This window comes from Periplaneta americana, chromosome 16 (assembly GCF_040183065.1).
Source record: "Periplaneta americana isolate PAMFEO1 chromosome 16, P.americana_PAMFEO1_priV1, whole genome shotgun sequence".
Lineage (NCBI taxonomy): Eukaryota > Metazoa > Arthropoda > Insecta > Blattodea > Blattidae > Periplaneta > Periplaneta americana.
In genome coordinates, this window is record NC_091132.1 from 161,045,572 (window position 1) to 161,117,660 (window position 72,089).

Genomic DNA, 72,089 nt, shown 5'->3' on the forward strand with positions numbered 1-72,089 from the left:
GCAATTAATATGTCCTTCGTGCTCATGAAACCGTCTAAATAGTGAAATTAGTATATAAAATTAGATAAATTATATATTATTATTATTATCATTATTATTATTATCAATTTAACCCTGCGTTAGTGTGGCACGGTGTCAGAGACCGACCTTAGAATAAATTTACTGTTCTTTCCCCATCCACTCAAGGACAGGGGTTGTTATTATGTATAGCTTCCTATTTTATTGCCCTTTACATACCAGAGCAAGGCCAGTTAACAAAAGATCCCTTTTCCAAGTAAGACGAGGCGATTCGGTGTGAGAGACTGACCACACTGTTGTCGTAACTTGGAGATCGACAAGCAGGTATATATAACTTCCATATATATAAATACAATTTTATATAATAATGTTCATCTTTGTTGATTTAATTACAATAACGATAATTACAAGGAGGTAAAGTGTAAAATTAGCATATTGATGAAATATAATAAAATAGGATATAGGCCAATCTCAAGTTCATCACATTATTATTATTATTATTATTATTATTATTATTATTATTATTATTATTATTATTATTATTATTATCATTATTATTATTATTATTATTATTTTATATATGTATGTTGTTCTAGATGTAATGAATTATGAACAAGAAAGTCGAATTCAGAGGCTACTAGAAAGTATTCATATTCCGAACATGAACCAGTATCAAATAACGAATCAGACGCTGAGGAAGACTATATCATAGAGGCGAGAGAAGATGATTCAGGAAGTGAACATGAGCTAGACGCTGAACATTATATTGTATTGTAGGAAAAAATATAATGCATCCCTTTCAAAGGTCCCACATTTCAATTAATCATTGCTAACAAAAATATGCGGAATTATGAAATGAGACAGGTAATAAAAGAAAGAGAAACTCAAAGAAGTTTCATTGTCACACATTAATACACCCCCTACATGTACATTATTGGTAGCACGAACATCAAGTCTGTATTCGTTTTCGTTCCACGTTCTGTCAAACAAGTCCACTGATACTGTTACAATATTGGTCACAGATACGGGTCCGAAAACTAGAATATCTTGTAGTGGAGTCGCAAACACATGGTCTCTTACAATAAGGGACACCAGTACAATAAATTTCATAAGGGTTACACCACGTTAGTCAACTCTCAGTAAGCTTTCATCACAGTCTACTATATACAGTCGCGAAGCTTGAGGTGTTTTTTTGCTAATCTCGTGATAAAGCGCTCCAAGTGGTTAGCAACTAGAAACAATGGTCGACTTTGGACTGTGTCGCATTTCTATCGAGTGATAGCTCATTGCGTATTTCACATTGATGCTTGTGAAATGTTCGTTATTGGTTGTAATGAAAATGTTAATGGCTAAAATACAATAATTTTAATAATAATATGGGACAAGGAGGAGACGTTTGTAGTGCTATAAACTGTAGCAACAGTACGAGAAAGAGGCCAGAGTTATCCTTTGTCCGATTTCCGAAAGATTCAGAAAGGTTCCTGGGTTTCCACAGGAATGCTGCGCAGAAACAAAACTCTTAATTTTGAAGTTCTTTGTGACTGTTAGAATACATTATATCCTTAAATTTCACAATGAAATGTTTCAGTCTAACCGAAGGGACATCAGATACCGGTTAAAGTTCTGTCACTTAGGCTGCTAAATTTCCAGAGTAATAGAGGTTGGGTCTACTTTTTTTTTTCAGAGGATATATTTTTAATTGTAGCTATTAATTTTGTTATTATTTTATGTGTTATTTTACTAAAGACGTAGAAAATTAAGTTTGTTTTAATGAAATTTATTGATCACGTTTTATTTTCAATTCTGGTGAGATTATTATTGCTTAGGCCTATTTTTTTCAAAGTATATGTTTTTAATTATAGCTGTTAATTTTGTAGTTATTTTTATTTGTTGCTTTACTACAGACGTAGAAAAAGTCTGTTACAATAAAATTTATTGATCACATTTTATTTCCAATTCTGGTGTGATTATTATTGCTTAACCTCATCCCACTTTGTTAACTACGTAAGCCTACACTACAAGTACCGGTACACGTAAGTTACTCCATTAATTCATATTTCCATTATTATTTTTTTGTAAATGGAAACGCAAATTAATATTTATTGGTTTCATAGTTAATTATCGCAATAATCTTGAATGAGTGAAGCTATTATAGTAAATTTCAGTTCGTTTTGCACAAACAAAAATTATATTACTTATTTCTTGCAGGTATCTTCGAGTTTATGGTGGAATTTAATATACTTCATTAAAATAATAAATTAACTTCATGGATTTAATATTTCAATAATGGAAGGAAGGTATTAATTTTTCAAAAAGAACGCGACAACGAAAGTGTAACATATTTTGTTGTCTGCTAGGAGAGAGATCTGCGATGATGAGGCGATAGTAGCGATCCTAGTGGTGGGCAACTACCCATGTTTGCATTTTTACTACATATTGAGCTTCGCGACTGTATATAGTAGATTGTGCTTTCATTTTTAATGAGCCTCTCTGTCCACAGTCACCTGACTTTGCCTTATTCTTTTTCAACTCGAGCATGCTATTTTATACGATTGTTTCGAAATTCGAAATTACACATGTGCTATAACTTTTTCTATCTTTTATTCTCGTGATGTCTAAAATTTTTATAGTTTTTAATTTTGTCACTTATAATTAGAGAAAACTGCAATGGAACATTGCTGATTCCATTTCGCAGTAAGCGTCATCATGAGAAAATCTGATTGGTATTACCTCTAACTTGGTATTCATTGTCTTGCGAATGTTAAACTAGTAACAATTCCATTCATTTTTATATGTTGAGTAGAACTACTATCAAGAGCACTACCTACAAACACTTGAAGTAAATTGGAATTATTTCCTCGCCATTTTGTCCAGCATGCAGTTATCAGTTCTTTTACGTGCTGTTTTCCAATTCCGTTCCAGGACACCACGTGTTAAAAACTTTACCTCCCCTGATACCCCTCTCCAACCTGCAGTCTTATGCTAGACGTCATAGGGAAGTAGTAATTTAATACAGTGCTTCGCCCGACCTCATGCTAAAGAGTAAAGAGCATGGAAGACATCACAATATCCTCAATTACTTCAATTTTTACTTCCTATTTTAAATACTAAAATACAAATTTTGATTAAGACATAATATCATTGTTCCGCAGTATGTATAACTGTAACAAGTTTTTGTCTTCCACGAAACTTAACGAACTTCGGCTAAAGAGTCGCCTGACAGAGAATAATTTATTACTTTCAGTTTTAAGGACTGCAACTGCTAAATAATATTATCTCACATAGGGAATGCTACATCCAAAAATAATCGTTAAATGTGAAGGGTCCGCAGCAGGTCCATGAAGTGAGAAAAATGAATTTTTTTGTGATATAATAAAATGTGTTTCAACATTGCAATTGCAACGAACAAGCAATCAAGTAAAACCTTAGGAAGTAACTAGCTTTCCTTGTTGTTCAGTTTGTACATTGACGTTCAAAGACATCTGACGTACGATTTTATGATCATTTAAGCGAACATTTTACCCTCGGGATAAGTTAGAAGCAAAGACAAAAAAAAAATAGAAACAAACTTTGAAACAGTATCGCTAGTTATCAATAGGTTGCACGATTATTAGGGCGCTTATAAAGTGTTGGGGAAAATGATGACGTAGTCAAGCATAAATTATTATTATAATTGACAATATCAGGGATTTCCCGCTAAACCCAGTGTTGTTACACAATCAGCAGAGGGGGACGAAATATTGATTTCTATAATACGGGTATATTTGTCCAGTACGATTTACAACACCGATTATTGTCTTCGCCATTTATTCAAAGAAGCAATAACTATGGAAGCCACACTTACACCAACAAATTATCGTTCATTATTGATTGTTGGGTCAGTTATCTTTGAACATCAGCGTGCACGTATTCACGTACCAGTATATGGTTCATTCTTTCAATGTTTTGTGACACATTATAATTCAGGTACAAATAGAATATAATTTCGCCCTGGATAAATATATTGCTGGTGACTGGTAAATCCTGCCCTGTAACGAATTTCACCCACTCCACTTCTAGCAGTCCGCATGCTATTGAACAAACACGTGACAAAGAGGGGTAGAGGGTAGAGAACAGACTGCCCTGCTGCTGCTACTATTGATAAAGGAAGCATATTACTCACCGGTGAATCAGAATGGTGTTGCTTCAATTATATTAGCCTCAGAAATCGTTTTAGCTGTATTTGATATCAGCCATCCCATTAACTGAACACATTAACCTGTTCAAATATTTTATTTACTATTACACATTACTTGCTTATTTTCTGTTACAAAAAAAGGGCGCTGTTAAAAAAAAATAGCACTACATGAACGGTTGGATACACTTAGATAAATCACACGAGAAATGCCGAAATTCAAACATTAACTAAAATGACATATTGCAAGAAAGGGACGAATTCACATTGCATATTTCTGACAACAAAATCAGAAGGAAAATAAGTTTGAAAAGATTTCTAAGACCCTTGGTAAATTACTACGTACATTAGTTCGCCGAAATTAACTATTTCATCAAACATTTGTTGCAGATGGTAATTAAAACAATATTGGAAACTTGGACTGCAGTGTCCTAAATGTAATATATCAAATAGCAAATACACATTAAAGCTATCTGAGGGTATTCTGAAAATGATTATAACTACAGCTAAATAGTAAATACTAGTTCGCTAATATGTAGTTTAATTAGTAACGGGAAAACGTTATGCCTATCCAGTAGCAGTCCTTTCAACAGCATTAAATGAATTAACACACTTCTTTAATAAATTGCGAGTTAATCACACTCTTCGGTAATTTCAAAACAGTTTCGATAAGCTAACTGCAAGTGCCAGCCAGCACTTTGCTGTAAAAATAGAATAAAATAATACTTTTAAGAAGTCACGTTGTGAAAGTAGCTAGCAATAAATTTTCACAAGAAAGAAGTGTAGGGTCCGCAGTTACGAAAACGTGTGCTTCCCAACTAGGCAGTCCGTGGTTCCATTCCTGACGTGGGCTGAAATTTATCTCTATGCCACAGGACTCGGTAGGTCTTGCACTTGTCCTGTAACGTCTCCACGACGGTCCTGTATTGTGAGAGATACTAGTTCTGAGATATGTTATCCCCTACATCTCGTTGGCTTGTTGAGTCGGTTAAGGCGGAGATAAAACAAGACAAACAAAGAAGTTGTGTACGAAGACCTGCCAGAGGATAGCGAGACTCCCTCGAATCATTAAGAAATGGACAAAGGGCTAAAGTAACGAAGAAGTTCATTACGCGTCATTATCAGTAATTATCAAATCAGGCTTGGCATTGGAATCAGATAAACAAGGCAGAGGGAGTCGGATGTTAACACCGAATGAATAAGTCCAAGGCGACATTTATTATTACTAAAAACTTGAAACAATTACAAAGAAGAACACACTAACTAAACTAAATTGTTATAACAAAAATTAAACTAAACTAAATAGCTATTAATATATTACAGAACGTAAAAGCGAAAGATCACCAGATCAAATGTTTTCAACACGTACAACACGCAGGCAGGCAAGACTGAGGCTCTGTTCACCTGACAACCATAAACTGATTGACAAACTCTTGCTACTGAAACGTGTGGTGGGTGGGGAGCAATTTTCACCCCTAACTTCTCCAAGTTCTAGGGTCGGATTTCCCAGTCACTAACAGTATAATAAGATGCGAAACTGCGGTCAGCACAATCTGGCGGCGGGGGGCTGAAATAAGATGATCAGCGCCAAACGTCGTAGATGGTGAACATTATAACTACGTGTTGGGTACATTACCCGCAGTTCTCTATTTATCCGTTCGAGATATTGCTCGAGGAGACGAGATGGCAGACAGAAACTTGCTAATAAGTGAACATAAAGTGATACGTGTGTGTATGAGCAGTGTATGTTAAACAGTGATGTTTATGGACGTTGTGAAAATAGTGTTGTTGAATGTATTGTAAAGTAATAGTAATATATAATATAATAAATTGAACTATCTAAGTAGTTCTTGCAGACTTTTCCATTGCGCTGTACACTAAATACCCAAAGAATACAATCCCAATTATCTAACCTTTTGCTTTATTTTTTGTCTCTGTCTGGTTATATTTCAATCGGGTAGTGTAAAATAGATCGTCTTTTTTTATCTTCCTGTTGGCTCCGGTAAGAATTTTCAGTAGAAGATGCTGTGAGGAATAAAAATGTAAACGTTTTATTTTAAATTGGGTTAGTTTTGAATATCGATGAGAGTGGGAGGGAATACTTTCTGCACAGTTTAACACTTTCGTCACCAGGTGCGCTGCTAAATGCATGCAGTAATTACTCTTTTCGCCACTTGGTGCGCTGCTAGATGTAATAACGCCCCTCCCACCAGCAAGTGACAGCAGGATCAATTTCTACAACAGAGCCTCTACTATGTGCCACGGGAAACTCAGTAAGTTTCGCATCCTATTATATATTCATGCATGATTTCGCCTAGAAGAACATGCTATATCATTTAACCATAAGTACTCTTAATTTATAAGCAAATAGTCATAAAATCTTAAATAAATTTCACAAATATTGCAACTTAAAAATTTTAATGCCTTATTTCTTGTCTTTTGTAGAATATGTTATATAAATTCATTACACTTAATTTACTGCTGATTATTATTGTGCATGAAGTATATCAGGCACTAATAATATAAACTGCCTCATTCATGTGATTGTGATTTCTCCTACAACTACAATACCTTAATTTCTGTCAATTTTCTACATCCCTGCCTGAACGCTAGTAGTCATAGTACTAGTAGTTGCAGCATGGAGTCAGTTACAGTGAAGCATGCGGCTATGCCGTAACTTCAGAATCATAAGTAGCCGTGGGATACAGAGTTAAGAGAGTGAATGGCTTTACAGCTAAGAACTATACATTAGTTAATAACAACACCAACATGTTTCTTGTGTGAATGGGACAGTATGGCTAGGTTTATGTATTACAAGAGGAGACAGTGGCCAAACAGAAAGAAATCATAAATTAGAGAAACAACGTTGCTCAACTACAATTGTATGTATTATTGTAGTACAGTAGTATATCTGGTGTTATGGAAGTGAAAGACTGATGACCTTAACTACACCACAATGCATGAACGAATGAACAGATGAACGAACGAATAAACAAAGAAACAAACAAACGAATAAATAAATAAATACATAAATAAATGAATGAATAAATAAGTAAATAAATATATACATAAATCAATAAATACATACATGAATAAATAAATAAGTAAATACATAAATAAATAAGTAACTACATAAATAAATAAATCCATCAATCAATGAGTATATAAATAAATATATCCAGCAACTAATCAATGAGTAAATAATTAAATAAATAAATAAACACATCCATCAATCAATCAAACAATGAGTAAATAGACAAACAAATAAATAATTAAATAAAAGGAGCAAATTAATTTTACACAGTGACATTGCAACCATGATTAACACTTTGCAGAAAATATTACCGTACTACATAATTTCCTACAGTATTATTAAGACTTCAATTACAAACTACTGTACGAATTAAGTTGGAGGGTTTCGAGACCTTGAGCTGCAATATGACTGTAAAGGCCCACTTCTTGCATGTCCATCTATTTTTTTCCTGAAAATCTACGCATTTTGAGTGAAGAACATGAACAAAGTTTTACCAGTACATTATGGTAACCAGATACCGAGGGAAGTGCGATTTTGAACCTTTTTCAACATGTGGCACAGGAAAAATGTAACTTTAAATCCTGTAGCGCAGTCATGTAATCTAAAGCTGTTTTCTCCAAGCAGGAGGGGAATTTTGACAGTTTAAGAAGGGAACGAGTACTATATGCATTAATATATAGAATAAAATATTTTAAATTTTATATGACTTATTTTTGGTCAACATATGGAGGAATGATAATATTCTGAATGGTGAAAAGGTGCAAAAGATGTTGAGAACAGAATCAAAATACATATTATTCACAAACTGAACTAACACAACTTTTTTATTTTTATGTTTTTTTTTTTTTTAAGTTTATGATAGAAATGCAAAATTTAATGAGAGAAAATTATTACAATGCAATATCAGTATCAAACAAACCGTATTATGAATGTTTTCTTAACTTCATATTTAGAAGATACGAAAAGATACAATATTATTACATGTTTTGATAAGATATGAATCCACGAAACATTTCTGTCTATAATAACAAGTGAAATACGATAGATTTTAAGGTTGGCATTTCACTAATCTGGCTATCCTAGATGCGCATCTGTCATTCTCTTCTCTGTTGCTTGCACGCCGACACTTTGTTCACTCAATGTTGACTTGTGCCATATTTGAGATTCTGTCGCACACCAATGGATCACTTGAGAATGCACAGCCACGCTGGTGGAAAATGACTGTTATAGAGTAACTATTTGAATACTTATAATAGAAGAAATTTTCTGTGAACGATTAATTCAATAATTTCTAGTCACGAATTTGGTGGATTTTGTAAGTGGTTTCCAACAATTTAACAACTGCAAAGGTTATCCAGCGTCTCAGTGAATTGATGATAATGCCAGCGAAATGTGTCTACGGTTAGTGCCGAGAGTTAACCAGCATTTTCTCTCAATGTGTTAAGGGGTAATACCCGAAAAAACTTCAAACAGGTAACTTGTCCCAACCTGTATCTGGACACCGATTTGCTAGTCTCACAGTCAGACATGTTAATTGCAACTCCACACTTCTGAACGAAATTGGTACAATCCCCATTTTTCTGATAATATCTAATACCAAGTCATTGTATGACTTCAAATTTTTACATTACCAGGTATATAATGATTCGGTTAAGTTCGCTTTCTATAGTACATCTATGCTCATTACATTTTCTTCCAGCTTTGCTCCATAAATTCTGCCAGGCAAAATCATCAAGTATCCAATTATACTAAAGCTCCAGTACAGAAAAATTCCTTTTCTATGACAATATTGATTATTATATCGTAGAGAAAAAGTTGGATAGAAAATTGGTTGAACAATTTTGTGAACTTCATACCTTTCCCGAGAATTTTAACTAAGTTGTAGTCTAGTCATAAGAAGTAAAGGAAATTGAAATACAGTGTTTATTTCTAATGATTTTAAAATTGGCAAAATGAAGTTTCAAAATTTACGTTTCTCTATCTGTACTAAAATTAACTGCAGTTCACTTACAGATTAAGGGTAAATAAAATATACAACAGTCTCATGTATGCTGCATCTGCATGTATTTATCACAACATTTTGCAAAATTTAGAACCTATTCTGCAATCCACTCAAAATCAACTATATAATTTATCGTAAACTTACAAAATATCTTCTCTCTATGCGAAAGATAATATTCTACAAGAGATACATTGCAACTACGTAAATACTTAAAAACAAAAGATGAAAAATTGAAGTCACGAGGCAATGTATGTACATACATCTAAAACAATATCTGTTAGTTGGAAACGGTAAAATGTATTAAGAATTTTAGACGACACAGAGTACCGGTACACAAAAAGAAGCAGTGTCCTCAAACACCATAGATTATGCAACAGAAAATTACGTTCACATGCGTAAAACAAACCGAGATACTACTCCAGAATTAGTTCCCTGCAATATGACATATCTCGTAACACTAAATAGTGATAAGTGTTTTTCTGTCTCTATCATAAAGTAAAAGACACTGCAAACACTGTTGTAAAGAGGTAGCGTCTCTCACAAAAACACAAGAAGAACAGAGTTCATTCCTTGTGCTGCACTCACCTCAGGTTCACGTTTCACCACAGGGAACGAAATTGCCACTGGATCTTTCTCTCATTTTACCTCTGATACGAGATCATGGCACTGGTTGCCATATTCCTCCTTTATACCAGTCACATGATGATCCGAGAAATTCCGTTCCTGCAGTACAAAGAGACATCTTAAATGAGCAATTTATTACAGGATATTAGAAGATGACTTCTAACGTTACAAGCTGCTGTCTATATATCTGCATGCAACAGCTTGATATTATGAGGAATAGGGCCACAATTCATAAGCGAATGCAAATTAATCATGCAGAAATATTATTTACACATGGTATGAAGGTCTGTAATAATACGAAAAGCAAATCGTGCATATTACGGCCATTCCTACATATAATATACTACTGTGCATGTATTGTAGCATGTTTCCAACATTGTTTTGTGTTAAACGCAAAATTTGAGTTGCTTTGCAAAAAAATAAACAAACAAATGAATAAGATAAATAAAACAATAACATATTTCAAATGTTATAAGAAACACTTTAATATATAATTTTATTGATGCTTATTATGAAAAAAAAAACATGAAAAGGAAAAATACTTTGACACTTTTTTTTACTCTGTGGGAGAATTACGAAATATTTCTGATTCATTGAATCTTACTGAGGAGGAGAAAAAAAAGCATTCCCTTGAATTTCAAAGCTAATTTCAGTATAATTTCATCATTTTTCATGTACGCATTCAGCACTCGGGTTTTCCTTTACTTTGAAAATAATGCTTATATCTTAGACAAGAAAAATGCTTAGAAAATTCGTCGCCTTTCCCGAGTTTAGTATCTAGTTGGAATCCACCCACAATCAGTTCAAGTAAATTCAAAACCCCTATTTCTATTTCTAATAATTTCAAGATTTGTCAACTGAAATTATTAACTTTACGTTTATATACCTATATTAAAGTTGAATGTACTTCATTGACAGAACAAATATTACTAAAAAATAATACCTTGATGTATGCTGTACCTATCCCTATGTAGCAGATCATTTTGCAAAATTTAAAGCACCTTCTTGAATTCACCCAAATAAGCCCAGCAATTGTACTGTAAAGTTACAAAATATGTTTTCTATACTGACAGCATAATTTGCTACAAAACAAATATCCCACAGACGTAAATACCTAAAAGAAAAATGAAGACGGGTGATAATATATCTGCATACATCTACAGCAAAATCAATCATCATTTTAAAGCGGAAAAACGTACCGAGAATATTAGACAAAGACATAGAGAAAGCAAAAACAAATTAAGTCAAGTACAATACAGTATCAAAGTAATAGACTGTGGGAATTTGTAGATATGGCAACCATTACGACTGAGTATAACAAGCAATATCGTTCTCGAATTTAAAACAAAAACGAGACAACAATGCAACCAGACATAAATAATAACAAACAGAAACGAGATTGTTCTGCCACGGTCACACACTAAAAGGCGCTGCAAGTATTGTTGTAAAGAGGAAGTGTCCATTACAAACAAAACACAAGAAAAACACTGGAAGAAGAATAGACAGTGCATTCTTTGTGGTGCACTCACCTCAGGTTCACGTTTCACTACAGGAAAGGAAATTGCCACTGGATCTTCAACTTTTATCTCAGAAGTGAGATCATGACTCTTGTTCAAATATTCCTCCTTTGAACCAGTCACTTGCTGATCCAAGGAAGTCCGGTCCTGCAGTACCAGGAGAAATCTTGAGCAATTTATTATATGGTGTTAGCACAGTTTAGTATATACAGTTGCGAAGCTCAATACTTGATAAATATGCAGACATAGATAGTTGCTGACCAGGATCGCTACTATCGCCTCGGTACAGACCCTTTCCCGAGCAGACGATGAGGCATGTTCGGGTTTTCAATTTAAGTATATGGAGCTCAGTGAAATATTATGTTTTAACTTTATTGCGTATCATTGCTAAGTTTTATATAGTGTAATGTGTCCATAAGTTCCGTTTACTTCTTAAAGCATAATTTAATGCAGAAATAATTACAAAACCTTGTTATTTTAATTTGAAGAGAATTTTACATGTAACATAATCTATTCGCATCAACACTTTAAGTTTAGAATGGAAGCTATTTTGAAGTTTAATAAAAAAGAATTTATATTGTTATTTTAATTTAGCACAGCTACCTTCCTTAATTGTAGATAGAAAATTTACCATGCCACACCTATGAAATTAGTGTATGTACGATTGTGTTACTTCGTCTCTTAGGAAGAAGATAAATACAATAATTCAGTAAATACTCGATTGTAGTATTGACGTGCAGAAAAATTGAATGTGCGGCGTATCATACATGACATTATGCTTAATTATAATGTATAATTGCGAATATAGGAATATTCAATAATAAACTACAATTTCCATATGACATAACATAGGCCTACGTATATAATGGCAGGGCATTGGAGAGTTTGTAAATCTAGTTCCTCTAGTAATACCGCTGTGAGCTTACCGTATTTCAATATAGTCAAGTGTCCGAAGGTCAATAAGGCAGAATTCATAAAGCGGTGGAACTAGCGCTGAGGTAGTTCCTGCGATTTCGAAAGTGAAAATCGTTGAATTTATAAGAGAATTTATGTGGAGGTGCAGGTGATGGTATAAGCAAGGCATAATAAAACCCAAATTAACCAAACCTAACCTGTCACAGATCCGTATATGCAAGGAGTATGAGTACAAAGGAACTATTTCTGCGCTAGTTTAGTTTACTAACATAGTACATTAATCAGACTTCAGATCGGAGTACCGTAAGAAACGAATAAATAGAACTGAAGTAGAGACAAATTACATTTACAAGTTATCACACATAACTTTATGCTTAATTAAAATGTATAAATGCGAATAGTGGAATATTAGTACAGTAAACATAACCTATAATTGCAACATATCAAAATATCCGTGCGCTGCAACTGAAAATTATTGCATCGAGCATAAATGAATGTACAAGAATTTCGCAATATTTAATCCAAATGAAGCCAGATATTACACATAAGAACAACGAAATTTTCACACCAAAAATAATATTACACCTTAACTCGCAAGTGAAATATGTCTGAAGTGTCTCATAATCATTGTTTTAAATTTATTCATGCAATTACACTACATTTTAGAGAAATGTATGTTGCTCTTTATGCATTGCAACTAATTTATATGGTTGAAACAAAGAACACATCCTCAAACACCCGTACCCTCCTATTCTATATTTGACTTATCAATAATTGAAAGCGAAAAATTATTTATAGTCTTAGATAAACAGAATAAAATGAAAAAAATTCGTGACCTTAAGCATAATATCAAGTACCCACATTGCGCGAATGTGTAGCTTGTCAACCATTAAAAATAAGGTGTAACTGTAACTTCGTTTTTAAATTTGAAATATAAAACCAGATAACAGTTCAACATTACACCTAAAAAGCACTCCAAATGATGTTATTAAGAGTGTGTCTATGATATTCAAAATTCAAAATAAGCACTAGAAAAACATAACACATTCCTTGCCCTCAGCTCACCTCTAGTTTATTTTTCAACATTGGGAATGAAATTGGCATCGGATCTTTAGCAACTTTCACCTCATGTGTGGGAGCATGTCCCTAGTCCAAATATTCTTCGGAGTAATACATCTTGCGTAAGCTTATGTATAACAATCGTTTAACTCTTGCATGTTTCCAATTATCGTTATGATTAAAGAAAGTTAGGGCCAGCGTTGCCAACACTAGTTTGCAGACATACACTAAACACTAAAAAAAATACTAAATATAGCATTAAACTCACTGGATTTTTAGATGTATATTACATATTTAAAATAGTGCGAATTCGGCTATTTCTTTGAAACGGTTCATATCTGAAGCATCTTTATAGACGACTGAAAAACATCACACCAAAAACCTATAGATTTCCAACTGTCAAAAACACTCTGTTGGCGTCACTGGTCAAGGCTGGCCAAAGCCTTAAGGAAGTATTTTCAAGGCGGCCGTGTTCAGAGAGATGATCGAGGTTCAGAATGGCAGTAATTTCATGTTTTACTCCTCTTTGCAATTATTATTTATGGATAATAATTTTTCTTCCATTATTGCTTTTTAATACTAATAAATAGTAAGAGCTCATAACAGCTTATCGGTAAAACCCCAAGAATCATTGACTGTTTTTTCATACATAGGGAGAGTAGGCATACAAATTGTCCCCTATTTTCCTGGACAGTCCAGGATTTTGACAATTGCGTCCACGTCAGGACATAATTTGCACATGCATCAAAATGTCCTGATTTCAGGCCATATTAGACATGACAGCTGATTTTCGTTCCTATCATATTGTTGGATTTAGTCTGGATTGGAAGATTTTTCCTAAAGTTAAGACAGGTATTACCACAGTCTACAGAATACTTTATGAGCCATGTATACTTTGTGCTCATCTTAGGGACTTTATGCAGGATAGAATCAGTGAAATGTGTCGTAGTTCCAGTGTAGTGAGTAAGTTGTCAGCGAAATGAGTGTAATGTTGAAAGGTACTTGTGCAGATATGAACGTATCATACTCGTGGGTTTTAGTTCGATCTTAGTTTTAAGATACAAATTAGAATATTTCAAATGTTATTTTAAGTGATCGTTTCATTTACTTTAGTATATTCCCCGTTGTTGTTGTTGTTATTATTATTATTATTATTATTAGTATTAGTATTAATTATTAGTATTATGATTAATTGTATTTTTAATTAATAAGTTTATTATTGTCATTATTGAGTGTAATTAGTTACCACTGCCACCGGCTATATACCCATTGCAGTGTGAATAAATACATACATACTTTAGCTTGGCGCCATTCAGTATTACGTCCACTGCGTTCTCATAGGAGGAGAGTGAAAACAGTTTCCTTGGGGGGGGGGGGAAGCAAGATTAAAGAATTCCCATAGAACGGGGTTATGGGGGACATCGTTTATCTCCGTAGATTAACTGCGTATGTAGATGAAATTTTTGGGGATCATCAGTGCGGTTGTAGGCGGAATAGATCGACTATTGATCACATTTTTGTATTCGACAGATATTGGAGAAAAATGGGAGTATAAGTGTATAGTACAAGAATTATTCATAGATTTCAAAAAGGTATATGGCTCGGTTAAGAGAGAAGTTTTATATAACATTCTTATTGAATTTGGTATTCCCAAGAAACTAATTTAATTAAAGTGTGTCTCAGTGAAACTTACAGCAGAATCCGTATAGGCCAGTTTGTATCTGATGCTTTTCCAATTGAGTGCGGGCTAAAGCAAGAGATGCACTATCACCTTTACTTTTTAACTTTGCTCTAGAATATGCCATTAGGAAAGTTCAGGATATCAGCCAGGATTTGAAACTGGACAGTTTACATCAGCTTCTTGACTATGCGGATGGCGTGATTATGCTGGGAGAAAATACACAAACGATCAGGGAAAACAGGAAAAATGTACTTAAAATAAGTAAAGCGATAGTGTGGAAGTAAATCCCGAAAAGACAAAATATAAGATTATGTGTCGTGACCAGAATATTGTACGAAACGGAAACATAAAATTTGGAGATTTATCCTTCCAACATCTTGGAGCAACAGTAACAGATATATATGTCACTGGGGAGGAAATGAAACGCAGAATAAATATGGGAAATGCCTGTTACTATTCGGTTGAGAAGCTTTTGTCATCCAGTCAGCTTTCAAAGAATCTGAAAGTTACAATTTATAGAACAGTTATATTACAGATTGTTTATCTATGGTTGTGAAACTTGTGGCCAGTTTTTTCAAGTATGTTTAATTTGGCTTAACAAATGTTAAATTAACAGTTGGTTTATTTTTAACGTTTTGTTAAGATTTTTTTCATTTTTTCAACATAATTTTGTTTAAAATAACCAACAATTAACTTTAACTGTCGTTAATACTATTCTAACTACTCAACAGCAGTTGGTAATGATTTTGCATATGTAAGACAACTTCTTATTGGCTGATATTATTATTATTATTATTATTATTATTATTATTATTATTATTATTATTATTATTATTATTATTATTATTTAAATTCTGTACTGTAGAGTAAGTCATGAAACATGTGTAAAATCGTAACCTGTTACAGTAGCCATGATTCATACTGTACAGAGAGTTGATAAATGAAAGTTGCATTGACTACTATTGCATAATAATAATTATTATAAGTATTATAAGTATAATGCTAAATATGAATTTCTGTTTAGAAAAATCTCAGCATTATGACCACCAGGTGATAATAATTACACGAATGTGTGTGTAGTCAACTGTACACAAAACCCCGAGGAGAATTCCGTAACATATAAAATACCCTAATTCAGGTCCATGTATAAATTATATGTAATTTAGTCCTAAAGAAGCAATTGCTGCTGAAACATTTTATTATTTACTCACTGCGTATTTTGAAGCACTATTGACATCAGCTATAGTTGAAGAGAAAGTAACATAGAATCTAAAGTTAATAGTAGCTGGTGAATTGGAACAAGTGGCCTATTTCTGTTTGTAGGATATTCAAATCTGACTTCAATTTCTTGCCACGTTGAGATCGCACATTTCCTCAATATTAAATGGATAATAGCTCAGCATCGAAATAAGCGTCAGTATGATAATTAGTTGACTTATAAAGATTATCTTCCCTATATTAATATTCCAAAATATCTTTTAAATTATATATTACCAGTCTTATGGCCGGTTTCACAAAACTTCATTAAGGTTTTAATGATTCATTAATGTATTTACTGGTTCATTAAATCATTTTTATATCTCACCAAGCATCTTTAGCCTAACAAACCAGTAAAACTATCATTAAATTTAGTGATAGAAATTTCCGTCTTTAAATTTTTAATTATTCATTAGTTGCAATATAAAATGGCGGAACGTTTCGACGCACAATTGTTATATCTGGAACTGCTCGAAAATTGAGAGTCAAATGGAGATAATGTTAAGAATTTAAAAACCGATAATTTTGAAAATCTGAATGACACAAAAATTCACAAAAGATACTGCGTCACGAAGATTGTGGTACTGGTACTCAAAATTTTAGAAGAAACTAATCATAGGTTAGAATATCATAAAAACGGCTGAGACAAAGCTGAAACTAGTCAACTAGGTAACACACAAGTGAGTTTTATTTTAAGACATGAAAGTGATTATTATAACTACATACCAGTACCTAAGAAATATTAGTAAATTAATACATATTGTGCGTTCAAACATAACAAAACTTAATTGGTATATTAACTTTCTTTTATTAGAATTATATTATAGCTAGCTATGTTTGCATTCGCTTTAAAATAGAAGCGAAAGTGCTGGATTCTTGGAATTTATAATCGTTTCCTTTCCGATGGAAATTTAATATTCCAGCAGGATAATCACCCCTCGCATACCGCCATAAACGTTCAAAGACTGTTCACGGAAAAGCATGAAAAAGAGGAGGATTGACAAATATCGACACATCCCACCTCAAAATCCAGATCAGTTCTGGCTTCCTGGGTAGATTTCGCTAAGGACCAGAACTATTTCCGCGATCTGGTGGACTGAATGCCCCGAAAATGCCAGGCAGTGATTGACGCCGTTGGCATGTGAACAATGTATTAGATCCACATCTGTATTTCTTTTATTTTCTTTAATTTGTTTATCTTTGTTTTATTTCGGGAAGAAAATTGATCTCCCAAGAGTTTTTAATTTCTGCTACTGGAGCTAGAGTTGCGAAATAATTCATTCCACTACACAAAATTAAAAAAATGAAGAAAGGTAACATGTATAAAAATTAGTTACGTTAATAAAAAGAAAGTTGTCACCGAGAATCGAACACGGGCCTCTGGGATGGCAAGCCAATTCGCTACTGACTGCTGCATCGGAAAGTCATGACGTAACTTGCGCGACGTGGCACATATAGCTGCTCGGTTGAAGTCTACGGTGACAGCACACATATAAACGTATTCGTGTAAATATTTTAATGTTCAGTACTAGTTAATATTTCATTTGGACTGATTTACTGAAGCTTGGTGAAACCGGCCCTTACTCTAAACATTCCTCAAAGAGAAACGTAACATGTTATTTTCACAACTTTTGTCTGAACAGCTGTAGTGTTATCCATCATGTTGAAATGTTTGTTAAATGAGTTAACGGCCTGATATCCTACATTTAAAGTTAACAAACAATTAAGAATCTGTTAAGCCAAACTTGTGTTGGACAATTGGAAAACTGTATTTAACAAACTGTTGAAGGTTTAACAGTCGTTAAGTGTTCTAAAATTACTTGGACAAACCGGCCATTGGACTCTCAATTTGAGAGAGGAACATAGGTTAAGGGTATTTGAGAATGAGGTGGTTAGGAAAATATTAGGGGCTAAGAGGGTAGAAGTTACAGGAGAATGAAGAAAGTTACACAACGCAGAACTGCACGCATTATATTCTTCACCTGACATATTCAGGAACATTAAATCCAGACGTTTGAGAAGGGCATGGCATGTAGCACGTACGGACGAGTCCGGAAATGCATACAGAGTGTTAGTTGTGAGACCGGAGGGAAAGAGACCTTAGGGGACGCCGACAGGTAGATGGGAGGATAATATTAAAATGGATTTGAGGGAAGCAGGATATGATGATAGATTTGGTTAATCTTGCACAGCATAGGGATCGAAGCCTGGCTTATGTGAGAAGGGGCAATGAACCTGCGGGATCCTCAAAAGCCATTTGTAAGTAATTACATCAATATAAAGGATTCCTAGTTTCCAATAAGTTAACATATCAAGAATTTATATTGGTATTCAATTTGTCTTGTGATTTTTGTAATTTTTTATACTTCTATTTTTCTACTGATAGGTGGAAATAATTAGATCATTAAAATTGTGAGTAAGGTTTGGGTCCCTAATTTTTACTTACGAAAGTTGGCAAGCCTACCGATAGAATATCGATGACGCGATACCTATACGACGTCTTCTGCGATGACTGTATTTTAAAATATCAATTTAATCGGGTGCTACCACAGCTCTCTTTTCTCCAACCTTACACTGCACTTTCTTCCATACATACCTGCTCTACTTCTCTCTTTTCCATGTACATACATAATTCTAAAGATTACTTTATATTAAATAGAATACCTAAATTATGTTTAAATATGCCGGGATTCGATTCCAGAAGCTTTTGTTTAATGAACCAACATCACAGCCATTATTCTACGAATTCGATCGTGAACAAACCTTTTAAAATTATGTTTACGCACAATAAATTAACATCAAATACTTCCAAATGTATGAACATATAACATTATTATTACCGGTATATAGTAGAACTGAATTCATTAGTTTCCTATTATCTTTATTACAGTTAATATGCCAAATTGATCACTAATTAGTGTGCTTTCTAACAATTTATAATATATCTTGAGTATATACCTAGATTATTTTCACGTGTTAATTAACTAGATTTCCCTTGTTGAGTAGTTAATTAACACGAGAAGGCAATATAAGTGCTACGTATTCCTAATGTATAATATTATAAAATCTAAGAAGTGACTTATATTTGGTTTAAGTTCATCTTACATTCAGTCATGGACGAACTTTAATAAGGAGGCAATTTATAGCAGATATGTAAGTAGTGCCTAATGATATTTTATTATAGCTCACGTCAAGTAAAGAGTGAAGCGATGCTTGGACAGCGTATTGATAGAATTTCTAATTGAAAACATCTGTACTGCAATAGCTGACAAGCTGAACATTTTCAACTGTGTTCGTAAATAAAATGGGGAATTTGGATAAACGACAGATGTATTGTATGTGTATGACGTGTTTATTGATTATTACAACAAATTGAAAATAATCAACTGCATTCTTTTTATCCATACCAAGTATGTAAAAGAATTTATTGTAACACTAAGTAACAATTCTATGAGAAAAACAATGGAAATATAACCTAATACAAAATTTGGTAGGAACAGTGAAGATGTACTCTTAATGTTTTAATGCATAATATTGTATTTCATGGAAACATTTTTTCCTCCAATTGTATGGCAAGAAAAAGTGACGTAATGAACTTTTCAATATATTTCAGGCAGAAGACTAAACAATATCTGAGAACAAATTGCTTAGTAGACAGGTATACACGCGACAACTAATATTATATAATATTATAAATAAAAATACTCAATTACTCACAGCAAACATAATTCCTGTTGAGGATGTTGCTTTTCCCCAAACAGCAACAGGAATGATGAGGTACGTAGAAGAATAATGCTCATTGTATTTGTGTTTTAAATCTTCCAATTTTACATTATATTAAAGCCGATCCACGTGTAACCAGATAGTCTTTTGAGCTTATCTTTACACATGAAACACATTCCAAAATTATCACAGCTGAAAGGCATTTAATGCCTTCCTCTTTCTTTCCACATAGATCAATATTGTTAATGTAGTTTATTGTCTGATATCTTCTTCTGCCCCCAACTCATCTCCGATTCACGATTCCTCCCAGTATATCCATCACTAGGCAGTTTCTTCTCAGCCAGTGACCCAACCAATTCCTTTACCTCTTCAATTTCAGTATCATTCTTTCTTCACTACTCTTTCCAACACAGCTTATTTCTTAGTCTGTGTGTCCCTTTAACACGATCCATTTTCCTCCATACATATTTTTAACGCTTGTATTCGCTTCTCTTCACTTCGTAGCAATGTCCATGTTTCTGCTCCAAACAATCTCACACTCCATCCAAGGCACTTCATTGGTCTCTTACTTACTTCTCTTTCTACAGGTCCACAAAAGATTATCCTTTTCCGAACTAAAAGTTCGTTGATTATTTCTATCCTCAATTTCATTTCCTAGTAACAGCTCATGTTACTGCTTATAGTACACCCCAAGTATTTGAAGACGACCACTTGTTCTATTGCCTCATTTGGAATTTCTCTGACAATGGTCCTCCTCCTATTTGAATTTATGCTTATCCCATACTAGTGTTCACAGCTGTCATTGAGATCCAGTAGCATATAGCTTAGTATCGTCTCCTCTGCTGCTAACAAGGCCATATCATCAACAAATCTGATGTACTTTGCTCTTCTTCCTGCTGCAGTAAATGCTCCCTGGTTCTGAAAACATTTCTTCACATACAGGTTAACCCACTACAAAATCTAACACACAGAATTCTTTAAGAATTGATTTCTGATGGTAATCTAGTCAGACACACGTAGCATAATTCTAAAAGTGATTCTATTTAATTTGTGAGTTAGTTAGTCACAATGGATGATGAAGAAACATTCTTGCTACAAAATATACGAGAAAATAGATTTATGATGACAAGAGAGTGAATTAACCTTCATGTTTGCTGCAAGTTTCTCGTTAATTACGAATGCTCACCTTTCATTATATATATTTAAACAGTACTTCAGTTCTCGTTTTAGTTGTCGTTCCCGGTTAATTGTGAACCAAGCCCAACAGTTTAACTTACAGGACAGAGACAAACACATTCCACAAACACCGCATTACCAAGTCATTTCGTCGGTACATTCGAAACCATATTTAAAATAATCTTCCTAAGGAAATACGTTTCAGAGATCAGACTTCAAAGGCTTCTCACTTAAAGGTGTTCAATGCGTCATAGGCTACCTGAGCGAAGAAACGTTTACTACAAGAATCGTATTAGAAAAGGTTATTACCAATATACTTGAGCACATGAATACTTAAACTACACCTACTATCGAAACTCAATTGACGTCACTCAAAATGAAAATACATTTGAAAAGTTTCTCGCCTGTATGCTGCCGTTCATGGTTTCTTACGATAGTCGAATCTGAAAAACACTAAACACGATTTTAATATTTGAAAGATTTATCGGTTGTGTGCTGCCGTTCATGGTTTCTTAGGATAGTCGAATGTGACAAACAGCAACCACGAATTTAATATTTGCAAGATTACTTGCCTGTGTGCCGGCGTTCATGGTTTGTTAGGATAGTCGAATCTGAGAGACATATACCACAAACTTGACATTTGAAGGGTTTCTCGCCTGCGTGCCGTTGTAGATGTGCCTTTAAGATACTAGAATTAGAGAAACCCCCACCACAAACTCACATTTGAAAGGATTCTCGCCCTTGTGCAGGCGCACATGCGCTTTCAAGCGATGTGAGCACGAGAAACACTTACCACAAACATCACATTACAAAGTTTATCACCTGTGTGTATGGGTAAATGTACTTTCAAGTTGCCGGAGCACGAAAAACGCTTAGCACAAAATTCATATTTGAAAGCCTTCTCCCTGTGTGCAGTCGTCCATGTATTCTTAAATCAGTATACTTACAAAAACTCTTACCACAAACATCAGATCCGAAACGTCTCTCGCCTATTTGACGGCACTCATGAATTTCTGAGGTATCTGACAATGCGAATGACTTACCATAAAAATTGCATTTTAAAGCTTGCTCGCCTGTAGGCATGTGTTTATATTTTTTTTATGCAACTCGATTTAAAGAAACGTTATCCTCAAACATCAGGCTAGAAAGGTTTCACGCCTGTGTGAAGGCGTTCGTGGCTCCTTAAATGACCAGACTGCGAAAAACACCTGCCACAAACTTCGCATTTGAAACGTTTCTCGCCTGCGAGAAGGCGTTCATGGCTTCTTAAATTACAAAACTGCGAAAAACACTTGCCACAAACATTACATTTGAAAGGTTTCTCGCCTGTGTGCCGACGTTTATGGCGTTTTAAGTCACCAGGTCGCGAGAAACAACTGCCACAGACATCGCATTTGAAAGGTTTATCGCATGTGTCAAGGCGTTCATGCTTTGTTAGATTACTTGACTGCGAAAAAAACATGCAACAGACATCGCATTTGAAATGTTTCTCGCCTGTGTGAAGCCGTTCATGCTTTCTTAGATGATCGGCCTGCAAAAAACACTTTCCACAAATTTTGCATTTGAAAGGTGTCTCGCCTGTGTGAACACGTTTATGCTTTTTAAGTCACCAGGTCGCGAGAAACACCTGCCACAGACATCACATTTGAAAGGTTTCCCGCCTGTGTGATGGCGTTCATGGTTTCCTAGATGGTCGTCCTGCAAAAAAAACTTTCAATCAACGCATTTGAAAGGTTTCTCGCCTGTGTGAATGCGTTCATGCCTTCTTAATTCACAAGACTGCGAAAAATTCTTGCCACAAACATCGCATTTGAAAGGTTTCTCGCCTGTGTGACCAAGTTTATGGCTTTTTAAACCGCCCGGTCGCGCGAAACACCTGCCACAGACATCGCAGTTGAAAGGTTTCTCGCCTGTGTGAAGGCGTTCATGGGATCTTAAATGACCAGAATGCGAAAAACACCTTCCACAAACTTTGCATTTGAAAGGTTTCTCGCCTGTGTGAAGCCGTTCATGCTTTCTTAGATGATCGGCCTGCAAAAAACACTTTCCGCAAATATTGCATTTGAAAGGTGTCTCGCCTGTGTGCAAACGTTTATGGCTTTTTAAGTATCTCGGTCGCGAGAAACACCTGCCACAGACATGGCATTTGAAAGGTTTCTCGCCTGTGTGAATGCTTTCATGGTTTCTTAGATAACCAGTGTGCGAAAAACACAACCCACATATATCGCATTTGAAAGGTTTCTCGCCTGTGTGAAGGTGTTCATGGTTTCTTAGATGACCAGTCTGCGAAAAACACACGCCACATACATCGCATTTGAAAGGTTTCTCGCCTGTGTGAAGGCGTTCATGGCGTCTGAGATGATCAGTCTGCGAAAAACACCTGCCACACACATTGCATTTAAAAGGTTTCTCGCCCGTGTGAATGCGTTCATGGTTTCTTAGATGACCAGTCTGAGAAAAACACCTGCCACAGACATCGCATTTGAAACGTTTCTCGCAAGTTTGGATTCGTTCATGGTTTCTTAGATGACCAGTCTTTGAAAAACACCTGCCACACACATTGCATTTGAAAGGTTTCTCGCCCGTGTGAATGCGTTCATGGTTTCTTAGATGACCAGTCTTTGAAAAACACCTGCCACAGACATCGCATTTGAAAGGTTTCTCGCAAGTGTGGATGCTTTCATGGTTTCTTAGATGACCAGTCCTTGAAAAACACCTGCCACAGACATCGCATTTGAAAGGTTTCTTGCCTATGTCCGTGGATAAATGGTCGTTCAGTTTTTCCGCAGTCGAGAAACATTTTTTAGACGATTCCAATTCCAATTGCTTCTCACCTTCACCAGTCCGCACAGCTTTTCCGATGGAATCTGAATTCTTGGGTGTCTCGCACACAGTCTCGTTCTCTTCAAGAGAAGGATTGTCCAATTCCGATGATACATTCCTCTCATTCGTAGACGCAAGCCTGAAGTAAATATACTATCAGTCTATGAAATAGTCGCAGCAAATATACATTCAATTATAGTATATTAAAAAAACAACCTATTTCATGAGAAGGATCAATACGATTAAAGATACAAGTTTGTAATTAATTTATGAGTAACACAGGAAGTATCAAAATATCTCAACTATTTGGATTTCACCTGTACAATAAATTTAATAAGGATTACACAACGTTAGTCAACTCTTGTCACCCTTTTTTTAACAAACCTCTCTGTTCAAAGTCCCCTGTCTCTGAGTGGGCTAAATTATGCGATTATTTGGAAATTAGGGATTGCAAATGCCCAATATCTTTTTGTAGTTCTTATTACTGTCATATATATATATATATATATATATATATATATATATATATATATATAATCTTTATAGTTTTTAATTTTATCAATTTAAAATTAGGAAAATTTGTAGTGCAACATTACTGATTCCATTTCATAGCATGCGTCATCATGAGAAAATTTGAATTGGTATTATCTCTAACTTGCTATTTGTTGTTTTGTAAAAGTTAAACTACTAACAATGCTTTCAGAGATCTGGAACAATGTAATTCATAATTGTGCAAAATTATAAGCATACTAAATAATTATCTTTAAGCTTAAATGATAAGTATTCTCGTACTCAACGATATAAGAGCATTAATTGACTCAATTGAGAGAAATATTTGAAATTTCTGTAGTAAATGTAAGACTTGAATACTCTTCTATTGAATGCATTTTGTCTGATAAGTAGCTTTCACCTCATACGCGGATGTTATTTCAAGTTATATATCAGAAATAAACGGTTGCGCGCCAGGCAGCGAAACAGGGTGGCCCGGGTTCGAATCCCAATTGGTCGGCAGTATGTATAGCTGTAAGCAATTTTTTCTTTCACGAAACTTAACAAACTTCGATTGACAGACAATAATTTATTTATGTTCTGTTTTATGGACTGCAACTGCTAACATAATATTGCCTGATATAGAGAATGTTATATCGAAAAATAATAATTAAATATGAGGCGTCTACAGCAGGTCCTTCAAGTGAGAAATATGTACTCTTGTGATATAAGAAAACTTGTTACAACATTGCAATTGCAACAAACAAGCAATCTAGTAAAAGCTTAGGAAGTAACTAGCTTTCCTTGTTGTTCAGATTGTGCATTGACGTTAAATAACATCTGAGCTACGATTTTATGATCATGTAAGCGAATTTTTTACTCATGTGATAAGTCAGAAACAAAGTATGGAAAAATCAAACAAACTTTGAAACAGTATCCTTCAGTCTCAAAAGGTTGCACCAATATTGGGGTGCTTATAAAGTGTCAGGGGAAAATGATGACGTAGTTCAAGCATAAATTATCATAATTGACAATATCTGCGGTTTTACGCAAAACCTAGTGTAGTTTTGCAATCAGCAGAGGGGGATGGAAAATTGATTTCTATAATGCTCGTATTATATGTCCAGTACGATTTACAACACCGACTATTACCTTCGCCATTTGTTCAAAGAAGTAATAACTACAGAAGCCACACTTACACCTACAAATTATAGTTCAGTATATATTAGTATGGTTAGGTATCCATGTATTCACGTACCAGTATATGGTCCACTGTTCCAATGTTTCGTGACACAATATGATTCAAGTACAATAAATTATATTTTCGCCTAGAAGAATTTGCTAAATTATTTTACATGAGGTACTGTTAACTTGTAAGCAAACAGTCATAAAATATTAAATTCATTTCAGAAATATTCCAATTTTTAAGTAATGTTGATGGCTTATTTTGTAGAAGTTGTTATATAAATTCATTACACTTAATTTACTGTTGATTACTATTTTGCATTACGTATCTCAGGCATTAATAACATAAACATCCGTGCCTGAACACTGAGTACTCACACAGTTACATCCAGTCTGTTACAGAGAATCACGTGGCTATCCTGTAACTTCAAATTCATAAGTTGCTGTGCTGATTTCGTGACAGCACTGCTCTAAACTCACTATGTGTGAGAAATAATGGAGACTAGAAGAGTTAATGGCTTTCGAGCTAAGAACTATGCATTAGTAAATAACACCAACATGTCTACCCACTAGAAGAGGAAACAGTGGCCAAACAGAAAGAAATCATAAATTGGTGAAACAACATTGTTCAAGTATAGTTATATATATTATTGTAGTACGGTAGTACATCTGGTGTTATGGAAGTGCAAGAATGATGACCTTAACCACAGCAAAATAAATAAATAAACAAAGAAACAAACAAATAATTAGATAAATAAATAGATAATAGAGAAATAAATAGATAAATAAATAAATATATATATATATAAATACGTAAAAAGTAAATAAGTATGGAAGTAAATAAATAAATAAATAAGTAAATAAATAAATAAATCAGTAAAGAAATAAATAAATAAATGAATAAACAACTAATTAAAAAATAAAATAAATAAATAAATAGGTAAGTAAATAAGTAAATAAATAAATAAATACTCAAAAAATTAACAAATAAATCAACAAATATGTAAATAAACAAATAAATAAAGAAACAAACAAATAAACAAACAAATAAAGAAACAAACAGACAGACAGACAAACAAACAAACAAATAAATAAATAAGTAAATAAATAAATAAAAAATACATAAGTAAATTATTAAACAAATAAGGAAGTAAATAAATAAATAAGAACATAAGTAAGTAAATAAATAAATAAACAAACAAATAGCCGAAAAAAAATAAATAAATAAATAAACATAAAAATGAACAAATAAGCAAACAAATAAGGAAACAGACAAACAAACAAGTAAATAAATAATTACATAAATAAATAAGTGAATAAAGAAGTAATTAATAAGGAAGTGAATAAATAAATACATAAATAACTAAATAAGTGAGTAAATAAGCAAACACATAAATAAATAAGTTAGTAAATAAAGAAGAAATTAATAAGTAACTAAATAAATACTTAAATAAATAAACAGATAAATAAATAAATAAGCAAATAAGTAAATAGGTGACGATATAAGTCAATAGATAAATAAATAAGTAAATAAAGAAGTAATTAATAAGTAAGTAAATAAATAAATAGATAAATATATAAACAAATAAATAAGGAACCAAGTAAATAAGTGAATAAATAAGTAAATCAGTTAGTAAATAATGAAGTAATTAACAAGTAAATAAATAAATAATAAAATAAATAATTAAAAAGGAAATAAGTAAATAAGTAATTAGATAAGTAAGTAGGTAAGTAAATAAGTATGTAAATAAGTACGCAGATAAATAAGTAAATAAGTAAGTAAATAAATATAAAAATATATAAATAAATCAATGAGTAAATGGATAAATAAATAAATAATTAAATAAAACGGGCAAATTAATGTTCCACAGTTACTTGGCAACTGTGATTAACGCTTTGCAGAAGAATGCTTGGAATGGACTCTAAATAGTACGGTAGTACACAATTTCCTAGGGAAATATAAAAACTTCAATTATAAGGTTCGTTCCAACAACAGTCAGGAACCGTCCGTAAACATCGTGAGCATGCGCAGTACAGAAAAAGCGTTCCAACAAACTCCGAACCAGTCCTGAACCGGAAACATGTACTGCAGTCGGGGGTTCCAACAAGCTTTTGACACGGGTTTGGAACGGTCAAAAATAGTCCGTGGATTGAGGCATGTACGGAAAAGTACGAGAGACGCGCATGCGCATAAGCTCACCAACGTCTCCTGGATACTGAAGAAAGACATCATCGACTGTTCACATCATTGAGGTTAAAGATGAAAAGTGACAGTACAGACGAATAATAAAACTAGAGATTTAATTTAAATTTTCGCCAAAAAGAAAGGGAATGGAAATTATTTGGGTATTGAAACAGTTAATTACAATTTTAACATGCAGCTTTGAATAAAAGTATAATAAATAACGTACATACATTAATAATTAAAAAAAGAACTATTTTTAGATGAGAGTCCCCCAGTACACGACACTGAATTATCGGAATTCTTGCCTTCCACATTTTTTTTCATCTTTTTATAGAAAATGATCGAAATTCTATTTTCTGCAATTAGAATTAGCTGCGAAACGATAATAATTAAGCATCCCGTTCTTAGCAAAGATGATCACAGTTATAGCATCTCTGGATTTAGTACATAACGATCCGCGAAAGCGTTCCAACAGCATCCAGTCCAGTATCAATCCCATAGCAGATGCTCGACTAGCGCATGTGCATAAGATGGTACAGGAACCGTACAAGAACTGATCCATGAACCGCTTGTTGGAACGAACCTATAAACAAACTGTAGATATTAAGTCGGAGGTCTTCAAAACTCTGGGCTGGACTATGAGTGTAAAGGTGCACTACTTGCATGTCCATCTATATCACTTTACTGAAAATCTACGCATTTTTACTAAAGAACATGAAGAAAGGTTTTAACAGTACATTATGGCAACCAGATACAAAGGGAAGTGGAGTGTGAATGTGATGACTAATTATTGCTGGATGATTCAGACAGACAATTCTTCTGAAGTTGCTTCTAAACAGTCAAGCTATCAGACACTTCAAACACAATGGTCTCTACTTGAAGACTCGCACACCACACTCACCTTTGCGTCAAAACCTCGTTGTCCTCGGCCGTTACTTCCACTCTTGGCTCCTCACTCACTGCGTCCGAGTCACTCTGCTCTTCCTAAAAATACAGAACAAATAAAACAATAAGATAGCACAATTTACATTAAGGAAAGCGCATCGAATTTAGATGTCACAGAACTGCAGTTAAATTGTATTAGGCCTAGTAGAATTTTAGCAAATAGAAGACAATTCTTGGGGCACACTTTTCATGGGGCAATTCTTTCCCTTGTAGATCTGTGGTTTTGAACCTTTTTCAACATGTGGCACAGAAAAAATGTAATTTAAAATCCTGTAGCGCAGTCATGCAATCTTAAGCTGTTTCCACAGGCGGGGGGGGATTTTGACAGTTTAAGATGGGAACGAGTACTATAAAATGCAAATAAATGAGATAAATGTACATGCATTAATATATAAAATAAAATATTTTAAATTTTATATGACTTATTTTTAGTCAACATACGGAGGAATGATAATATTCTGAATGGTGAAAAGGCGCAAAAGATGTTGAGAACAGAATCAAAATACATTTTATCCACAAACTGAAGTAACACAAATTTTTTATTTTCATGTTCTTTTTAGGTTTATGATAGAAATTCGAAATTCAATGAGAGAAAAATATTCCAATGCAATATCTGTGTCAAACATACTGTATTATGAATATTTTTTTAACTTCATATTTAGAAGATACGAAAAGATACAATATTATTACTTGCTTTGATAAGATATCTAACGCAGGAAACATTTCATTTTATAAAAACAAGTGAAATACGATTGATTTTAAGGTTGGAACTTCACTAATCTGGCTATCCTAGATGCGAAACTGTCATTCTCTTCTCTGTTGCATGGACACCCACACTTTGCTCACTGAATGTTGACTTGTGCCATATTTGATATTCTGTCGCACAACAATGGATCACTTGAGTATGCACAGCCACTCTGGTGGAAAATGGCTGTTACAGAGTAACTATAATAGAAGAAATTTTCTATGAACGATTAATTCAATAATTTCTAGTCACGAATTTGGTGGATTCTGTAAGTGGAAATGTGTCTACGGTTCAGTACCGAGAGTTAACCAGCATTTTCCCTCAATGGGTTAAGGGGTAATACCTGAAAAAACTACAAACAGGTAACTTGTCCCAACCTGTATCTGGACACCGATTTGCTAGTCTCGAAATTGTTACAATCCCCATTTTTCTGACAATGTCTAATACCAAGTCATTCTATGACTTCGATTTTTTACATTACCAGGTATATAATGATTCGGTTGAGTTCGCTTTCTATAGTACTTCTGTCTCAATACATTTTCTTCCAGTTTTGCTCCATAATTTCTGCCAGGCAAAATCATGAAGTGTACAATTATACTAAAGCTCCAGTGCACAAAGATTCCTTTGCTACGGCAATATTGATTATTATATGGTAGACAAAAAATTGATTAGAAAATTTGTTGAACGATTTCGTGAACTTCATACCTTTCCCGAGAATTTCAACTAAGTTGTAGTATAGTCATAAGAAGTAAAGTAAATTCAAATACTATGAATATTTCTAATAATTTTAAAATTGGCAAAATGAAGTTTCAAATTTTACGTTTCTCTACATCTACTAAAATTAAATGCAGTTCACTGACAGATTAAGAGTAAATAAAATATACAACAGTTTCATGTAGGCCGTATCTCCATGTATATATCAGAACATTTTGCAAAATTTAGAACCTATTCTGCAATCCACTCTAAATCAACAACATAATTTATCGTAAAGTTACAAAATATCTTGTATCTATGCGTAAGGTAGTATTGTACAAGAGATATATTGCAAACACCTAAATTCTTATAAATAAAACGGTAAAAAACAATGAAGTCACGAGATAATGTATGTACATACATCTAAAACAAAATCTGTTATTTCTAAACGGTAAAATGTAATAACAATTTTAGAAAAAGGCACAGAATAAACAAAAAGCAGTGTCCTCAAATGGACTCGGGGAATGTGTAGCTTGGAAACGATTAAGAGTATGCTTAAAAGCAATTCCGTCTTCACATCTAAAACAAACCGAGATAACACTCCAGAACTAGTTACCTGCAACATGACTTATCTTGTAAAATTAAATAGTGATAAGTGTTTTTCTGTCTCTATCATGATGTAAAAGGCACTGCAAACACTGTTGCAAAGAGGTAGCATCTCTGACAATCAAAACACAAGAAAAACACTGAAGAACAACACACAGTGCATTCCTTGTGCTGCACTCACCTCAGGTTCACGTTTCACCACAGGGAACGAAATTGCCACTGGATCTTTCTCACATTTTACCTCTGATACGAGATCATGGCACTGGTTCACATATTCCTCTTTTATATCAGTCACATGCTGATTCAAGGAATTCCGTTCCTGCAGTACAAAGAGATGTCTTAAATCAGCAATGTATTACAGGGTATTGGAATACGACTACTATCGTTACAAGCCGCTGACTATATATCTGCATGCAACAGCTCGACATTATGAGGAATGGGGCCAGGATTCATATGCGAATACAAATTTTTCATGCAGAAACATTATTTAGACATGTTATGAAGGTCTCTAATTATACGAAAAGCAAATCGTGCATATTACGGAATTCCTGCAAATAATATACTATTGTGCATATATTGTAGCATATTTTCAACATTGTTTTGTGTTAAACCCAAAATTGGAGTTGGTTAGCAAAAAAGATTAACAAATAAATAAATTAATTAACAAATAAATAAATAAAATAAAACAAAAAGGCTTTCGTTGACTGCACCGGATGGCAAAGAAGTACGAGGCGCATCCAGTAAGTTTCCCGATTTTTTCCCCTTGAAAGTAAACGTAATTAGCGGTGTCAATTGCACATGCGTAACAGATCTGACGTATCAATCATATGCCAGCCGGACAGGTCCCGCCTGGTGCCAGTAGCGTGGCAGCAGTGGCCCGAAATGGAAATTCTTATTCCTTCTCCCACCGCCTGCGAGGTTCGGTCGGTGATAAAGTTCTTGAATGCACAAAACATTGCGCCAATTGAAATTCATTGGCATCTCTGTCAGGTCTATGGGCCGAAAATCATGAGTAAGCAGATGGTGCGTCGCTGGTGTAGGCAGTTTTCCGAAGGTCGTCAAAGTGTCCATGATGAAGAGTGGAGTGGGTGACTGTCACTCATCAATGATGATCGTGTTGAGGTGGTGCGGCAGTGCATCATGGAGAACTGTGGCTTCACGATTACGGAGCTGAGCAGCCATTTTCCGCAGATATCGCGATCTTTGTTGCATGAGATTGTCACTAAGCACCTGCTGTTCAAAAAAGTGTGTGCCAGGTGGGTGCCGAAAAACCTGACACCCGGACACAAAATGCAACGTTTAGGAGCAGCACTGACATTTCTGCAACAGTATCACGATGACGGCGACGAGTTCCTCGACAGGATTGTCACGGGCGATGAGACTTGGATTTCGCACTTCACCCCGGAAACCAAGCAGCAGTCAATGCATTGGCGGCATAGTGGATCTCCGGTGAGGACGAAATTCAAACAGACACTGTCGGTACGGAAAATGATGTGCACGGTGTTATGGGACAGGAAGGGCATTCTGCTCATTGACTTCCTTCCAAGAGATGAAACAGTGAACACTGACCGTTACTGTGAAACACTGCGAAAATTGCGACGTGCCATTCAAAACAAGAGGCGTGGAATGCTTACTGCAGGTGTTGTGCTCCTCCATGACAATGCTCGACCACATACGGCTCGGCGCACAGCAGCTGTTTTGATGGAATTTGGCTGGGAGTTGTTTGATCATCCACCCTACAGTCCTGATCTTGCTCCCAGCGATTTTCACGTCTTCTTGCACCTCAAGAAATTCCTGCCCTCCGGTGAGCGTTTTGGCAACGACGAAGAACTGAAGACGTCTGTCACATGCTGGTTCCATTCACAGGCGGCAGAGTTCTACGACAGAGGGATACAAAAGTTGATCCCATGATACGACAAGTGTCTCAATTCTGATGGTGGCTATGTTGAAAAATAGCTGAAACATTGCTGTACCTGTTGCCAATAAATGTTTTCCTGAAAGTGTATGTTCTTTTTTAATAGGGAAACTTACTTTCTGGATGCGCCTCGTACTTAGGTACGAAGGGAAACTGTGATTAAAATCACTGTCTGCTTTTGATCCATTTCTGAGCTTATAATCTCAGAGCTAACATCCATATTCATTTTCTTTGTTTAATTCCTGTGCATATGCCGATAAGAATGTTTTGTTTCATAATTTCTGCCCAGCAAAAGTACGGTATGAACAGAAACATCATTTGATATTTATGTATTTTATCATGGCAAAAGCACGGTCGTGACGGATTAGATGTAATCCTGTTCAAAAACTGCAATCATTATCTACATAATTACCATCAATTAACAAAAAATGTGACATCACCTAAAAATTTTTCATTCAACATGCCTTGAATTTCAAATAAAATCTATTGATTCTTTATCAGGGGGAAAGCAATTGTTCATCCTATCCCATTATCTCCTGGGTTAGTTGCTTTATGAGTGACGTATTAATGGTATCACTTATGAGGTTAAAACCTGTCCTCGGACAGTTGACTAACAAACAAAAATTATTTTTTTATCATTTAATTAACTCTTAAATTGCTGTCACTTCTATCTGTCACAGTCATGGCAGATTCCATGCACTGCTAATCATTAAAATAATCCAAGACCAAATTAATAAAATGGTCAGCACAAAAATAGGAATGAAAAAGTAGAACAATTGATAGTTTTCTTACATTCATCTAAATTACATTTAATCCTACATTCTCTGTATATGCTACATTTCCATCTAATCTATTTCTTTGGCAAACACATCGCATTCATTGCAAGAATAAAATTATTTCGTTAGTAAAGGTAAAAATAATTTCAGGTATTTCTTTACATAATCTTCATAGCTTTATACCAGCAACCAAATACTGAACATCCACAATACACTCTAGTCAAAGCTTTTATCATTTCTTCCCACATAACTTTCACTCTGTTATGTGTATTGATACTGATGGTTAGTGTCCATCAATACATCAATATTGTGAGGGCAACTATGTACACTATGTGTATTTATCCGAACTTCTTATAATTGTTCTCTAAACTCAGGTAAATAAACTATATTACTTAAAACATGACAGCAGTCATGAAAAAAAATATATATTTCTTTGGTCAAGACAAAAAATTGAAGTTTGTTTGGAAGTTACATTACCGCCATGATTAAAAAGCAACATGGTGGATATGTTAAAAAACATGCAATCTGTGCTCCTATCAATATACAAATCAATATGAACTTTAATTGCAAACGATATAAGAGACACTTTAATACATAATTTTATTGATGCTCATTATGAAAAAAACATCTGAAGGAAAAATACATTGATACTTTTTTTCATTCTGTGGGAGAATTTCAAAATATTTCTGATTCACTGAATCTTACTGACGATGAGAAGAAGAAAGCATTCCCTTGAATTTCAAAGCTACTTTCAGTATAATTTCATCATTTTTCATGTACGCATTCAGCACTCGGGTTTTCCTTTTTTATGAAAATAATGCTTATATCTTAGACAACAAAGATGCTTAGATAATTCGTCGACTTTCCCGAGTTTAGTATCTAGTTGGAATCCACCCAAAATCAGTTCAAGTAAATTCAAAACCTCTATTTCTATTTCTAATAATTTCAAGATTTGTCAACTGAAATTTTTAACTTTTAAGTTTCTATACCTATATTTAAGTTGAATGCAATTCAATGACAGAACAAATATAAGTAAAAAAAATACTTTGAGTATGCTGTACCTATCCCTATGTAGCAGATCATTTTGCAAAATTTAGAGCACCTTCTGGAATTCACCCAAATAAGCCCAGCAATGTACTGTAAAGTTACAAAATATGTTTTCCATACTGGCAGCATAATTTTCTACAAAAGAAATATCCCTGAGACGTAAATAACTAAAAGAAAATTGAAGACAGGTGATAATACATCTGCATACATCTACAGCAAAATCAATCATCATTTTAAAGTGGCAAAAAGAACCGACAATATTAGACAAAGACATAGAGAAAGCAAAAACAAATTAAGTCAAGTACAACACAGTATCAAAGTAATAGATTGTGGGAATTTGTAGATATGGCAACCATTACCACTGAGTATAACAAGCAATTTCGTGCTCGAATTTAAAACAAAAACGAGACAACAATGCAACAAAACATAAATAATAACAAACAGAAACGAGATTGTTCTGCCACGGTCACACATTAAAAGGCGCTGCAAGTATTGTTGTAAAGAGAAAGTGTCCATTACAAACAAAACACAAGAAAAACACTGAAAGAAGACCACACAGTGCATTCCTTGTGGTGCACTCACCTCAGGTTCACGTTTCACTACAGGAAAGGAAATTGCTACTGGATCTTCAACTTTTATCTCAGAACTGAGATCATGACTCTGGTTCACATATTCCTGCTTTAAACCAGTCACATGCTGATCCAAGGAATTCCGTTCCTGCAGTACCAAGAGACATCTTGAGCAATTTATTATATGGTGTTACCACAGTTTAGTATATACAGTTGCGAAGCTCAATACTTGATAAATATGCATATATATAGATAGTTGCAGGCCTCCAGGATCGCTACTATCGCCTCAGTACAGACCCTTTCCCAAGCAGACGACAATGCATATTCGGGTTTTCTATTTCAGTGTATGGAGCTCAGTGAAATATTATGTTATAAGTTTATTGTGTACCATTGATAAGTTTTATTTAGTGTAATGTGTTCATAAGTTCCGTTTACTTCTTATTGCATAATTTGATGCAGATATAATTACAAAACTGTGTTATTTTAATGTGAACAGAATTTTACATGTTAACATAATCTATTCGCATCAACATTTTAAGTTTAGAATGGAAGCTATTTTGAGGTTTAATAAAAAAGTATTTATATTGTTATTTTCATTTAGCACTTCTACCTTCCTTAATTGTAGATAGAAAATTTACCATACCACACCTATGAAATTAGTGTACGTACGATTGTGTTACTTCGTCTCTTAGGAAGTAGATAAATTCAATAATTCAGTACGTACTCGATTGTAGTATTAACATACAGACAAATTGAATGTGCGGCGTATCATACATTACATTATACTAAATTATAATGTATATTTACGAATATAGGAATATTAATAATAAGCTATATTTTCCATAGGACATAATATAGCCCTACATATGTAATGGCAGGGAATTGGAGATTTTGTAAATCTAGTAGCTCTAGTAATAGCGCTGTGAGCTTACCGTATTTCAATATAGTCAAGTGTCCAAAGACCAATTAAGCAGAACTCATAATGCGGTGGAACTAGCGCTGAGGTAGTTCCTGCGATTTGGGAGGTCAAAATCGTTGAATTTATAAGAGAATTTTTGTGGAGGTGCAGGTGATGGTACAAGCAAGGCATAATAAAAGCCAAAACTAACAAAACCTAACCTGTTCCAGATCCGTACATGCTAGGATTATTTAAGTACAAAGGAACTACTTCTGGCTAGTTTAGGCTGCTAACACAGTACATTAATCAGACTTCAGATTGGAGTACCGTAAGAAACGAATAAATAGAACTTAAATAGAGACAAATTGCATTTACAAGTTATCACTCCTAAGTTTATGCTTAATTATAACGTATAAATGCGAATACTGAAATATTGGTACAGTAAACATAACCTTTAATTGTAACATATCATAATATCCGTGCGGTGCAACTGAAAATTACTGCATCGAGCATAAATGAATGTACAAGAATTTCGAAATATTTAATCCAAATAAAGTCAGGTATTACACATAAGAACAACGAAATTTTCACACAAAAAATAATATTACACCTTAACTCGCAAGTGAATTATGTCTGAAGTGTCTCATAATCATTGTTTTAAATTTATTCATGCTATTACACTACATTTTAGAGAAATATATGTTGCTCATTATGCATTCGAACTAATTTATATGGTTGAAACAAAGAACATATTCCCAACCACCCCTACCCTCCTTTTCTATATTTGACTTATTAATAATTGGAAGCGAAAAATTATTTATAGTCTTAGATAAAGAGAATAAAATGAAAATGAATTCGTGACCTTAAGCATAATATCAAGTACCTACATTGCGGGAATGTGTCGCTTGGCAACCATTAACAATAAGGTGTAACCTGTAACTTCGTATTTAAATTTGAAATATAAAACCAGATAACAGTTCAACATTACCCCTAAAAAGCAATCCAAGTGATATTATAAAGAGTGTGTGTGTTATTCATAATACAAAATAAGCACTAGAAAAACTCAACACATTCCTTGCGCTCCACTCACCTCTAGTTCATTTTTCAACATTGGGAATGAAATTGGCATCGGATCTTTATCAACTTTCACCTCATGTGTGAGAGCATGTCCCTGGTCCAAATATTCTTCGGAGTAATAAGACATCTTGCGTAAGCTTATGTATAACAATCGTTTAACTCTTGCATGTTTCCAATTATCGTTATGATTAAAGAAAGTTTGGGCGCGCGTTGCCAACACCAGTTTGCAGAAATACACTAAACGGTTAAAAACACAAAAAATATAGCATTAAACTCACTGGATTTTTAGATGTATATTATATATTTAAAATAGTGCGAATTCGGCTATTTCTTTGAAAGGGTTCATACCTGAGGCATCTTTATAGACGAATCAAAAACTTCACACCAAAAACCTTTAGATTTCCAAATGCCAAAACGACCCTGTTGGCGACTCTGGTCACGGCTGGCCAAAGCGTTAATAAGGTATTTTCAAGGCGGCCGTGTTTAAACAGATGATCGATGTTCAGAATAGCTGTAAAGTCATGTTTTACTCCTCTTTGCAATTATTATTTTTTGGATGATTATTTTTCTTCTAATATTGCTTTTTAATACTAATTAATAGTAGGAGCTGATAATAGCTTATCGGTAAAATCCAAGAATCAGTGACTGTTTTTTCATACGTAGGGATAATGGGCTTGTAAACTGTCCCGTATTTTCCTGGACAGTGCAGGATTTTGACCATTGCGTCCAACGTCCCGACATAATTTGCACAAGCATCAAAATGTCCTGATTTCAGGGCATATTAGACGTGCCAGCTGATTCTCATTTTTATCATATTGTTGGATTTAGTCTGGATTGGAAGATTTTTCCTTACAGTCTCATACAGACGTGCTTGCAATATGTGACGAAATGGAGAAACGACTCTGGTTCTAGTACCGGTACGCATGTAATTCTAGTTGATTTCTCAATGCAATGATCATACCAAGATCATAAAGTTAAGGCGGGTTTTATCACAGTCTACAGAATACCTTATGAGCAATATATACTTTGTGCTCATCTTATGCACTTTTACTTTAGGTTGGCGCCATTCAGTATTATTTCCAATTCGTTCCCATAGGAGGAGTGAGAACCGTTTCTTTGGGCCGGGGGGGGGGGGGCAAAGCAAAAGCAAAGAATTCCCATAAAACGGGGTTATGGCGGACACAGTTTACCTCCATCCCCCCTTATAGCTTGATCGTTTTGCACTATATCGGAATATGATCATTAAGGGGGGATATACAGGTTTGAGGGTAAAAAAATGTCAATTTTTTTTTTTATTTTTTTTAAATGAAAAGAATTTTTTCGCAATCTTTATTATTTTCGGAATTATGACCAAAAATGTGTAAGCGCGTCATTTATTTGTACCTACTTAGCGCTTTAAATCTGATGGTGCCACGTCTCCTCTCACCAGTCAGTGTAATGTGGATATTTTCGCTGGTGTTTTGTGTATTCTCATACTTGTAGTGCTTCTAATCTTTGCCTTGATACTTCATATTGAATTTCTCTATTGCAAACAGGATGCTGAATTTTGTAGGAAGCCATCCTTTTTAAAGTTGTTGTTCTCTACTGTTGTTTGTTGATGGTGAATGCTTTCCGAGTTAATTTTTTCACTGTTGTGTAAAGAATTATTTCTGAATTTATCTACAAAGCTTCAGAATGGGTAAACGAAAGGCTGGGTACTATACAAAGAAAAAGAAATTCGTTGATAATCGGTTTACAAACAAAATAAGTGCAAGAGAAGAACCACGTGTTTCACGTAACCTGTGCAGTGCTTCAGAAAAGAAATTTGCAGCGAATGAGGAAGAAATTGCTTGTGATGTTGATAGTGTCAACATGATTTTTAATGTAAATATACTATTTAGGATCCTAGAAAAGTGTCTGCAGTGTGTTTGTGGAGCTAGTGTACATATCAATGTAAATAAAGTAGTAGGTGTAGCGTGTAGTGAATGTGTAAGTGTAGAATCCTTTGAAAATTGTACAAAGTTAGGCACAAAAATTAACATATTTTATTCAATAAATACACAAGTTATAAATGCTATGAGATGCCTAGGACAAGGTTTAGTGGGGTTGAAAGTTTTTTGCGGACAGATGGATTTGCCAGCTCCTGTAAAACAAAGTACTTATGACATCGTAACTAGACATATCTTGTCTGCTACATCTGCAGTTGCAAATGAATCGGTAATAAAAGCTGCAGAAGAAGAAGTAAGCCTAACAAACTCCAGAGATATATCTGTTTCTTGTGATGGCACCTGGCTGACTAGGGGACACTCTTCACTGCAAGGGGTATGTACAGTGATTGGTGCAAAATCAGGAAAAGTTCTTGATACACAAGTGTTGTCAGTATCATGCAAGGGTTGTGATCGATGGAAAAATAAAACTGACACTGTAGCTTATAGTGAATGGTGGGAAAGTCATGAGTGTAAATGCACTATAAACCACAAAGGCTCATCTGGTAACATGGAAGTAGAGGGAATGAAACAAATTTTCAATCACTCTCTTGCAAAACACAATGTTCGGTATGTGAACTACATAGGCGATGGAGACACGAAAAGTTATAAGGCAGTTTCAGAATCACAACCCTATGGATCTGGTGTTACCATTAAAAAAAATGGAATGTGTAGGCCATGTCCAGAAGAGAATGGGGACTAACCTGAGGAAAAAGAAGAAGGATATGGCAGGAAAAAAACTCAGTGATGGTAAACCAATTGGTGGTAAAAACAGACTTACTGATGCTGTTATCAACACACTAACTGTGTATTATGGGAATGCTGTAAGGGCAAATAGTGAGTCTGTTAATGCTATGAGACAGGCTATATGGGCCATTTGGTATCACAAAAGTTCAACTGACAGCAATCCTGTTCATAACTTCTGTCCTAAAGGTGAAGATTCATGGTGTCCCTATCAACGCGCAGTACATGAGGGCACCATCAGCCAGTACCGGCATAAAAACAATATACCACTTGGCATCATAAACTCTATAAAGCCAGTATTTAAATCTTTGGTTAGTACTGAGTTGCTAAACAGATGTGTTGGTGGATATACTCAAAATAAGGTCCACAACTGTGGAGTAACGGTCAGCGCGTCTGGCTGCGAAACCAGGTGGCGCGGGTTCGAATCCCGGTCAGGGCAAGTTACCTGGTTGAGGTTTTTTCCGGGGTTTTTCCTCAACCCACTACTAGCAAATGCTGGGTAACTTTCGATGCTGGACCCCGGACTCATTTCACCAGCATTGTCACCTCCATATCATTCAGACGCTAAATAACCTAGATGTTGATACAGCGTCGTAAAATAACCCAATAAAATTAAAAAATACTCAAAATAATAACGAATCGTTGAACTCTAAAATTTGGAAAATTTGCCCCAAAACTGATAGAAGAATAGTGGAAATTGCTGTTTATGATGCTACCATGACCTTCAATGATTGTATGCAAGCAAGAATGAAGGTGCTACAGAGGCTTGGTATCGTCCCTGGAAAGTACTGCCAGGCTTCAGTGAATGAACTGAATGAGAATCGTCTCCATTCCGCCAACAAAAGGGTCCTGGAATCAACAAAGGAGGCAAGAAGATGCAGAAAGAAGCTGCGACTGGAAGAGGAATCCAGAAAGGCCAGTGAGGAAGGTCTAGTTTATGCAGCAGGAGAATTTTAATATCTTCCCACACATTAGGCATGTTTACTGCTCATTTCTCACAACTTTTATTTTTCAGAACAGTTTTAATGATAACTCGACAAGTTTTTGAGATATAGCAGTGAAATTTTGTATGCAACTCTCTTTCATACTAGTGAACAATACTACCTACAGTCATTGCTTAGACAGTTATAGTTTATTTTTAAAAAATAAAAATTTATGTAAAAATAGATGAAAATTTGAACTCTCAGAAGAAATTGAAATTAAAAATATTTGTGTACAGATATTTCAACGATTGTAGGTAGTTTTGTTTATATGACATTTACGAATAATGAAAAAAAAAATCACTAAAAAATATTAATATTTATGGAAATTATCTTTAAAATACCAAATCAGTGCACTAGAAACAACAATCTAATTCTGATGATTATTAATATTGGCAATAGTTACAAAAAATTTGAAAATGGTGTAGGATAGTAGAAGTAGTGAGTATTGAGCATACCAAAATAGAAGATGAAAGAATGAATTGTTACTGAGGAAAAAACTTATATAAATTGTAGTCATTTTAGTACTGAAACCTGTATATCCCCCCTTAAATAAAAGCATTTTCGGGGAAGGGCGTGTTTCTTGGAGTGTTACATCCATATCCGCAATTTTTTGGACCGAGTTCAATAGGGCTTGAACTATAGGTCTACTACAAATTATAATAGGGCATAACTCAAAAGAATCTCTCTCTTTTTTTCTCTCGTACAGAAACACATGAATACCACAATAAAAATTTTGTAACTATGCAAACAGAAACCTTTTTATACAAAGCTTACCTTCCTGAAGATATCATATGAAATATAAACTCTATTCTATTTAATCTCGTCTTTAAATTTACACATTATACCGGGTTTGTTTCTGCATTGTTGTGCAGTGGAGGCCAGAACACCTGCAGACTTCTAACCCAGGAGTACAGACTGTTAAAAAATAAACATTACACTGCTTCCATTCCTCAAATGAGGTATAGAAATTCTTATACATTCAGAAATTTAAAATAAATATTATAGTCCACACACATTATCTGAAAAATTTAATTATCAATTGAAGCACAGAAAGATAATCATAACCAAAGCAAAAAAGATTTTTTTTTAATTTTCTAATATTAATGGAAAAAAAAAAGTTGTGACAAGTTTCGGGGGTAGTACCCACATAGCCCCCCCATAACCCCGACTATGTTTGTTTCACTAGATGCGTCATTAATTGTTTTCGGCGGAAAGGTGAAAAAAAAAAGAAGGAAAACAAACGCGAGGACAACAACAAAGACTTGTAAAATACCATAGACCCTCAAGTGTGATAAGTTGTGATAGCTCTGATGTAATTTTCTGCACGTACTTTAAGTTAGTTCGCATTAGTTCAGGTTACGTTAAGTTAGGTTAGTTTATATTAGGTTAGTAATAGCGTGTGGGAAAATATCAAAGATACAATCAAATTGCAGCTGAGCAGAGGATAGGTTATTATGAAACTAAGAAAAAGAAATCGTGGTTTGATGAAGATTGTTGCATGGTAGTAGAAAGAAGGAAACAGGCAAAATTGAAATTCTTACAGGATACAGTTGAGGAGAATAGAGATCATTATTTCAATGAAAGACGGAAAGCAAGTCGTATATTTACGAATAAAAAGAGAGGCTACTTGAAGGAAAAACTGAACAAGGTAACAACAAATAGTAAGAGTAAAAAGATTAGAGATTTATAAAAGGGTATAACAGAATTTAAGAACGGACATCAGGCAAGGGTAAACGTGATCAAGGATGAGAATGGTGACTTGCTCGCAGACTCTCATTCAAACCTGAACAGAAGAAAAGCTATTTTGGGCAACTACTAAATGTACATAGGCCAAGTAGAAATGATTTAGACGAAATTAAAATATAAACTGTTGAGCCATTTGTACCGAACTCACACTTTCCGAAGCCGAAATGGCGGTAGAAAAACCTCAAAAAGTACAAGTCTCCAGGTATCGATCAAATTCCAGCAGAACTAATACAAGAGGGTAAAAGCGCATTTATCTAGCCAAATTTATAAACTCCTACTTGCTATTTGGCAAAGGAAATTGTACAAGAACAATGGAAAGAGTCCTTTATTTTACTGATTTTTAAGAAGAGGAACAAGACTGTGGTAACTTTCGAGGTATATCACTTGTGTTGACGTCGTACAAAATTTTATCCAGTTTTATTTTGAGAAGATTAATTCCGTATGTAGATGAAAGTACTGGGGATCATCTGTGCGGTTGTAGGAGGAATAGATCGACTATTGATCAGATTTTTTGTATTCGACAGATATTGGATAAAAATGGGAGTATAAGTGTATAGTACAAGAGTTATTCATAGATTTCAAAAAGGCATATGACTCGGTTAAGAGAGAAGTTTTATATAATATTCTTATTGAATTTGGTATTCCCAGGAAACTAATTTAATTAAAGAGTGTCTCAGTGAAACTTACAGCAGAATCCGTATAGGCCAGTTTGTATCTGATGCTTTTCCAATTGAGTGCGGTTTAAAGCAAGGAGATGCACTATCTCCTCTACTTTTTAACTTTGCTCTAGAATATGCCATTAGGAAAGTTCAGGATAACAGCCAGAATTTGAAATTGGACAGTTTACATCAGCTTCTTGACTATGCGGATGACGTGAATATGCTAGGAGAAAATCCACAAACGATTAGGGAAAACAGGGAAATTTTACTTGAAGCAAGTAAAGCTATAGGTGTGGAAGTAAATCCCGAAAAGACAAAATATAGGATTATGTTTCGTGACCAGAATATTGTACGTAAGGGAAACATAAAAATTGGAGATTTATCCTTCGAACAACTTGAAGCAACAGTAACAGATATAAATGACACTGGGGAGGAAACGAAACGCAGAATAAATATGGGAAATATCTGCTACTATTCGGTAGAGAAGCTTTTGTCATCTAGTCTGCTGTCAAAAAATCTGAAAGTTACAATTTATAGAACAGTTATATTACAGGTTGTTTCTCTATGGTTGTGAAACTTGGACTCTCTCTTTGAGTGAGGAACCCATATTAAGGATGTTTAAGAACAAGATTGTTAGAAAAGTATTTGGGGATAAGAGGAATGAAATTACACGAGAATGGAGAAAGTTACACAACGCAAAACTGCACGCATTGTATTCTTCATCTGACACAATTAGGAACATTAATTCCAGACGTTTGAGATGGCATGGCATGTAGCAAGTACGGGCGAATCCAGAAATGCATATAGAGTGTTAGTTGGGAGACGGGAGGGAAAAAGAACTTTTGGGAGGCCTAGACGTTGATGGGAGGATAATATTAAAATGGATTTGAGGGAGGTGGGATATGATAGATAGTGGATTATATATATATTACTTTTCAACTTGTCATGTGAGTTTGGTAATTTTTTGTAATTCTAAGTTTCTATTGATAGGTGGAAATAATTAGTTCAATAAAATTATCAGTAAAGTTTGGGACCCTAATTTTTACTAAAGTTGGCAAGCCTAGTGATAGGAGATCGATACCTATAGGACGTCATCAGCGATGACAGTATTTCAAAATATGAATGTAATCGGGTGCTACCGCAGCTTTCCTTTCTCCCACCCTACACCATTTCACTGCCCTTTCTTCGATACATATCTTCCTCTAATTTTCTCTTTTCCATGTACTTACTTTGTAGATTAAATTATTGGGGATCATCAATGTGGTTTTAGGCGTTTTTTTTTCTTTCAGAAATGTATATTTATTTAAGTACCAGGTCGCAAAATGGACCCATGCCTTTTACAAGATGTATGTAACCTAATACATGATTCAGTATAAAAAATGTATATAATTTACATTCAACACTTTCACCAGGAGTGAAGTGTTTTACAAGAAATCACTCATACATTAAACACTAGAAATTACTAAACTATTGAACAGTGGAGTTGGATGTATTTTTACAGATTGTATAAATTTGGTTCTGGCATTTTTAAATAGCATTATATTTAGTGACTCATATAGTTGAGAGTTACTGATGTCATAGTCTGCTCCCGTGATTGTCCTACATACTGATCTTTGTATCCCGTCCAGTCGTTTAATATGACGTATATGTGTATTTGACCAGATTTCGCAAGCATATAGCGTGTATGAACGGATCAGACAAGTGTATAAAAACTTTGATTTTTAAGAGAGATCCGACTTTTGAAAAGAGGGTACAGCAGCATGAAACGTTGAAAATCTCTGTCTCTGATTATACCTATATGTTGTCTATAAGTCAGTCTTCTATCAAGATAAACGCCGAGATATTTTGCAGCCGAATTGAAAGGTATGTTTTGTTGTTGAACTGTGAGTTCTTCTGGTAAGTGTGGGAATCTTTTAGTGAAAACCACTGCCTGTGATTTAGTTCCATTAATCTTTATTCGCCATTTTGTTGACCATTGAGTAAGTAAATCAAGAGCTGCTTGCATTTGTTGACAGACGAAAATAATATTATAATGTCTTGTATAGAGAACTGTGTCATCTGCATAGAGCATATGTAAGCATTCAGGTTTCTTTGGAAGATCATGTACGTAAATGGAGTATAAAGTAGGTCCCAGAACTGATCCTTGAGGGATCCCAGCTTCAATGACTCGAGAACTTGAAAGTGACGATCCACATCGAACTCTGAAGGTTCTGTTGTATAGGTATTTAGAAATGAATTGAATGTAGACATTAGGTATGTTAAGTTTAAGAAGTTTATATAATAACCCATCGTGCCACACGGTGTCAAAAGCTTGCTCAACATCAAGAAAAGTAGCAACAGTATGCTGTTGATGATTGAAACCATCTTGAATGTAAGAAGTAACGGTTCCTTGGTACTGTGTAAATTTTTGAAGCCAAATTGTTCATGATGAATGTGCTCAGGTGTGTTTAAGAGTGGATTAAGGCGAGACAAAAGTAGCCGCTCAAGAATTTTACCAAAATAATCCAAGAGACTGATTGATCTGTAATTTTGTGGCAATATAGCATCCTTTCGTGGTTTAGCAATAGCTGTAATTATTGCACATTTCCATTCTTGAGACAAGTAGATCAATCGAAAACAAGAGTTATAAAATTTAGTAAGGTGTACAATAGCTCGCTTAGAGAGTCGTTTCAATGCAATCGGCTTTAAACCATCTGGTCCAGCAGCTTTGTATTATGGTTTTGACTTCGTTTGGAGTGACATGGAGTATGGTTTCTGCAGGCTGTTGTTGATGGATCTGTTCTGCTATTGTTGTGATCTCATAATTGTTTATAGGATCAGATGGATGTTGATGTGGTTGAAAATGTTGTTGAAAAGAATTTGAAAGTACTTCAGCTTTTGCTTGAGGATCATAGACCATCTCTCCATGAGCATTTTGTAGAGGTGTCCCTCCTGAATGGGTAGTTTTTCCAAGAAGATTTTTTGTGAAGGTCCAGAACTCTTTCCCCCATGGTTGTAATGATTCTATCTTATCTGCAAAATCTGTAATTATATGTATCTTGTGTTTACGTCTGATGGCTCGCTGGTAGCGATAGAATGCTCGTTTAGCTTGTGGATCTCTGAACTGTTGCCATCTCTTTCTTGCAGTATTTTTAGCTTTGAGTAGTGGTGTTAAATCATCGATTGTATCGTTTGTTTGCTTCATAGGAGACGAAGTCGTAGTTTCTTCAAGTGTAGAAGTGATACTGTCAGTAAGAAGTTTCACTGCCATGTCTATATCCGTTGGCTGGTGAATAATTGGGTTTGCAGGAATGCATAAGTGAAGTCTTTTGGTGTATTCGTCCCAGTCAGTATTCCTCGATAATGGTGACTTAAATGGTTGTCGAAGGATTGGAGAACTAAAAGTCAGAAGAATAGGTACATGATCGGAGTCAAGTGCTTGTAGACATACTTGTTTTTGAGGAATTTGTTTTGTCTTGTAAAGACAAATGTCAAGAACATCAGGTTGATGTGTTGGAACCCAGGGATAACGAGTAGGTTCTGCTGGCCCAGTAACTGCATAATTATGTTGAGTGGAATGATTTAGTAATAATTCCCCCTTAGGTGTAGTGATGCGGGAGTTCCATATATGATGCTTTGCATTGAAATCACCACATATAATGTAATTTGTATGTACAGAAACAAGAGAGGTTAAGTCTGCCTCATACATCCGATAATATGGTGGATAGTAAGCAGATGCAATTAACGTTTCTACTCCATCTAGTTTTACATAAACGCCAGTAGCCTCCAGAATGTTGAATGTACGCAGAGTAGCAAGACGATGTGGTATTGATTTCTTAATAGCAATTGCTGTACCACCACCTTCTCGTTCCAATCGATCAGAGCGATAAATTATATAATTACGTAGTCTGAATTTCGTATGTGGCTTTAAATGAGATTCAGTGATACATGCCACATCAATACTATGTATATTTAACAATTGCTTGAATTCGTACAATTGATTGCTTATGCCATTGGCATTAAAGTCTAACAGAACCAGATCTTTGAGTAATGATGCGGATTTAAGGGCCATATTCAGATTCTTGGTTTGTAGTGTAAAGTGCAAAGCCTATTATTATAAAAAATTTTGATATAGGGTCACTTGCAGTTTTTAGACGCTGTAAAGTGTGCTGGAAGATATTGAGCATTTTCTTAATATTTAGGCCTCGCATTAAAGTTATAATATCTTTGAGTGATTCTGAACCAGAAGAAGAATTAAATGTGTTTTGAGATGCATGAACATATATGGGATCTGGTTTTGGTAATGTAGGAAAGTCAAACGACTGCCACACAGGGGGCGTACTCTCCTTAATTGTATTTCGTTTGTTTCTAATCTTTTGCTGTAGAACAGCTCGTTTTGCAACTTGTATTCGACACTGTCCATATCTCGCTGTATGGTTTCCATTACAGTTTGCACATTTTGGCAGAGTTGAAGGACCCTTAATTGGACAGTCTGCAAATAAATGACTATTGCTACATTTAACGCATTTGATTTGTAAATTACATCTCTTGGAAGTGTGGTTAAATCCCTGACATCTGTGGCACTAAATCACATGTGATTTTGGTTTGTATGTTTCTATTTTTATTATGTGATGTTCTATATCTTTTAATTGAAAAATTGTCCTTGAATGTTCGTTATTGGGTAAGGTAACTATCCAGACTAGTATTGGACGTCTTTGTGTACTTCCATCCTCTGTCAAGATAGGGACAGATAATTGTCGAACATGTTCAATCGAATATGATAATTTTTCTAGTTCTGTTTTCAATGTTTCTGCTTCGACGAATGTGGGAAGTCGTTTAATAACTACTTGAAGCAATTTGTTTTCTCTAGGCTCATGAGAATAAAATTGTATATTTTCAGCTATAAGAGTTGAATATAGCTTATCATAGTCAGACTTATTGGCAGTGTAATAACTTATACCTTCGGGTGTATAGCTAATTTTCATGGGTTTTGTGAACAATGATTGTAATTTATTATTTTGGGCAAAGAAGTTTCCATCTGGTAATTTACTCACTGTTATCGGTGGCATTCTTGGCTGTTTTGTGTGTTGAGGCTTATCTCTTGGTGTTGTTTCTTGATTAATAAGTAGTTGTGAAGTTCCTGTGTCAACACTATCAACTGTAATTTCAAGAGAGGAAAACCGATTTTGAGAGTTACAGAAGGATGTACTATATCTTCAAGTTTTGAAATAGAAGATTCTGAAATGCTAGATGTAGCAGGATTTGGTTTCATCTTTTTAGGTTGATCTTGCTCTTTTGTACCATTACGCATTCGTGAATAAGTCTTCAGATTCGTAGGAAGCTGAAATTTAACGCTCTCTGACGACACGGTATTAATTTTATTTTGTGAATCACTCATAATATTTTGAATGCGTGGCCCTTCTGCCATGTAAAAGTTTACACTGTCAGTAACACAAAAACTTAAATAAAATTAAAAGAATGAAAAAAAAAAAGGACAACAAACAGCAATTCCTTTACACTGAACACTATAATATATTTAAACTTTATGTTGTTTCTATATTCCTTAAATATTAAATTAAAATGATAACTTAGGCAAAATGTGCGCGTTGTTTACTTTCCCACAGCCTTGAGAGCTTGGTCCGTCGATTAGTCCTTTTAGGCGTAATAGATCAACTAGATATTTTGTATTCGACAGATAATTGAGAAAAAATGGCAGTACAAGGGTAGAGTGCATCACTTATTCATAGATTTCAAAAAGGCATATGACTCGGTTAAGAGAGAAATTTTATATCATATTCTTATTGAATTTGGTATTCCCAAGAAACTAGTTTAATTAAAATGTTTCTCAGTGAAACTTACCACAGAGACCATATAGGGCAGTTTATATCTGATGCTTTTCCAATTGAGTGCAGGCTAAAGCAAGGAGATGCACTATCACCTTTACTTTTTAACTTTCCTCTAGAGTATGCCATTAGGAAAGACCAGGATAACAGTGATGGTTTGGAATTGAACTGGTTACATCAGCTGCATGTCTATGCGGATGACGTGAATATGTTAGGAGAAAATCCACAAACGATTAGGGAAAACACGGGAATTTTTCTGGAAGCAAGTAAAGAGATAGGTTTGGAAGTAAATCCCGAAAAGACAAAGTATATGATTATGTCTCGTGGCGAGAATATTGTACGAAATGAAAATATAAAAATTGGAAATTTATCTTTTGAAGAGTTGGAGAAATTCAAATATCTGGGAGCAACAGTAACAAATATAAATGATACTCGGGAGGAAATTAAACACAGAATAAATATGGAAAATGCCTGTTATTATTCGGTTGAGAGACTTTTATCATCCAGTCTGCTGTCGAAAAATCTGAAAGTTAGAATTTATAAAACAGTTATATTACCGGTTGTTCTGTATGGTTGTGAAACTTGGACTCTGACTTTGAGAGACGAACATAGGTTAAGGGTGCAAATCAAGATTTTCAGGTATAACTCCCTGTAAAGTTGATTTGAATAATTTCGAGGGAAAAATTGTTCCGGAGCCGGGTATCGAACCCGGGACCTTTGGTTTAACGTACCAACGCTCTACCACTGAGCTACTCGGGAACTCTAACCGACACCGATCCAATTTTTCCCTCTATATCCACAGACCTCAAAGTGGGCTGACAACCGTCAAGCAACCAACTTCGAGTGCACACTAACTCCGTGTGACTTAAATTGTGGTTTTCTGTTAACGAACAGTGACGTGTATTATGCAAATCAAGATTTTCAGGTATAACTCCCTGTAAAGTTGATTTGAAGGAAAAACTGAACGAGGTAAAAACAAATTGTAAGAATAAAACATTCGAGATTTATATAAGGGTATAAAGTAATTTAAGAACGGATATCAGGCAAGGGTAAACGTGATCAAGGATGAGAATGATGACTTGCTTGCAGACTCTCATTCAATCCTGAACAGATTGTAAAACTATTTTGGGCAACTACTAATGTACATAGGCCAAGTAGAAATGAATCACACGAAATTCAAATACAAACTGTTGAGCCATTTATATCCGAACGCAAACTTTCAGAAGTCGAAATTGCGGTAGAAAAACCTGAAAAAGTACAAATCTCCAGGTCTCGATCACATTCCAGCAGAACTAATACAAGAGGGTAAAAGCGCATTATCTACCGAAATTTATAAACTTCTACTTCCTATTTGGGAAAGGGAATTGTACAAGATCAATGGAAAGTGTCCATTATTGTATTTATTTTTAAGAAGGGGAACTAGACTAACTGTGGTAACTTTCGAGGAATATCACTTATGTTGACGTCGTACAAAATTTTGTCCAATATTTTTTTGAGAAGATTATCTCCGTATGTAGATGAAATTATTGGGATCAACAGGGCGGTTGTAGACAAAATAGATCGACTATTGATCAGATTTTTTGTATTCGACAGACATTGGAGAAAAATGGGAGTATAAGTGTATAATACAAGAATTATTCATAGATTTCAAAAAGGCATATGGCTCGGTTAAGAGAGAAGTTTTATATAACATTCTTATTGAATTTGGTATTCCCAAGAAACTAATTTAATTAAAGAGTGTCTCAGTGAAACTTACAGCAGAATCCGTATAGGCAAGTTTGTATCTGATGCTTTTCCAATTAAGTGCGGGCTAAAGCAAGGAGATGCACTATCACCTTTAATTTTAACTTTTCTCCAGAATATGCCATTAGGAAAGTTCAGGATAACAGCCAGGATTTCAAACTTGACAGTTTACATCAGCTTCTTGACTATGCTGATGACGTTAATATGCTAGGAGAAAATCTACAAACGATAAGGGAAAACACGGAAATTTTACTTGAAGCAATTAAAGCGATAGGTGTGGAAGTAAATCCCGAAAAGACAAAATATAGGATTACATTTCGTGACCAGAATATTATACGAAACGGAAACATAAAAATTGGAGATTTATCCTTCCAACATCTTGGGTCAACAGTAACAAATATAAATGACACTGGGGAGCAAATGAAACGCAGAATAAATATGGGAAATGCCTGTTACTATTCGATTGAGAAGCTTTTGTCATCTAGTCTGCTATCAAAAATTTTGCAAGTTAGAAGTTACAGAACAGTTATATTACCGGTTTTTCTCTATGGTTGTGAAAGTTGGACCCTCACTTTGAGTGAGGCACCGATATTAAGGGTGTTTGAGAATAAGATTCTCACGAAAATATTTGGGGCTAAGAGGGATGAAGTTACAGGAGAATGGAGAAAGTTACACAACGCAGAACTGCACGCATTTTATTCTTCACCTGACATAATCAGGAACATTAAATCCAGACGTTTGAGATGGGCATGGCATGTAGCACGTATGGGCGAATCCGGAAATGCATATAGAGTGTTAGTTGGAAGACCAGAGGGAAAAATACCTTTGGGGAGGCCGACCCGTAGATGGGAGGATAATATTAAAATGGATTTGAGGGAGGTGGGATATGATGACAGAGAGTGGATTAATCTTGCACAGCATAGAGATCGATGGCTGGCTTATGTGAGGGGGCGATGAACCTGCGGGTTCCTTAAAAGTCATTTGTAAATACGTAATTACATCAATATAATGGATTCCTAGTTTCCAACGAGTTAACATAGAAGGAAATTATATTGCTTTTCAACTTGTCCTGTGAGTTTGGTAATTTTTTGTAATTCTAAGTTTCTATTGATAGGTGGAAGTAATTAGTTCAATATAATTGTTAGAAACGTTAGGGTCCCTAATTTTTACTCAAGAAAGTTCGCAAGCCGACTGATAGGAGATCGATATATATACGACGTTATCAGCGATGACAGTACTTCAAAATATGAATTTAATCGAGTGATACCGCAGCTCTCCTTTCTCCGAGCCTACACCATTTCACTGCCCTTTCTTCCATAAATACCTTGCTCTAAATCTCTCTTTTGCATCTACTTCATTTTACTGACTACTTTATATTAAATAGGAATGACTGAATTATCTTTAAATATGCCGGGATTCGATTCTAGAACCTCTCGTTTAATGAACCACTATCACAGCCATTATTGTACGAATTCGTTCGTGAACAAACCCTTAAAAATTATGTTTACGCACAATAAATTAACATCAAATACTTCCAAATGTATTAACATATGACTTTATCATTTCCGGTATATAGTAGAACTGAATTCATTGGTTTCCTGTTATCTTTACTACAGTTAATATGCCAAATTGATCACTAATTAGTGTTAATGTAGTTTATCGTCTGATATCTTCTTCTGCCACCAACTCATCTCCGATTCACGATTCCTTCCAGTATATCCATCATTAGGCAGTTTCTTCTGAGCCAGTGACCCAACCAATTCCTTTACGTCTTCAATTTCAGTATAATCCTTTCTTCACTACTCTTTCCAACACTGCTTATTTCTTATTTTGTGTGTCCCTTTAACACGATCTATTTTCCTCCATACATATTTTTAATGCTTGTATACGCTTCCCTTCAATTCGTAGTAATGTCCATGTTTCTGCTCCAAACAATCTCACACTCCATCCAAAGCACTTCATTAGTATCTTACTTCTCTTTCTAGGGGTCCACAAAAGATGATCCTTTTTCTACTAAAAGGTTCGTATCCTCAATTTCATTTCCTAGCAACAGCTGATGTTACTGCTTATAGTACACCCAAAGTATTTGAACAAGACCACATGTTCTATTTCCTCATTTGGAATTCCTCTGACAATGGTACGCGTCTTCTTTGAATTTATGCTTAACCCATACTACTGTTCATAGCTGTCATTGAGATCCAGTAGCATATAGCTTGTATCGTCTCCTCTGCTGCTAACATGGGCATATCATCAACAAATCTAATGTACTTTATTCTCCTTCCTCCCGCAGTAAATCCTCCCATGTTCTGAAACATTTCTTTTTTTTTAGTAGGTTATTTTACGACGCTTTATCAACATCTTAGGTTACTTAGCGTCTGAATGAGATGAATGTGATAATGACGTTGAAATGAGTCCGGGGTCCAGAACCGAAAGTTACCCAGCATTTGCTCATATTGGGTTGAGGGAAAACCCCGGAAAAAACCTCAACTAGGTAACTTACCCCGACCGGGAATCGAAACCGCGCCACCTGGTTTCGTGGCCAGACGCGCTGACCATTACTCCACAGATGTGGACGAAAACATTTCTTCACATACAGGTTAACCCACTACAAAATCTAACACACAGAATTCTTTAAGAATTGAATTCAGTTGGTAATCTGGTCAGACACACGTAGCATAATTCTAAAAGTGAGTCTATTGAATTTCTGAGTTAGTTAGACACAATGGATGTAGAAGAAACATTCTTGCTACAAAATATACGAGAAAATAGATTTACGATGGCAAGAGAGTGAATTAACGTTCAAGTTTCCTGCAAGTTTCTCGTTAATTACGAATGCTCACTTTTCATTATATACATTTAAACTATATTTCAGTTCTCGTTTTAGTTGTCGTTACCGGTTTATTGTGAACGAAGCCCAACAGTTTAACTTAAAGGACGGAGAAAAACACATTCCATAAACACCGCATTGCCAAGTCATTTCGTCGGTATATTTGAAACCATATTTAAAATACTCTTCCTAAAGAAACACGTTTCAGAGGTATCAGATTTCAAAGGCTTCAAACTTAAAGGTGTTCATTGCTTCTTAGGCTACCTGAGCGAAGAAACATTTACTACAAAAATCGTATTACAAAAGGTTATTACCAATAAATTTGAGCACATCATTAGCTAAACTACACCTACTACCGAAACAAAATTTACGTCACTCAAAATGGAGATACATTTGAAAGGTTTCCCGGCTGCGTGAAGGCGAACATGGTTTCTTAGTTTAGTCGAATGTGAGAAACATAACATTTGGAAGGTTTATCAACAGTGTGTAATCGTAACTGCATTTTCAAGTAAGAGTAGCGCGAGAAACACTTTCCAGAAATATCATATTTGAAAGACTTCTCTCCCATGTGAAGACGTTTATGAGTTTTTGGAATATTCGATTGCGAAGAACACTTATCAAACACATCATATGTCAAACGTTTCCAGCCTGTGAGCAAGCGCTCATGCACTTTCAAGGTATCGCAGCGCGAGAAGCACTTATCACAAACATCACATATGAAAGGTTTCTCGCCTCTGTGAGGTCGTAAATGCACTTTCAACTTACCCGAGCGTGAGAAACACTTACAACAAACATCACATTTCAAACATTTCTGGCCTGTGTGCCGGAGATCATGATCTCTCAGGGTAGTCGAATTTGAGAAACACATACCACAAACATGACATTTGAAAGTTTTCTAGCCTGTGTGCCGGCGAACATGTCTCTTTATGATACCAAACATTAAGAAACCCCTACCACAAACATCACATTTGAAAGTTTTGTCGCTTGTGTGTAGTCGTAAAGGCACATTCAAGTGATAGGGGCGCGAGAAACATGTACCACAAACATCACATTTGAAAGACTTCTCTCATATATGAAGACGTTCATGGTGTTTTAGAATATGGGATTGCGAAAAACACTTACCACACACATCGCACCTGAAAGGTTTTTCGCCTGTGTGGACGCGCACATGCACTTTCAAGTTACCGGAGCGCGAGAAACATTTACCACAAACATCACATTTGAAAGGTTTCTCCCTAGTGTGTAGGAGTAGATGTCTCTTTAAGTCATTAGACAATGAGAAACCCTTTCCACAAACATCACATTTGAAAGCTTTATCGCCAATGTGTAGTCGCAAATGCACTTTTAGGTAACAGGAGCGCGAGAAACACTTACCACAAACATCACATTTGAAAGGTTTCTCGCCTGTGTGAAGTCGTAAATGCTCCTTTAAGTTACCGGACTGCGAGAAACACTTACAACAAACATCACATTTGAAAGGTTTCTCGCCTGTGTGTACTCGTAAATGCTCAATCAAGTAACCGGAACGCGAGAAACACTTACCACAAACATCACATTTGAAAGGTTTCTCGCCAAAGTGTTGCTGTAAATGGGTCTTCAAGCTACTAGACTTTGTGAAACCCCTACCACAAACATCACATTTGAAAGATTTATTGCCTGTGTGTAGTCGTATATGCACTTTCAAGTTATATGAGTGCGAGAAACACTTACCACAAACAACACATTTGAAAGGTCTCTCGCCAGAATGCAGGTGTTCATGCAGTTTTTTTGAAGTTAATTGCGAGAAACCCTTACCACAAATACCACATTTAAAAGGTTTCTCGCCAGAGTGCACACGTTTATGGGCTTTTAAATAAGAAGACTGCGACACACATTTACCACAAACATCACATTTAAAAGGTTTCTCGCCAGAGTGCACACGTTCATGGGTTTTTAGGTGACCTGTTTGTGAGTAACACTTACCACAAACATCACATTTGAACGGCTTCTCCCCTTTGTGCAGGCGTTCATGTATTCTTAAATCAGCCGACTTATAAAAACATTTCCCACAAGCATTGCATTTGAAAAGTTGCTCGCCTCTATGACGGCACTCATGAATTTTTAGGCCACTTGAAAATGCGAATGACTTACTACAAACACTGCATGTGAAAGGTTTCTCGCCTGTATGCAAGCGTTTATGACTTTTCAAGTTAGCCGGTCGCGTGAAACACTTGCCACAAGCATCGCACTTGAAAGGTTTCCCGCCTACGACCGTCGATAAGTGCTCATTCAGTTCTTCCGCAGTCGTGAAACGATTTTTAGACGATTCTAATTCCAATTGCTTCTCACCGTCACCAGTCCGCACAGCTTTTGCAGTGGAATTTGAATTCATGGGAATCTCGCACAAAGTCTCGTTCTCTTCAAGAGAAAAACTGTCCAATTCTGATGATACTGTCCTCTCATTCGTAGCTGCAATCCTGAAGTAAATGTACTATCAGTCTTTGAAATAGTCGCAACAAATGTACATTCAATTACTGAATATTAAAAAAAAAGCTATTACAAGGCAAAGGTGAATTACGATTAGAGATACAAGGTTGTAATTAATTTATGAGTAACACAGGAAGTATCAAAATATCTCATCAAAATATCTCAACTATTTGGACTTCACCTGTACAATAAATTTAATAAGGATTACACCACGTCAGTCAACTGTTGTCAGGTTTTCCTTTAATAAACCTCTCTGTTCGAAGTCCCCTGTCTTTGATTGGGCTAAATTATGCGATTATTTCGAAATTAGGGATTGCAAATGACCAATAACTTTTTCTACCTCTTATTATTGTGATATATAAAATCTTTATAATTTTTAATTTAATCAATTTAAAATTAGGAAAATATGCAGTGAAACGTTACTGATTCCATTTCGTAACAAACGTCGTAGTGAGAAAATTTGAAATGGCATTATCTCTAACTTTGTATTTGTTGTTTTGCGGAAGTTAAACTAGTAACAATGCTTTCAGAGCTCTGCAAGAATGTAGTTTACAATTGTACAAAATTATAAGCATACTAAATAATTATTTTTCCGCTTTAATGATAAGTAAACTCCTATTCAACGACATAAGAGTCAATTGAGAGAAATATTTCAAATGTCTGTAGCAAATTTAAGACTTGAATACTCTTCTATTGAATGCATTATGACTGTCGAGTAGCTTTCACCACTACGCGGATGTTGTTATTTCAAGTTATTTATCAGAAATAAACGGTTGCGCGTCTGGCAGCGAAACAGGGTGGCCGGGGTTCGAATCCCAATTGGGGCAAGTTATTTGGTTGTGTTTTTTCCTGGGTTTTTCCATTAACGCAACATGAGCAAATGGTGGGTAACTATAAGTGCTGGACCATGGACTCATTTCACCAGCATTAGACTCATTTCACCAGCATTATCACCTTCATCTCAATCAGACGCTAAATAAGTGAGATGTTCATAAGCATCTTAAAATAACCTAGTAAGCAGATGGAAATACATATGATACACATGGGATGCAAGTACACACAGGAGGGAAACAGGATGAGCCTGCAGAGAACAGGCAAGAACCAAGGAATGTGAACTGTCCAAGATGTTATGTTGGTTCTCTACGGTACAGACCGAAGGGTAATGGCAGACCTCTTCATAAGCTGCAATATGACAGAGAAAATTTCAGCTCAAAACCTAGCCCTGACTGGATGGGAAAAAAAAAGATGACATACACAAACGTTCACAATAGCGAAAGGAAAAGAAGATTTTTCGTCTCTTTTCGGGGTCATGGTAATTTCAGTGACATTCTATAATACAAGAAAAAAATATGTTGTGCTGCTGTCATCACCAGCAACGTGGTATGTGTTGTTCAAAGCGAGACAACCTTTTGAAGCCATAAATAATACTCGATTGTAAAAGAGCGAAAGCAGGGTTGGATACTATAGACAAGATGGCTAGAGAGTACAATACTTGTGAGGCAGTATGTACGTCTGTTGTGCAAGTTAGAGCATGTTTGCATGGAAGCATTTGGTACACACACTCCATAGAATGAAGGCTGCATTAGCCAATGTATCAGCTGGAAATGGAAGGAAAAGTGGACACTGCCACATGCGCACAAGTTTGCCACACAGGAAACTGACCTGAAGCTCCTGATGGTATACGAGATTAAGACACATGGCTTCTATGCAGGGACTAACAGAAAGGCGGGAGATAGCAAAGATTGGAGCACAGCAGGCGTTCAAACCTTACCGTCCTCTGATATCCATCTGCTACCTGCAATCTTGTGCTAGACGTGATAGGGAAATAGAAATTTCATGCAGTGCATCACTCGACCTCATGCTAAAGAGTAAAGAGCATTGAAGGCATCATCACAATATCCACAATTACTTCAATTTTTACTTCTTATTTTAAATACTAAAATACAAATTGTTTCGGAAATAATATCAATGTTCGGCAGTATGTATAGCTGTAACCAGGTTTTATCATCTACGAAACTTAACAAACTTCGATTGACAGACAATAATTTATTTATGTTCAGTTTTATGGACTGCAACTGCTAAGGTAATATTCCATGATATAGAGAATGTTATATCCAAAAATAATCGTTAAATGTGAAGCGTCTGCAGCAGGTCCTTCAAGTGACAAAAAAGACTCTTGTGATATAAGAAAACGTGTTTCAACATTGGAGTAGCAACAAATAAACAATCAAGTAAAAGCTTATGAAGTAACTAGCTTTCCTTGTGGTTCAGTTTGTACACTGACGTTCAAAAACATCTGATCTACGATTTTACGATAATGTAAGCGAATTTTTCTCTCAGAGGATAAGTCAGAAGCAAAGATACGCAAAAAACAAACAAACTTAGAAGCAGTATCCCTCGGTCTCAAAAGGTTTCACCATTATTGGGGCGCTTATAAAGTGTCAGGGAAAATGATGAGTTATGTCAAGCATCAATTATTATCATAATTGACAATATCTGGGGTTTCATGCTAAACCTAGTGTAGTTTTGCAATCAGAGAGGGGGATGAAATATTGATTTCTATAATGCGGGTATTATTTGTCCAGTACGATTTACAACACCGACTATAACCTTCGCCATTTGTTCAAAGAAGTAATAACTACAGAAACCACACTTACACCAACAAATTATAGTACAGTATAGATTAGTAGGGTCGGGTATATATGTATTCACGTGCCAGTATATGATTCATTGTTCCAATGTATCGTGACACAATATAATTCAAGTACAATACATTATATTTTTGCCTAGAAGAATATCCTATCTTATTTAACATGAAGTACTGTTAATTTGTAAACAAATAGTCATTAAATCCATATCAGAAATTTTCCAATTTTTAAATAATGTTGATGCCTTATTTCTTTGGATTTTGTAGAAGTTGTTATATAAATTCATTACACTGAATTTACTGTTGATTACTATTGTGCATGACATATCTCAGGCATTAATAACATAAACATCCGTGCCTGAACACTGAGTAGTCATACAGTTACATGCAGTCTGTTACAGAGAATCACACGGCTATCCCGTAACTTCAAAATCATAAGTTGCTGTGCTGATTTCGTGACAGCACTGCTCTAAACTCACTATGTGTGAGAAATATTGGAGAGTAAGAGAGTTAATGGCTTTAGAGCTAAGAACTATGCATCAGTTAATAACAACACCAACACGTCTACCCACTAGAAGAGGAAAGAGTGGCCAAGCAGAAAGAAATCATAAATTGGTGAAACAACGTTGTTCAAGTACAGTTATATGTATTATTGTAGTACGGTGTATATCTGGTGTTATGGAAGTGCAAGAATAATGACCTTAAATACAGCACAATACATGAACAAATGAACAGAATGAATGAATGAATAAATGAATGAATGAATGAATAAATAAATAAGTAAGTAAATAAATAACTAAATAGTTAAGTAAGTAAATAAATAAATAAATAAATATTTAAATAGAGTAGTAATGAATAAGTAAATAAATAAGTAAATATTTAAATATATTATAACAAAATAAGTGAGTAAATAAGTAAATAAGTTAGTAAATAAAGAAGTAATTAATAAGTGAGTAAATAAATATATGACTAAATAAATAAATAAATAGATAAATATATAAATAAGCAAATAAGTAAATAAATAAATAATAAAGAAATAAGTAAAAAAATACAAAAATAAATAAATAAGTAAATAAATAAAAAATAAAAAAATAAATGAGTAAATAAGTAAGTAAATAAAGAAGTAATTAATAGGTAAATAAATAAATAAATACATTATAACGAAATAAGTAAATAAGTGAGTAAATAAGTAAGTAAATAAGTTAGTAAATAAAGTAATTACTAAGTAAGTAAATAAATAAATAGGTAGATAAATAAATAAAATAAACAAATAAGTAAATATGTAATTGAGTAAGTAAGTAATAAATAAGTAAAAAAAATGAGTAAATAATTAAGTAAAATAAATAAGTAAATGAATAAATAATTGAATAAAAAAATTAAATAAATAAATAAGTAAATAAATAAGTAAATATTTAAGTAAATAAACAAGTAATTAACAAGTACATAATTAAATAGATAAGTAAATAAATCAGTAAATAAGTAGATAAGTGGGTAAATAAGTAAATAAATAAGTAAATAAAGAAGTAGTTAATAAGTAAGTAAATAAATAAATAAATCAGTAAATAAGTAAGTAGATAACTGAGTAATTAAATAAGTAAATTAGTACGTAAATAAATATATAAATAAATAAATCAATGAGTAAATGGATAAATAAATAGATAATTAAATAAATCAGGCAAATTAATGTTACTCAGTTACTTTATGACTGTGATTAATGCTTTGCGAAAGAATGCTTGGAATGGACTAAAATAGTACCGTAGTACATAGTTTTCTAGGCAAATATAAAAAACTTCAATTATAAACAAACTGTAGATATTAAGTTGGAGGGCTTCAATACCCTGGGCTGGACTATGAGTTTAAAGGTGCACTACTTGCATGTCCATCTATATTACTTTCCTGAAAATCTACGCATTTTTACTGAAGAACATGAAGAAAGGTTTTAACAGTACATTATGGCAACCAAATACAAGGGAAGTGCAGTGTGAATGTGATGACTGATTATTGCTGGATGATTCAGAGAGACAGTTCTTCTGAAACTGCTTCTGGTCAGTCAAGCTAACAGACACTTCAAACACAATGAACTCTACGTGAAGACTCCCACACCACACTCACCTTTCCGTCAAAACTTCGTTGTCCTCTGCTGTTACTTCCACTCTTGGGTACTCATTCACTGCGTCCGAGTCACTCTGCTCTTCCTAGAAATACACAGCAAATAAAACAAAAAGATAGCACAATTTACATTAAGAGAAGCACATCGAATTTAGATGCCACAGAACTGCATTGAAATTGTATTACGCCTAGTAGAATTTTAGAAAATAGAGGACAATTCTTGGGGCAGACTTTTCGTGAGGCAATTCTTTCCCTTGTCGATCTGCGTTTTTGAAAATTTTTCAACATGTGGCAAAGAAAAATTGTAATTTAAAATCCTGTAGCGTAATCATATAATCTAAAGCTGTTTTCTACAAGCAGGAGGGGAATTTTGACGGTTTTAGATGGGGACGAGAAGTATAAAATGCAAATAAATTACATAAATGTATATGCATTAATTTATAAAATATAAAATATTTTAAATTTTATGAGTCAACATATCGAGGAATGATAATAAGCTGAATAGTGGAAAGGCACATGGTGCAAAAGATGTTGAGAACAGAAACAAAATGCATAATATTCACAAATTAAACTAACACAACTTTTTTATTTTAACTTTTTTTTTAGGTTTATGATAGAAATGCAAAATTTAATGAGAGAAAATTATTCCAATGCAATATCTGTGTCAAACAAATTTATTTCCACTCAACAATAGGATTTATTCTACCAACAATACTTCCTTTCTACAATTCGCCTTGAACGCTCTCGTCAACAATTGGATTTTCACTCAACACAGTATTCGTTATAGCACTCCACCGACGACAATGACAATTTACTTGGACTATTACAAACAACAATGAACTGTTAATCTTAACTAATATTTACAAAGCACTATTTACAAATCAGAACTATCAGTTTTCAGTTCTTCTAGCTCAGTCACTCGAGTTCACCGTATCTCGAACCACAGACCTTCAGAGACAGTTCACTCTACTCGAACTCAGGTCCCTCCAACTGCGGTCCACTGCACTCGAACTCAGGTCCCTCCAACTGCGGTCCACTGCACTCGAACTCAGGCCTTCGGATGCTGAAACAGTTGCGGACGCACACTCGAGCCGAACTCCGGTACACAAGGCTGGCTTGCTTGCTCTGTTCACTGGCTTACTGACTGAACTAATCATGAATGACTGGAACTCTCGTTCCTTCGCGCCCGTAATTTATAACCACAGCGACGTAGCCTCGAAAGTTCCACGCGTCTCTAGAGATGGCACTCCAGAAAAATCCAGAGCCCTCTCCTCTCTACCAGCACCAGATGCGCGCGCACTCTCTCTCCACTCTCTCGCTGCGTAGGCCCTTTCCCCTTTCCCCACCGCGCGCCGTCCCTAGTGCTCCGTGAAGCCCGCGCAATCTGCTTTCTTGCGGGACGCTGGTCGTGAGTTCTAATCTCACGTCGCTGTCACAGTATTATGAATGTTATCCTAACTTCATATTTAGAAGATACGAAAAGATACTATATTATTACATGTTTTGATAAGATATCTAATCTAGGAAACATTTCTGTTTATAAAAACAAGTGAAATACGGTAGATTTTATGGTTGGTATTTCAATAATCTGGCTAACCTAGATGCGCATCTGTCATTCTCTTTTCTGTTGCTTGCACACCCTCACTTTGTTCACTGAATGTTGACTTGTGCCATGTTTGAGATTCTGTCGCACACCAATGGATCACTTGAGTATGCACAGCCAAGCTGGTGGAAAATGGCTGTTATAGAGAACTATTTAGATACTTATAATAGAATATATTCTCTATGAACGAATAAGTCAATAATTTCTAGTCACGAATTTGGTGGACTTTGTAACTTGTTTACAACAATTTAACAACTGCAATGGTCATCCAGCGTTTCAGTGAAGTGAAGGTAATAATGACAGCGAAATGTGTCTACGGTTCAGTGCCGAAAGTTGACCAGCATTTTCTCTCAATGGGTTAAGGGGTAATACCTGAAAAAACTTCAAACAAGTAACTTGTCCCAACCTGTATCTGGACACCGATTTGCTAGGCTCACGGTCAGACATGTTAATTGCAACTCCACACTTTTGAACGAAATTGGTACAATCCGCATTTTTCTGACAATGTCTAATACCAAGTCATTGTACGACTTCGAATTTTTACATTACCATGTATATAATGATTCGATTGAGTTCGCTTTCTATAGTACTACTATGCTCATTAGATTTTCTTCCATTTAGTCCATAAACTCTCCCAGGCAAAATCATTAAGTATACAATTATACTAAAGCTCAAGTACACAAAGATTCCTTTGCTACGACAATATTGATTATTATATCGTAGAGAAAAAATTGGATAGAAAATTCGTTGAACAATTTTGTGAACTTCATACCTTTCCCGAGAATTTTAAGCAAGTTGTAGCCTAGTCATAAGAAGCAAAGGAAATTCAAATTCAATGTTTATTTCTAATGATTTTAAAATTGGCAAAATGAAGTTTCAAAATTTACGTTTCTCTGTCTGTACTAAAATTAACTGCAGTTCACTGACAGATTAAGGGTAAATAAAATATTCAACAGTTTCATGGATGCTGTATCTGCAGGTATATATCACAACATTTCGCTAAATTCAGAACCTATTCTGCATTCCACTCAAAATCAACTATATAATTTATCGTAAACTTACAAAATATCTTCTCTCTATGCGTAAGATAATATTCTACAAGAGATAAATTGCAACTACGTAAATACTTCATTGAATCTTACTGACGAAGAGAAGAAAAAACCATTCCCTTGAACTTCAAAGCTACTTTCAATATAATTTCATCATTTTTCATATACGCATTCAGTACTCGGGTTTTCCTTTCCTATGAAAATAATGCTTATATCTTAGACAACAAAAATGCTTAGAAAATTCGTCGCCTTTCCCGAGTTTAGTATCTAGTTGGAACCCACCCACAATCAGTTCAAGTAAATTCAAAACCTCTATTTCTATTTCTAATAATTTCAAGATTTGTCAACTGAAATTTTTAACTTTACGTTTCTATACATATATTTAAGTTGAATGAACTTCATTGACAGAACTAAAATAAGTAAAAAATAATACTTTGATGTATGCTGTACCTATCCCTATGTAGCAGATCATTTGGAAAATTTAAAGCACCTTCTGGAATTCACCCAAATATGCCCAGCAATGTACTGTAAAGTTACAAAATATGTTTTCTATACTGGCAGCATAATTTGCTACAAAAGAAATATCCCAGAGACGTAAATACCTAAAAGAAAAATGAAAACAGTTGATAATATATCTGCATACATCTACAGCAAAATCAATCATCATTTTAAAACGGTAAAACGTACCGAGAATTTTAGACAAAGACATAGAGAAAGCAAAAACAAATTAAATCAAGTACAATACAGTATCAAAGTAATAGACTGTGGGAATTTGTAGATATGGCAACCATTACGACTGAGTATAACAAGCAATATCGTTCTCGAATTTAAAACAAAAACGAGACAACAATGCAACAAGACATAAATAATAACAAACAGAAACGAGATTGTTCTGCCACGGTCACTCACTAAAAGGCGCTGCAAGTATTGTTGTAAAGAGGAAGTGTCCATTACAAACAAAACACAAGAAAAACACTGGAAAAAAGAACACACAGTGCATTCTTTGCGGTGCACTCACCTCAGGTTCAAGTTTCACCACAGGAAAGGAAATTGCCACTGGATCTTCAACTTTTATCTCAGAAATGAGACCATGACTCTGGTTCACATATTCCTCCTTTGAACCAGTCACTTGCTGATCCAAGGCAGTCCATTCCTGCAGTACCACGAGATATCTTGAGCAATTCATTATATGGTGTTAGCACAGGTTAGTATATACAGTTGCGAAGCTCAATACTTGATAAATATGCAGACAAAGACAGTTACAGACCAGGATCGCTACTATCGCCTCAGTAGACAGTTTCCCGAGCAGACAATGAGTATGTTCGGGTTTTCAATTTCAGTGTATAGAGCTCAGTGAAATATTATGTTATAACTTTATTGCGTGTGATTTCTAAGTTTTATTTAGTGTAATGTGCCCATAAGTTCCGTTTACTTCTTATTGCATAATTTGATGCAGAAATAATTACAAAACCTTGTTATTTTAATTTGAAGAGAATTTTACATGTTAACATAATCTGTTCGCATCAACATCTTAAGTTTAGAATGGAAGGTATTTTGAGGTTTAATAACAAAGAATTTATATTGTTATTTTAATTTAGCACATCTACCTTCCTTAATTGTAGATAGAAAATTTACCATACCACACCTATGAAATTAGTGTATGTACGATTGTGTTACTTCGTCTCTTAGGAAGTAGATAAATACAATAATTCAGTACATACTCGATTGTAGTATTGACGTGCAGAAATATTGAATGTGCGTTGTATCATACATGATATTATGCTTAATTATAATGTATAATTCCGAATATAGGAATATAAATAATAACGTACGTATATAATGGCAGGGCATTGGAGAGTTTGTAAATCTAGTTCCTCTAGTAATACCGCTGTGAGCTTACCGTATTTCAATATAGTCAAGTGTCCGAAGGTCAATAAGGCAGAATTCATAAAGCGGTGGAACTAGCGCTGAGGTAGTTCCTGCGATTTCGAAAGTGAAAATCGTTGAATTTATAAGAGAATTTATGTGGAGGTGCAGGTGATGGTATAAGCAAGGCATAATAAAACCCAAAATTAACCAAACCTAACCTGTCACAGATCCGTATATGCAAGGAGTATGAGTACAAAGGAACTACTTCTGCGCTAGTATAGTATAGTAACATAGTACATTAATCAGACTTCAGATTGGAGTACCGTAAGAAGCGAATGAATAGAACTGAAGTAGAGACAAATTGCATTTACAAGTTATCACACGTAACTTTATGCTTAATAATAATGTATAAATGCGAATTGTGGAATAGTTGTACAGTAAACATAACCTATAATTGCAACATATTAAAATATCCACGCGCTGCAACTGAAAATTACTGAATCGAGAATAAATGAATGTAGAAGAATTTCGCAATATTTAATCCAATTAAAGTCAGGTATTACACATACGAAGAACGAAATTTTCACAATAAAAATAATATTACACCTTAACTCGCAAGTGAAATATGTCTGAAGCGTCTCATAATCATTGTTTTAAATTTACCATTAATTCATGTAATTACACTACATTTTAGAGAAATGTATGTTGCTCTTTATGCATTCCAACTAATTTATATGGTTGAAACAAAGAACATATCCTCAAAGACCCATACCCTCCTTTTCTATATTTGACTTATCAATAATTTAAGGCGAAAAATTATTTATAGTCTTAGATAAAGAGAATAAAATGAAAATGAATTCGTGACCTTAAGCATAATATCAAGTACCTACATTGCGGGAATGTGTAGCTTGGCAACCATTAAGAATAAGGTGTAACTGTAACTTTGTTTTTAAATTTGAAATATAAAACCAGATAACAGTTCAACATTACCCCTAAAAAGCACTCCAAGTGATGTTATAAAGAGTGTGTCTGTGATATTCAAAATACAAATTAAGCACGGGAAAAACACAACACATTCCTTGCGCTCCACTCACCTCTAGTTCATTTTTCAACATTCGGAATGAAATTGGCATCGGATCTTTAGCAACTTTCACCTCATGTGTGAAAGCATGTCCCTGGTCCAAATATTCTTCGGAGTAATAAGACATCTTGCGTAAGCTTATGTATAACAATCGTTAACTGTTGCACGTTTCCAATTATCGTTATGATTAAAGAAAGTTAGGGCGAGCGTCGCCAACACCAGTTTGCAAAAATACACTAAACGGTAAAAAAAAAAAAACCCCCACGAAATATAGCATTAAACGCACTGGATTTTTAGATGTATATTACATATTTAAAATGGTGCGAATTCGGCTATTTGTTTGAAAGGGTTCATACCTGAAGCATCTTTATAGACGACTCAAAAACTTCACACCAAAATCCTTTAGATTTCCAACTGCCAAACCCACCCTGTTGGCGACACTGATCACAGCTGACTAAAGCCTTAATAAAGTATTTTCAAGGCGGCTGTGTTCAGACAGATTATCGATGTTCAGAATGGCTGTAATTTCATGTATTACTCCTCTTTGCAATCATTATTTTTAGGATGATTATTTTTCTTCTATTATTGCTTTTTAATACTAATTAATAGTAAGAGCTGATAATAGCTTATCGGTAAAATCCAATAATCAGTGACTGTTTTTTCATACGTAGGGATAGTAGGCTTCCAAACCGTCCTGTATTTTCCTGGCCAGACCAGGATTTTGATCATTGCGTCCAACGTCCCGACATAACTTGCACATGCATCAAAATGTCCTTATTTCAGGGCATATTAGACATGACAGCTGATTTTCGGTTTTATCATATTGTTGGATTTAGTCTGGATTGGAAGATTTTTCCTTACAGTCTCATACAGACATGCTTGCAATATGTGACGAAATGGAGAAACGACTCTGGTTCTAGTACGCATGTATTTCTAGTTGATGTGTCAATGCAATGATCATACCTAGATCATATCAAAGTTAAGGCAGGTTTTTATCACAGTCTACAGAATACTTTATGAGCCATATATACTTGAGCTCATCTTATGCACTTTAACTTTAGCTTGGCGCCATTCAGTATTATGTTCACTTCGTTCACACATTGGCGGGGAAGAGAATTGTTTCCTTGGGCGGGGGGGGGGGCAAAGCAAAAACAAAGAATTCCCATAAAACGGGGTTATGGAGGACATCGTTTACCTCCCTCACCCCTTATAGCTTGATCGTTTTGTACTATATCGGAATATGATAATTAAATACAAGTATTTTCGCGGAGGGATGTGTTTCTTACAGTGTTACATCCATATCCACAATTTTTTGGACCGAGTTCAATAGGGCTTGAACTGTAGGTCTACTACAAATTATGAAGGGCATAACTTAAAAGAATCTCTGTTTTTTTTCTCTCGTACAGAATCACATGCATACATCAATAAAAATTTTGTCACTATGCTAACAGAAACTTTTTTATATAGAGCTTACCTTCCTGAAGATATCATATGAAATATAAACTGTATTCTATTTAATCTCGTCTTTAAATTTACACATTATACCGCGATTGTTTCTGCTTTGTTGTGCAGTATGTTATTCGTACATCTCCAAGAGGAGGTCTGAACACCTGCAGACTTCTAACACAGGAGTACAGACTGTTACAAAAGAAACATTCCACCGCTTCCATGCCTCAAATGAGGCAGAAATTTAAAATAAATATTATAGCCAGACACATTATCTGAAGACTTAATCGTCAATTTAAGAACAGGCACTTAATCATAAACAAAAGAAAAAAATATCTTTTATTTCTATTTTCTAACACTAATAGAATACTGCTTCTTTGAGGCTTGAAAGTAATGTAATTTTCCCTAAGATAGGTTACTAGCCTTATCGTTATGTAGTCCAGTAGTGGGGCTGCCACTTTTAAGAGTTCTGACAAGTTTCGGGGGTAGTACCAACATAGCCCCCCATAACTCCGGCTACGTTTGTTCCACTAGATGCGTCATTAATTGTTTTCGGCGGAAAAGTGAAAAAGAAAAAAAAAATTACACATTTACGATAGATATAGATATCAACGAGGACAACAACAACGACTTGTAAAATACCATAGGTCATCAAGTGTGATAAATTGTGACAGCTTTGGTGTAAATCATGTAAACGTCTGTGTTTTCCGAGGAGAGAGGCTGAAATCTTTTGTGTACCGGTACGTAGGTTAAATTAGTTCGGAATAGTACAGGTTACGTCAAGTTATGTTAGTTTATATTAGGTTAGTAATAGAGTGTGGGAAAATATCAGAGATACTAACATTTTGCAGTTGAGCAGAGCATATATCATTATGAAACTAAGAAAAAGAAACCGCGGTTTAATGAAGATTGTTGCATGGTAGTAGAAAGAGGGAAACAGGCAAAATTGAAATTCTTACAGGATCCAATTGAGGAGAATAGAGATAATTATTTCAATGAAAGACGGAAAGCAAGTCGTATATTTACGAATAAAAAGAGAGGCTACTTGAAGGAAAAACTGGACAAGGTAACAACAAATTGTAAGACTAAAAACATTCGAGATTTATATAAGGGTATAACAGAATTTAAGATCAGATATAAGGCAAGGGTAAACGTGATCAAGGATGAGAATGAAGACTTGCTTGCAGACTATCATTCAATCCTGAAAAGATGGTAAAATTATTTTGGGGAACTACTAAATGTACATAGGCCAAATAGAAATGATTCAGACGAAATTCAAATACAAACTGCTGAGCCATTTATACCCGAACTCACAGTTTCAGAAGTCGAAATTGCGATAGAAAAACTGGAAAAGTACAAGTCTCCAGGTATCCATCAAATTCCAGCAGAATTAATAGACGACGATGGAAGCGCATTATCTAGCGAAATTGATAAACTTGTACTTGCTATTTGGGAAAAGGATATTGTACCAGAACAATGGAAGGGGTCCATAATCGAACCTATTTTTAAGAAAGGGGAGCAAGACTAACTGTGGTAACTTTGGAGGAATATCTCTTATGTTAACGCCGTACAAAATTTTGTCCAATATTCTTTTGAGAAGATTAACTCCGTATATAGACGAAATTATTGGGGATCATCAGTGCGGTTTTAGGCGGAATAGATCGACTACTGATCAAATTTTTGTATTCCACAGATATTGGAGACAAATGGGAGTATGGGTGTATAGTATATCAGTCATTCATGAATTTTAAAAAAGCATATGACTCGGTTTAGAGTGACGTTTTATATAATATTCTTATTGAATTTGGTATTCCCAAGAAACTAGTTTAATTAAAATGTTTCTCAGTGAAACTTACCACAGAGACTGTATAGGGCAGTTTATATCTGATGCTTTTCCAATTGAGTGCGGGCTAAAGCAAGGAGATGCACTATCACCTTTACTTTTTAACTTTGCTTTAGAGTATTCCATTAGGAAAGTCCAGGATAAGAGAGAGGGTTTGGAATTGAACGGGTTACATCAGCTGCTTGTTTCTGCAGATGACGTGAATATGTTAGGAGGAAATCGACAAACGATTAGGGAAAATACGGGAATTTTACTTGACGCAAGTAAAGAGATAGGTTTTGAAGCAAATCCTGGAAAGACGAAGTATATGATTATGTCTCGTGACGAGAATATTGCACGAAATGGAAATACAAAACTTGCGAGATTTATCTGTTCGAAGAGGTGGAAAAATTCGAATATCTTGGAACAAACAGTAACAAATATAAATGACACTCGGGAGGAATTGAAACGCAGAATAAATATGGGAAATACCTGTTATTATTCGGATGAGAAGCTTTTGTTATCTACTCTGCTGTCAAAAAATCTGAAAGTTAGAATTTACAGAACAGTTATATTACCGGTTGTTTCTCTATGGTTGTGAAACTTGGACTCTCACTTTGAGTGAGGCACCGATATTAAGGATGTTTGAGAATAAGATTCTTAGGAAAATATTTGGGGCTAAGAGGAATGAAGTTACAGGTGAATGGAGAAAATTACACAACGCAGAACTGCACGCATTGTATTCTCCACCTGACATAATCAGGAACATTAAAACCAAACGTTTGAGAAGGGCATGGCATGTAGCACGTACGGACGATTCCGGAAATGCATATAGAGTGTTAGTTGGGAGACCAGAGAGAATGTGACCTTTGGGGAGCCCGACACGTAGATGGGAGGATAATATTAAAATGGATTTGAGGGAGGCGGTATATGATGATAGATTCGATTAATCTTGCACAGCATAGGGATCGAAGCCTGGCTTATGTGAGGGGCAATGAACCTGCGGGTTCCTCAAAAAGCTAAGTAATTACATCAATATAATGGATTTCTAGTTTCCAACGAGTTAACATATCAAGAATTTATATTGCTTGTCAAATTGTCTTGTGATTTTTGTAAATTTTATATTTCTATTTTTCTACTTATAGGTGGAAATAATTACTTCAATAAAATTGTTAGCAACGTTTGGGTCCCTAAATTTGGCAAGCCTACCGATAGAAGATCGATGACGCGATACCTATACGACGTCATCTGCGATGACAGTACTTCAAAATATGAATTTAATCGAGTGCTACCGCAACTTTCTCTCACCGTACACCATTTCACTGCCCCTTCTTCCATACATACCTTGCTCTATTTCTCACTTTTTCATCTACTTACTTTATTCTACAGATTACTTTATATTAAATAGGATATCTAAATTATGTTTAAATATGCAGGGATTCGATCCTAGAACCTTTCGTTTAATGAACCAATATCACAGCCATTATTCTACGAATTCGATCGTGAACAAACCTTTTAAAATTATGTTTACGCACAATAAATTAACATCAAATACTTCCAAATGTATGAACATATAACATTATTATTACCGGTATATAGTAGAACTGAATTCATTAGTTTCCTATTATCTTTATTACAGTTAATATGCCAAATTGATCACTAATTAGTGTGCTTTCTAACAATTTATAATATATCTTGAGTATATACCTAGATTATTTTCACGTGTTAATTAACTAGATTTCCCTTGTTGAGTAGTTAATTAACACGAGAAGGCAATATAAGTGCTACGTATTCCTAATGTATAATATTATAAAATCTAAGAAGTGACTTATATTTGGTTTAAGTTCATCTTACATTCAGTCATGGACGAACTTTAATAAGGAGGCAATTTATAGCAGATATGTAAGTAGTGCCTAATGATATTTTATTATAGCTCACGTCAAGTAAAGAGTGAAGCGATGCTTGGACAGCGTATTGATAGAATTTCTAATTGAAAACATCTGTACTGCAATAGCTGACAAGCTGAACATTTTCAACTGTGTTCGTAAATAAAATGGGGAATTTGGATAAACGACAGATGTATTGTATGTGTATGACGTGTTTATTGATTATTACAACAAATTGAAAATAATCAACTGCATTCTTTTTATCCATACCAAGTATGTAAAAGAATTTATTGTAACACTAAGTAACAATTCTATGAGAAAAACAATGGAAATATAACCTAATACAAAATTTGGTAGGAACAGTGAAGATGTACTCTTAATGTTTTAATGCATAAAATTGTATTTCATGGAAACATTTTTTCCTCCAATTGTATGGCAAGAAAAAGTGACGTAATGAACTTTTCAATATATTTCAGGCAGAAGACTAAAC

At 34.8% G+C, this 72,089-nt stretch overlaps 3 protein-coding genes across 4 annotated transcripts in view; all 3 read right to left on the reverse strand.

Moving 5' to 3' along the window:
* Positions 1–19,144: 19,144 nt before the first annotated feature.
* Positions 19,145–37,573, reverse strand: LOC138691626 (zinc finger protein ZFP2-like). 2 transcript variants are annotated; one of them, XM_069813797.1, is made up of 5 exons: positions 35,172–35,308; positions 31,562–32,728; positions 31,033–31,170; positions 28,764–28,846; positions 19,145–24,142 (listed from the first exon to the last, which is right to left on the reverse strand). In XM_069813797.1, exons 2-5 carry the CDS (start codon positions 31,586–31,588, stop codon positions 22,894–22,896), a joined length of 1,497 nt encoding a protein of 498 aa, XP_069669898.1. In that variant the 5' UTR covers positions 31,589–32,728; positions 35,172–35,308; the 3' UTR covers positions 19,145–22,893. The 2 variants fall into 2 exon arrangements, with proteins under 2 accessions (XP_069669898.1, XP_069669897.1); XM_069813796.1 differs by lacking the exon at positions 31,562–32,728 and adding an exon at positions 37,147–37,573 and having other exon boundaries at positions 19,147–24,142; positions 35,172–35,306.
* A 23,010-nt stretch (positions 37,574–60,583) lies between these two features.
* LOC138716523 (uncharacterized) lies at positions 60,584–66,609 on the reverse strand. Its single transcript, XM_069849671.1, has 3 exons — positions 66,459–66,609; positions 64,514–64,648; positions 60,584–60,929 (listed from the first exon to the last, which is right to left on the reverse strand). The coding sequence occupies exons 1-3, from the start codon at positions 66,570–66,572 to the stop codon at positions 60,843–60,845; spliced, it is 336 nt and encodes a 111-aa protein (XP_069705772.1). The 5' UTR covers positions 66,573–66,609; the 3' UTR covers positions 60,584–60,842.
* A 4,756-nt stretch (positions 66,610–71,365) lies between these two features.
* The window catches only part of LOC138691628 (zinc finger protein 235-like), a 9,738-nt gene continuing 9,014 nt past the window's right edge, over positions 71,366–72,089 (reverse strand). The window contains exon 4 of the mRNA XM_069813798.1: positions 71,366–72,089. This exon is cut by the window's right edge and continues 3,051 nt beyond it. The gene's annotated coding sequence lies outside the window, so the exon portion shown is untranslated.

Excerpts from the sequence above, each read along its gene's own strand:
- LOC138716523 (XM_069849671.1), bottom strand. The coding sequence starts at position 66,572 with ATGTCTTATTACTCCGAAGAATATTTGGACCAGGGACATGCTTTCACA. Across the intron at positions 64,649-66,458 it reads TGTTGAAAAATGAACTAGAG|GAATGGACTGCCTTGGATCA; the intron begins GTGAGTGGAGCG and ends GTGGTACTGCAG. Across the intron at positions 60,930-64,513 it reads TGGTGAAACTTGAACCTGAG|GAAGAGCAGAGTGACTCGGA; the intron begins GTGAGTGCACCG and ends GTGTATTTCTAG.
- LOC138691626 (XM_069813796.1), bottom strand. The coding sequence starts at position 37,260 with ATGTCTTATTACTCCGAAGAATATTTGGACCAGGGACATGCTCTCACA. Across the intron at positions 35,307-37,146 it reads TGTTGAAAAATGAACTAGAG|GAACGGAATTCCTTGGATCA; the intron begins GTGAGTGGAGCG and ends TTGGTACTGCAG. Across the intron at positions 28,847-31,032 it reads TGGTGAAACGTGAACCTGAG|GAAGAGCAGAGTGACTCGGA; the intron begins GTGAGTGCAGCA and ends CTGTATTTTTAG.